This window comes from Aegilops tauschii, chromosome 6, assembly GCF_002575655.3.
Source record: "Aegilops tauschii subsp. strangulata cultivar AL8/78 chromosome 6, Aet v6.0, whole genome shotgun sequence".
Taxonomy (NCBI): Eukaryota; Viridiplantae; Streptophyta; class Magnoliopsida; order Poales; family Poaceae; genus Aegilops; species Aegilops tauschii.
The window spans coordinates 320,736,747-320,808,835 of record NC_053040.3 but is presented as its reverse complement, the minus strand read 5'-3'; the positions used below and the strand labels follow the sequence as shown (position 1 = coordinate 320,808,835).

The window sequence follows — 72,089 nt, the reverse complement described above, 5'->3', positions numbered from 1 at the left end:
CATATATATAATTCATCACATCCTTTTGGCCATATCACATCACATATATACCCTGCAAAAACAAGTTAGACGTCCTCTAATTGTTGTTGCATGTTTTACGTGGCTGCTATGGGTTTCTAGCAAGAACGTTTCTTACCTACGCAAAAGCCACAACGGTGATATGCCAATTGCTACTAGTAGACCGCCCGTGCGTTGCTACGGGCTACAATACAATGCATATAAATGAATTAAACAAATGACTAAAGTTGTCTTCAAGGTCGAAGCTCATTTCTCCTTTGTATATTTGGGCATGTTTGGATGTCAAACGGACGGCCGGTAGGCTCTCCAAAATTCAGTTGTGTGGACAATCGCTGCAACATAGCTAACACTTTATTTGCAATCAACCACTCTCTTCCCATAACATCCTTTCTTCCTGTCATTGTAGCCCAATTGTTGAGCTCCCTCCATAGTCACACATTTCCTCACACCGCCAACCCGTCAACCACGTTGGGGGACACCCGAAGACAACCGTCCTTATCGTCGCCCTCTCGCTAGGAGGGACAAAGAGCGAGGCATAAACATACACATACGTAAGTTAATTCATTATTTCATTAATTGATTAAATGTCTTGTATCCTCTACATGGACAAAAAATACAACAAAAATAATATCTTCATTCTACAGAATGAAATTGAAAACTTGTGAACAAAATCACAAATAACTGTTGAAAAGTAAGAAAACATGAGGATCCTTAAATTGGTGATACGATTTACATGATACTAACTCCTTCCATATACATAGGTCCCCTATCAAAATACTGAGACAAAAGAGAAGTGATTAATGCCCATCTCATGGGCCTTGCATACTTGGACAGACGATGTAAATGAAATCCATATATTAGCTAAATTATAAGGTGCTTCCAATCAAAACAAAACATTTATAAGGGAAGGGGCTACTACAACTTGTACAGTCCTGAGCCACCACGCTGCTAACACACTCATTGTCCAGTGTATGCAAGTCATCTCTTCCTCTCCCCATCACAAGTGACATGTTCAAACTCCAAAGTCGATGGATTGGATCCTTCAATGCGAAGACACCAAATTTTGAGCTCCAAGGTGCAACCTTGCAGCCTTCGTGGCCAGAGAGGCCAGATATAGTGCACTTTTGAGAACGAGAAACATTCACATGATGCAGTATATTGGCCAAGGTAGCATACTATCAAATTTAGATCCGATTATATTTTTATACCTCTCATAACATAGAGATTGACAAGATATGATGATTATCACTTGAGAATATATACCAGCAACAAAAACATCCACAAAATATAAACACATATCACTTTTAAAAAGGTAAAACTTTGAGACACAGCAAAACACTATATGCCTAGATGTAAAAAATGACAAAAGGAGAATAGGAATAAATATGAGGACGTGGAGTATTTGAACCCGAGCTCACATGCTCCTTGATGAACAGTAAAATCCAAAAACACATAAAAAATAAAAAAATCTGATTTTTTTATAAACATCTATGAAAGTTTTAACTTCTTGCAAATGTTTTTGATGAAATGACATTCGTGTAGGTCTGGGCAAAAAAATTTCGACGCTCCAGAAGATTCGTTCTCGGAAGCATTTTGGAGCATCGGTTTTTTTCTTTTTGTCCAGACCTCCACCAATGTTATTTCATCACCAAAATTTGCAGGAAGTTAAAACTTTCATCGATGTTTAAATATGATTCATGCATAGACACCTTGCTGGAGAGGACAATCTGACAGAGATGGAAAAGAGGTGTGAAGGAGGGATTCTCCTGGTTGTCATTTTCATCGCCAAGGGTGCTAGTATAGGGAGGATATGGAGGAGGTACTCGTGCTCACCGTAGGTGACCATCCCCGACCGGCCATGAATCATCTCCTCGCAGTGTGATGGAACTGACCATCCCCAACCGGCCATGAATCATCCTCGCAGGTGATCGTCCGCGACCAGCCATGGATCATCCTCGTAGTGCGATGGAAGTCCATATACGAATGAATTGAAGTATCTAGAAAATAAAACTAAAGATATTTTTAAAAGAAATAATAATAAGTAAGAAGAATGGTGTCAAGGGAGGGAGGCTGGATCTAACGTGCAGCGGAGGACTGATCATTATGTATATACTTTGGCTGTGTTAAACAGTAGAAATATTTAAATGTTTGACCAATTTTTGCCGTGTTAAACAGTACATAAATATGACGTATGAGCATGTGCGGCGGACTGCTCACTATGTATATATTTTGGCTGTTCAGCATTGAGAAGATGACACTGATCCAAAATGATTATATCAATTTAGCATCATTTGTTCAGATGATGCGGAAATATTGTGAGTATAGAAATAAGACAAATATGACATATAGTACACTAAATAACGCCTTGAATTTCATAAAAGTCTGTTGGCCAACTAATCAACAACGAAATTCTTAAATCAACCAAGAATTCTACCCTGCACTCAAATCTTCAGTTGACCAAATGATATATATCAAGATGAGAATAATGTACCATGATGCAAAAAAAAAAGATGGAACCAATATGCTACAGGAAGTTACTGAAACAACAAAGCAAACATGAATTATATCACCTAGAGTGGTCATCCACAGTGGCAGCAGCTTTTCCTTCAGCGCACTTGGTAATATAGCAGGCAATCTAGACACTCCATGATTAGTTTCCAAATCCATAATTTCAATGAGAGAAAACAAGAATGGAAGCTACAAAATGTATCGATATCTACCTATGAGCAGGCTCACGGGTACTGCAGATTGTTTTCAAAGTCGTACTCTCTCCCTGTATTAATTAGTATGTTATTTCTATAAGCAAATTAGGCAGCGGCAGTGCCTCAATAAGAATAATTATGCCATTCAAAAATAATAAGAAGAATCATTATACAGGACACAATGGCATACATGGCAGCATGAAAATCACGGCTCACAAGATTCAGAGATATACATACCAAGAAAAAGACAAAGAAAAGCTGAAGAACCACACCTGCATTAGTGCATCGTCCCGAGCACAACACAGATAGACGAACGCCCTTGAGGTCGGGGCAGAGCGAGAATCCTACCAGGCCAGAGGCGTGCTCCAAATCATGGACGCATGCGTGCATACTAACATCTCCACAAGCTTGTCCGTGCAGCTGCAGCTTCATTCGCTCTCGCAACTGCTCGGGTCGACGCAGCTGCCCGGCCGCTGATCCATCCCCTCGCTGCTGCTCGGGTTGTCGTGGCCTCTCCTCTTTACCTTCGCTCCTCAACTTGTGCATCGCATTTGCCACCTGGTCTGGCCGCCCCCGCCAACCCGGGATCCTTCCAACGCAATATTTCCCTCGGTATACTGAAAATCTGCAGAAGAGGTTGTGAAACATCATCAGCCATCAGGAGGGTACCCTGCATACAGAAGACCAAGATTGGTACGTGCATATAAAACTGAGAACCAGCAGATTTGATTCAAACACAAAAGAAAATGGGCAAGCTTATGTTATCCTGCTGAGCCACAGCAGGCACTACCCCTCCTCATTTCGGGAGGAACAGAAGGAGGAACAGTAGCACAACCAGAAACACCCCACCACGGCTCGGGACGAAGACCACCTCGTCGGTCGAGCATGGAGACGAGGAAGGCCGAACCTGCAATTGAGGGAGGTCGCAACGACGTTAGCAGCGCTGCCACACCCAAGATGGAGGCGGCTAGACGAGAGACGGGGGCGGATAGGAATTCAGGGGATTGGATCGTGGCCGGCTTCCGGATCAGATCATTGGCGGGACCGAGATGGGAGGGGATGCGAATTCAAGGGATGAGAGATGTGGAGTGGGGATCACGAGAGCTTATCCATCTCTTGGAGGGGCCGTCATCCATGCCGAGCAGCAGCAACAAGGTTCTGTTGTCGTGGTGGTGCACCGGTGCTTTTGGGGGGCTGCTACGGGCCGCCGTTCTCGTCGCCACCGGCGGAGGTCTCGGAGGTCGCAGACGAGAAAGACATTGGACGGCCGAGGGCGGGAACCATGGTTCCGCGATGGCGATTACCAGTTTCTGGCGTTGTCCTTGTTGTTGGTGGATGCCGGGGTGAAGGTGTAGATGGAGATTCAGCCGCGGTCCACCAAGCGTCTGCGCAGGCTCAGGCGGCCTCGCCGAGGAGGCCTCTGGGCGGTACAATGGCGAACTCCGGGTCATCGACCAACTCCAGAGCCTATCATGCCGCGCCACGCGACGACCACATCCCGACGCCCAAGAGCGGCCGTTCCCTTGTCCGTGGTGGATCCCTTCGGGAGGGGGTATAAGGGCCCAACGGCGGATGGCTCTGGGTGGAGGTCGCGGCCATCACGACGCCAGTGAAGACCGTGGTTAGCGGTGTTGCAGGCGATGATGCGTGCAGAGGAGGACCAGGAGGCTGCGGCCGCCATGGCGTCCGAGGGGAACGGGGGCGGCGTCGCTGGCAGGAGAGTAATGGGGGTGGGGTGTGAGCGTTGGGGAGGATTTTTTTTCTTTCACCGGTTTCACGGGAATAAAAATCGGTGAGGGATGGAGAGTTCGATCGATGGGGCAGATGTAGGAACGAACGACTTACGGAGTAGAGAAGTTTAGGAGTAGAAAGATTAAGTAAGGTAAGAATCGATGTGTTAGGAAAGTTAGTATTTTGAATTGATTTTCATGAAAATGGTAACGTGATATTAGTATCTTCCCGTTTGTGACATATTTGGTTAGGAAAGTTTGCACATGTTAAGGAAGTTTTTATTGGAAGGATGAAAAAAATCAACGTGGGGATATGATGATGGAAGGTGAAACGAAAATAAACCGGACGAAAAAAAACCCAGACGAAAATGGTGGGACTATTCAACCAACTCGTCCATTAGAAGTAGAGATTTACCCTTCATAAGGACCCTCTTCATCGAATCCGATCCGAAGTGGGAGAGACAGACACCCGCTAGCCACCTTATGCATCAAGTGCATGTTAGTCGGTGGAACCTGTCTCACGTAAGAGTACGTGTAAGGTCGGTCCGGGCCGCTTCATCCCACAATATCGCCGAATCAAAATAAAACTAGTAACAGTAAGCAAATTGAACAAATCATCGCCCACAACTACTTTGTGTTCTACTCGTGCATAGAATCTACGCATAGACCTAGCTCATGATGCCACTGTTGGGTAACGTAGCAATAATTCAAAATTTTCTTACGTGTCACCAAGATCAATCTAGGAGATGCTAGCAACGAGACAGAGGGAGTGCATCTTCATACATTTGAAGATCGCTAAGCGGAAGCGTTACAAGAACGCGGTTGATGGAGTCGTACTCGCGGCGATTCAAATCGCGGAGGATCTGATCTAGCGCCGAACGGACGGCGCCTCCGCGTTCAACACACGTACAGCCCGGGGACGTCTCCTCCTTCTTGATCCAGCAAGGGGAGAGGAGAAGTTGAGGGAGAACTCCAGCAGCACGACGGCGTGGTGGCAATGGAGCTCGTAGTTCTCCGGCAGAGCTTCGCTAAGCACTACGAAGGAGGAGGAGGAGTTGGAGGAGGAGAGGGCTGCGCCAAGGGAAGGGTGTGGCTGCCCTCCCACCCCCTCACTATATATAGGGGGAAGGGGAGAGGGGGCCGGCCCCTCTAGATGGATCTAGAGGAGGAGGTGGCAGCCAGGGGAAACCCTAGATGGGTTTGGGCGCCCCCACCCCCTAGGAAACTTGCCCCCCCCAAGCCGGGAGGGGCGGCTGCCCTAGGGGTGGCGCCCCCACCTCTCCTGGTTACGTGAGAGGGATTGGGAGGGGCGCACAGCCCCTTAGTGGGCTGGTTTGCCCCTTCCCCTTGGCCCATAAGGCCCCCCAACGCTTGCCGGGGCCTCCGAAACCCCTTTCGGACATGCTGGCCATAGCCTGGTACCCCCGGACAATTCCGGACTCCAATACCCTTCGTCCAATATACCGATCTTCACCTCCAGACCATTCCGGAGCTCCTCGTCATGTCCGGGATCTCATCCGGGACTCCGAACAACTTTCGGTAACCACATACTATTTCCCATAACAACTCTAGCGTCACCGAACCTTAAGTGTGTAGACCCTATGGGTTCGGGAACCATGCAGACATGACCGAGACACCTCTCCGGCCAATAACCAATAGCGGGATCTGGATACCCATATTGGCTCCCACATGTTCCACGATGATCTCATCGGATGAACCACGATGTCGGGGATTCAATCAATCCCGTATACAATTCCCTTTGTCCATCGGTATGTTACTTGCCTGAGATTCGATCGTCGGTATCCCCATACCTCGTTCAATCTCGTTATCGGCAAGTCTCTTTACTCGTTCCGTAACGCATGATCCTGTGGCTAACTCATTAGTCACATTGAGCTCATTATGAGGATGCATTACCGAGTAGGCCCAGAGATACCTCTCCGTCATACGGAGTGACAAATCCCAGTCTCGATTCGTAACAACCCAACAGACACTTTCGGAGATACCTGTAGTGCACCTTTATAGCCACCCAGTTACGTTGTGATGTTTGGTACACCCAAAGCATTCCTACGGTATCCGGGAGTTGCACAATCTCATGGTCTAAGGAAACGATACTTGACATTAGAAAAGCTCTAGCAAACGGACTACGCGAACTTGTGCTATGCTTAGGATTGGGTCTTGTCCATCACATCATTCTCCTAATGATGTGATCCCGTTATCAATGACATCCAATGTCCATGGTCAGGAAACCATAACCATCTATTGATCAACGAGCTAGTCAACTAGAGGCTCACTAGGGACATGTTGTGGTCTATGTATTCACACATGTATTACGGTTTCCAGTCAATACAATTATAGCATGAACAATAGACAATTATCATGAACAAGAAAATACAATAATAACCATTTTATTATTGCCTCTAGGGCATATTTCCAACAAGGACTACAGGCATCTCCATTGCCTCAGGAGCTTCAGCTAGTTCCTCAGCTGCACCAAATTCTTCAACAGGACCATCTCTGCTGAAGACAAAGACCACTGCTGGACGATGCTCTCGCCCAAGTCCTCACAAGAGGCAGGTCGCCTTTCAAGTGCCGTCTGAAGAAGATGAAGCTGATGATGAAGAACTTGCTGAAATCATCAGAGACAGGCAAGTCAGGGCCGCTAGAGCCAAGGGCACAAATGTGCCACTGCTTTTGGATCCAAAGTTGATCCTCGACTACATTGACCTCTGGCACAAGGACCCAAACACTCCTATGCCTGACTTCAAGCTGACTCCTGGTCAAAGTCATATGCTGACTGCCTTCATCCAAGAAGAAAAATGGAAATTTGAGAAGGCCAGACAGCTCAAGAAAGCACAGTACAGGAAGGAGAAGTTCCTGAAGAACAACGTTGTCTCTATGAAAACTGATGAAGTTGTGAAGATCTAATCTGAAATCAAAGTCCTCAACGATGATTTCAATGCTTACTATGCTGATTGGAAAGGAGCCAAGGTCAGGTTTGTCAAACTGACTAAGATGTTCACCTCAAATGTTGCAGCCCCATCGCAACAAGAAATTCCTCAGGCTGAAGCATCTGCTCAGCCAACTGAAGAACATGTCAGCACCGCTGATGACAATCAGGCTGCTGAAGAAAATGTGAGTTCCAGGGCTAATGACTGCATTCCAGCCGCTGAAGAAATTGCCAGGGCACCCACTAGTGGTGCGCCTGAAGAAAATGAAGAGGTCAGGGCAACTGCATCAGTTGTGCCTGAAGTAAATCAACCACATTCCTCTGCTCCTCCTGCGCCTACCCCAACTCCAATCCTTCCATCTGCATCAGATGTGAAGAAGACCAAGGCTGCAGAGCGTGCAGCAGTGAAGAAAAGGAAAGCATCAACTCCTTCAGATTCTTCAGCACCGAAGAAGATGAAGAAATTGACAAGCTCATTTGCTCATCCAATTGGTGTTGTTCCAGTTTCCTCCATGCCATCAAAGGAAATCATCCCTTTTGATGAAGAATATGTGATCCCTAGCGGATCTGATGAAGAAAATCCTTCTGCTGCTTCGTCGGAGCAGATGGATGAAGAAATTGAAGTGGATAAAATCCCTTCAACCCCCACAGTTTCCTCGCTTATGCCTCAGTTTACTGCTGAAGAGGCTGGCATTGAAGAAATTGAAGAAGAAGATGTGGACTTTGGCTGTACCACACCAGTGATGAATGATGACTTTCGGGAAAGTCAGCACCTCAATTCTCCACTCTTCACTCCACTACAGCAAATTCCTCAGTCCCCAGCCACTACAGTTCAAATGGGATCTGATGAAGCTCATGAAGACATTCCAGTCGCTAGTGCTGAAGAAAATGAAAATGAAGATTTCAAGAACTAGGCTGCCACTGAAGAGGAACCAAAAATTCCTCAGCCTGAAGAACCTGAGATTGCGATTCCTGAGGTCATCATGCAACTGACTGACACTCCACTTCCCAAGCCAAAGGATCCATTCTCAAGGAAGCAAAAATTCAAGGCTGATGATTTCTTTGGCGAGCACGTATTCTTCACTGATTACAACCCTTATGACTCTGCTAGCATAAGGAAGAGGTGTTTCTGGACTGCCAGCCAGGAAAATTTCTATTCCTCAGTGCTGTTCAACAAAGACAAAGTCTTCAATTATGAGCACATTCCTCACATGGATATGGAATCTCTGCCATGCTTCGGGCCAGTCCTCAGTGTTCTCTACGACGCTGGACTGTTAAATTTCTGCACTGACATATGTGATTGGAATGAAGAACTAATTCTTCAATTTTATGCAACTCTGCACATCACCGGCAACTCTGAAGACGTGAATTCATGGGTGCTGGACTGGATGTCTGAAAACACTCACTACAAAGCACCAGCTACTGAATTGCTTCATGCTTTGCCTCTCAGTCCGCCCCTTGAAGGTGCTTGTTGCGTCTACAATGAACCTGAGCTTATAGATCACTATATGCAAGTGCTGATGAAGCCTTTGAAGCCAGGTCAGGCCCCAAGAACAAAATTCCTTGTGAAGGAATTGATGTATGTGCCTTGGACTGTCTATCGCATTCTGACGAAGACATTGAGTCCTATCAAGGGCCACGACTCGAATGAAGAAGAAGTCGTTGGCATCATGAAGAATCTGCTTTTCAGTATCATTCATGGTGTTCCCGTCAACTTCCATGATTTCTTCATGAGGACTCTGGCCAATGTCGCAATGTCACCGTTTGAGTTGAAGCCTTATGCACCGTGGATTATGAGATTCATCAGAACAAGGTCTTCACTCAACTACAAAGCTGATACACTGAACCATTGCAGCTACTTGCCCCCGATTGAAGTCCTCAATCGGACATTTTCCTCAGCTGATGAAAAGGGCAAGGCTACGGCTATAATTGATGAAGGCATTCGTCCATTGGATGGTCAATTTCGCAAGGCTGCATCCTACTCCACTAATGATGACTCTGCCACTCATGACTCTGCCGCAAATGCACCCAAGCAAAATCCTCAACGCACAGCACCCAGGGTGATGACTGACCGTGAGCTTCTCCTTAGTCTTCACCAGAAGGTTGATCGCAATCACAAATGGGTCAAACGTCAGTTTGGTTCAATTCTTCACAACATGACTGCTACCCACAATGCAGTGAAGAAAAACCATTACTACCTTCATGAAACCCTCAACCGCACCTGGGCTGTTCTGTCGCACATATATGGTGAAGAAGATCTAAAGAAAATGGGTCTCAAGGAAGAATTTGACTGGGTTGCACCTCCTCCGAAGAAGTACAAGAAGGTCAAGGTTCCTTTCTTGGTGGCCAACTCCTATTCTTCATCACGTGACACTGATGAACATGAAGATTTGGACGACACTGCGGCAGGCCCTACATCAACAAACGACCCCAACAACGCTGGCGCTCCTTCATCACCTTGATATTCTTCAGGGGCGTTAGTCCTTATTTTCAACCCTTTTGGTCATTTGATGACAAAGGGGGAGAAATTTGAGTTAGTCTTCAAGCGGGTCTATCTTATATGGGCGTTTTTTTAAGTTACAACTCTCGTTCTTCTGATGACTTTGTTGGATCGAGTTGTAAGCTTAAACTCTATGGTGGCCTGATACTTTTGCTGTTTCTTCTGCATGCTTATTCCTCGTTAATGTTATTGCACACATGCTGAATTACATCAGTCATCATATTTCATCATGCATCTCAAATTCTTCATATATTATATCAAATGCGTGTATGAACTACAAGATATAGGGGGAGATCTCCATGATTCAACTCTTCAAATGTGCATTGCTTCAAAAGCAAATTCCTCACTATGCACATCTTCAGGGGGAGTTCTTCTATATCTTGCAATCAAATTCCTCAATATCAGTATTTACACTTCATATGTTTATCCCCGTTGAAAACTTAACCTATATTGTCATCAATCACCAAAAAGGGGGAGATTGTAAGTGCATCTAGTGCCCCTTAGTGATTTTGGTGTATTGAAGACTTATAGGTTGGGGGACTAATGTGTTTATGAGTGTACACAGGTCTATAAGTCTATGAGGAGTTTGATATTTACAGAGAAAGTCGACCCCTAAAAATGAAGTTCTTCGACTGAAGACTTTGGATTTCTGAAGACTTTCTGAAGACTTTGAAAGTGAAGAAATTGGTGTGACCTTGAAGACTTGGTATTCATTTGAGGAACATGAAGCGTGAAGACTTTTGTTTTCGTAGTTTCATTTTCTCTTTCTTGAGTCATACGAAACACCGTACTGTTAAAGGGGGTCGAGGAAATACTAAGGAAAAATTCCCATGTGATGCTCAACTCAAAATCCTACACCAACCAATCCCTTCGAGTGAAGCCATTGGAAATCTCATACAGTTCAGTCATATTCTTCAGTGACAGAGACAAAGTTCTTCTGGTCTCTGAGGAATTTGTTCTGACTGAGGAGTTAGGAATTCGCTAGTGCGGATTGCCTACATAGTGATGAACATGATAGCCCTGAGGAATTTGATACTCAAATTTCCGACCGTTGCTGTGCTATGCGCGAGCTGTCCCAAAATATCTACCCACCTAACGGTCATATCATTGAAGGGCAATTATGTCTTATCATGACGGGCTGCTCCCTAGGCTATAAATAGCCGCCCCCTACAACCACTAGCTGGTTGGCTGCTCCGAGAGAAATTGACACTTGTCAATTGAGAGCATCCCATCCTCCGAGGACTTTGAGTGAAAATCATCAAGTGAGGAAAACCCAAACCCAAACACCTAAAAACCCAAAGTGATTGAGCATCACTGAAGAGATTGATCCTGTGTGGATCCGACGCTTGTTACCTTTGAAGACTGTGCTTCTTCCAGACGGTTAGGCGTCATGGTCTAGAGCGTCCAAGAGGAAATTGTGGATCGCCGAGTGACCGAGTTTGTGAAGGTTTGGAAGTCATCTGAAGACTTACCACGAGTGATTGGGCGAGGTCTGTGTGACCTTAGTTCAAGGAGAATACGGTGAGGACTGTGTGTCCGGGACTATGTGTCCTCAGGTTTAAATACCTAGCCACTCCAACCAGACGTACAACTGAGACAGCAGTTGGAACTGGTCTACCAAATCATTGTCTTCACCAAGCCTACTGGTTCTATTTCCTCAACTCTTTCATTTCCTCATTACTGTGTTGTATGCTTGTTCATATCTGTGTTTGAAGACTTTGACTGAAGACTTTCTCAATTTCCTCAGTTCAATTTCTTCAGTCTGTTTGTCTTAATTCTGTGTTATCCTGTGTTTACGCTTTCTGTACTCTGTGCTTGTCTTCATTTCATCATGATGACCATGCTTGTGTTCTGCTATGCATACTTTTGAGTACTTATTCCGCTGCAAGTAGTTCTTCGCTAAGGAATTTCCTCACCCACAAATTCCTCAGTGAAGAATTTATAAAAATCGCCTATTCACCCCCCCTCTAGTCGATATAACGCACTTTGAAAACTCAAAGACACAGAAAAAATGAAAAAATACATCTTCTTCATTGACATCCGCATCTCCTCCTATTATAACCATTTTTAGCCTGCGGGAAATATACAAGACAAAAAACATAGTTAGAAGATGCGCAAAGCAAGCTAGAAAAACCATAAAATGTTGCTTTGATCTGCAGGCCTCTACACATAAGCAAGACACCTAGTGCAAAAAATTGTAGAACATGTGGACAACCAACTACTACAGTGATGCAACCAACTTGGCAGTCAACTTGTGCAACTGGACAGCATATAAGCCAACTAGTTTCACTGAGGCAAGTAATAACTAGGCAGAAAATAGTTAATTAAAGGCAGCCAGCTGAGTATGATAACTTGTGCAACTGGGACAAAAAAATGTATATCCAACTAGAAATATATAGACAAGTATGCAACAAAAAATGGACAGGCTATCCACCAACTGTGATTAATCTCTTGGGCAACTAGAATATATGGACACGTAGGTGCACCAGCAGGGCACCTACAGGAGCAACTCGAACACGGAAGTAGGGCAACTTGTGCAACTCAACAGAATATAGACAACCAACCTAGTACAAACATGAAGCAAAGTAAGCATGACAACTAGTGCAGAGAGCAGAACATGTGGACAGCCAACTAGTATAGGGATGCAGCCAACTGAGCAGGCAACTTGTGCATCTGAACAACATATAGACAATCAACCTAGTACAAATAGGAAGCCAACTAAGCATGACAACTAATGCAAAGTGCAGAACATGTGAACAGCCAACTAAAAATAGGGATGCAACCAACTGGGTAGAAATTTGTGCAACTAAACCAAAAACTAGTTCAATCAGTCATTGCATTGCACACATCTAGGACATCATCTACCAACAACAAACCACAGCGAGGACCAGAACATGGTATATTGGGCGCACCCGTACCTCAAACCGCAAAAATCCCAAGCACCACTCGGCCATGACCAACAAAACACTCAGTAATGAATCCCCACCACCACTACCCCTTGCAACCGCACAAAATCAAAGCGTATGAAGATCGAATCGAAGCAAGCACGAAAAGGGACCCTATGCAGCCCGCCACATCTGCCACCATCAACCTGGACACGGCCTCATCCCCGGCGACGACACAGAGAGGGGAAGGACAACAGAAGGCCCCCGCGGACGTCTGCCTCGACTGCAAATCCCAACAACCACTCCACCGACACCAACGCACCCTCCCACCATGAATCCCCACCACCATTGTCCCTTGTTGTCGCACAAATCCAAGTATAGGAGAGTTGAACGGAAGCACACACGACACGTCTACACCAAATCGACCATACGAGGCAGTTGATGCCATAGGAACCCTAGCAATCCCAGCCCACCATTTCCGCCATCGACAACCTCGACCTGACCTAGACCCCCGGCGACGAGACAGACAAAGGGAGGACAGTAGTAGGTACCTGCAACGCTGGCGAGGGCCAGCAGTGAACCCCCCCCCCCCCGCGCAGTCCAGCAACGAATCTGTCGGCGATTTGAGAGCCGCGGCGCGATTCCGCCGCAGTTGCGGGGCGAGAGCGAGACGAAAAGGGAGGAGAGGAACAGGAATGCCACGGCCAGCGGAGGAAATGGGGGAGAGAACGGCTCGCATTTCGAAACCGCCGTCCACGATCTCCCTCTAGTCGCTTACACGTGGGTCCCGCGCTGGGTCGGATAAGGACAACTCGCCCACGACTGCGCGGTGGGAGGAAACAGACCAGGCGGCACCTGGCGCTCGCGCGATGCGATCGCGACGCGATCATACGTTGACGAGCCGGCCACTCGTTTCAACCAGAAAGTGTGTGTGCACTAATAAGATTTTAGGAACCAACCAGGACCAAGCATGGATAACCACTTGACCTACGATGCGCTAGTGATGAATTGCAGGTCGGAAGTTTAAGAACACCTATAGCCGCGCAAATTTATTGCACAAGTACCATTTACTTTAGTGGGTTTTTTTGATAAATTTGAAAATATTTTGAAAAAAATCGTTCATTCTGAAAAAAACATCAAGAGAAAAAAGTTCATGGATTTGGAAAAGAAAGTTCATCGATATGAAAAAGAGTTCATCGATTTTGAAAAAAAAACATTCATTTGTTAAAAAAATCATCGATTTCGAAAAAAGTTCATCGATTTTGAAAAAAGTTCATCGATTTGTTAAAAAAGTTCAACAATTTTGAAAAAGTTCGTCGATTCTGAAAAAAAAAGTTCATTGATTTGTTAAAAAAGTTCACCGATTTGAAAAAAAGTTGATCGATTTTGAAAAAAGCTCATCGATTTTGAAAACAAGTTCATCGATTTCGAAAAGAAGTTCATGATTTTGAAAAAACACAAATTGTAAAAAGTTCACGCATTTAGTAAAAATAAAAAAAGAAACAAAAAAAGGAAAAAGAAAAGTAAACAAATAATAGAAAAAACCGTTCCAAATTAAAGAAGACCGGTATGGGAGAAGCTTCCCAAAACTGAAGGATTAACGGCCGAGAAAGAATAAATAGGTGAAAAGAAGTATGCTAGCACATTGTTCGTTTGGCTCAGTGGTTGGTGCGCTGGTCTCACAACCTGGAGAACCTGAGTTCGAATCCCCGCCTTGCACCTTTTCTGCTTTGCCTCCTTTTGAAAAAGGGACAACGGGTCGCCCGTTTGCGAACAATGAAGAAACGGGCGCTAAAGGCGCCGTTTAGGAAATGCCGCCACGCCTCCCCGGAGCTTCTATTCGGCGCGTTCGGCGCCGGGGAAGCGAACCGGCGCCTACTGGCAGCGCCAGGTGGGCCGGCCCACAGACGGAGCGATCGCGAAAAAATAACGCAAAAATAAATTTGGTAGAACCACGACTCGAACTAACACCGGTACGCAGCGGGATTTTTCAGCTAACCACTACAACATCGGATAACTAGTGATTGAAATCAAACGCGAACACTATAAGAACCATAGAAGCCGCGCTATTTATTGCACATAATAATACAGTTTACTTTATAACTTGGATTTTCGAATTTCTTAAATATTGTACGTTTTACTTTATAGCTTGAACAAAAGTTCATTAAATTTGAAAATAAGATAATCAAATTTGCAAAAAGCTCATAGATTTTGAAAAATGTTCATTGAATTTGGAAAAAGTTCATTGATTTTGAAAAGAGTTCATCCCGTGTTTGAAAAAAAGTTCATCGAATTTGAAAAAAGGTTCACAAAGTTGAAAAAAGGTTCACAAATTTGAAAAAAAGTTCATCGAATTTGAAAAGAGTTCATCCCGTCTGAAAAAAAGTTCATCGCATTTGAAAAAAGGTTCACAAATTTTAAAAAAAGTTCATCGATTTTTTTAAGAAGTTCATCGATTTTTTTTAAATTTCATCGAATTTGAAAAATAGGTTCACGAATTAAGAAAAACGTGCACTGAATAAAACAAAGAAAGATGAGAAAAAAGAAAAAGAATAAAAAAGAAACCAATCTAAAAAATGAGTAAAAATCAAAGAAAGAACTAACTAGCACATTCCGGGAGGATGCCCTGGTGGCTATGCCCGTGCACTTGCGACTAAGAGGTCGCGCGTTCGACTCCCCATCTCCTCACACTTTTTGCGTTTGAAAACCAGGAAGAAAGAATAAAACGGGCCGGCCCAATTAGAAGCGCATCCAGGCACCAGTTGGCGAACTGGCGCATAAGCGCCAAATAGGATTTGCCCGCCTCCCCTACCTCCCGTGTAGCGTGGTTGAAGGACAGGGGAGGTGGGCTGGGCCGGCCTCTTTGCTAGATGGGCCATAGTGCCCAGCAGTTTAGGTCACCCTCGACTTCTTTTTCTATTTTCTTTTATCTTTTCTGTATTCCAAATTGGCCACTGTTTTCTAAATATTTTAGTGATCAATTGAATTTTTTTAGTTATGAAACTATGCCCAAAAAGGGGATGCAATACTCTAGGGTTGCACAAAAAGTTTAGAGGGCATTTGCAATTATTTGAATTTTGGTTTGAATTTAAATGTGTGGGTAGGTGCTGATGGGTCAGTTTTAAATACTTTAGGGGCATTCTAACAACTCAAATAATGTTAGTTTCTACAAGAATATTATATAGTGATTATTTTCCACCATACAAACATTTTTTTCGATAGTGTGAAGAAATAAAATTTGACTTGCATTTTGACTTGGGTTTGATCAAGTGACAATTAAGCTTGGCAAATCATGATGACATGGGATCATTAGAGAGGGGATCATTGTAGTATGACACCAAGGGTGTTACATCACCCTGTACTTTGTACCCCATTCACAATCAATACAACAGAAGCAAGACGTAGGGTTTTTACCTCTTCAAGAGGGCATGAACCTGAGTAAAACATCGTGTTCCTCTTTGCCATGTTACCATCTAGCCAAGATCACCAGCTCGGAGTCCCCCACCCGAGATCCGTCTGATTTGATTCTGATGGGTCAGTTTTAAATACTTTAGGGGCATTCTAACAACTCAAATAATGTTAGTTTCTACAAGAATATTATATAGTGATTATTTTCCACCATACAAACATTTTTGTTCGATAGTGTGAAGAAATAAAATTTGAATTGCATTTTGAATTTGATTTTGACTTGGGTTTGGTCAAGTGACAATTAAGCTTGGCAAATCATGATGACATGGGATCATTAGAGAGGAGATCATTGTAGTATGACACCAAGGGTGTTACATCACCCTGTACTTTGTACCCCATTCACAATCAATACAACAGAAGCAAGACGTAGGGTTTTTACCTCTTCAAGAGGGCCTGAACCTGGGTAAAACATCGTGTTCCTCTTTGCCATGTTACCATCTAGCCAAGATCACCAGCTCGGAGTCCCCCACCCGAGATCCGTCTGATTTGATTCCGACAACCCCATGTCTCCAATGTTATTCATTGTTGTTGATATGTTGGCCATTCTAATTTATCGCGCAAACAAGGACAATCAGATTACATGAGTAGTGACACATTTTGTGGACGGCGGCCTCTATGTTTTGCAATATGCTCATGATACAGTTTTTTTATTGAACATGACCTGGATAATGCTCGAAACCTGAAATTGTTGCTTTCAGTGTTTGAGCAAATATCATGTCTTAAAATTAACTTCCATAAAAGTGAATTATTCAGCTTTGGAGAAGTTAGTGAAGCGGCGACTGATTACGTTAACTTGTTTGGTTATGCGCACAGCCAATTCCTGATTAATTATTTGGGAATTTCGATTCATTATCGGCGTCTCACTAATGCAGAATGGAACATGTAGAGGATCGCTTAGAGAAACAGTTGAGCAGTTGAAAAGGCAAGTTGCTCTTTGTTGAAGGACGAATGGTCTTGATCAACTCTATCCTCACAAATATGGTTCTCTGTATGTTTTCCTTTTCCAACTCCCAAGAGGGGTCTTGCAGAGGCTGGATTATTTCTGATCCAGATTTTTTTGGCAAGGAGACAGTGAAAAGAAAAAATACAGGCTGGTCAAATAGAACGTGGTTTGTAGGTCGAAAGACCAAGGTGGACTTGGCATTCATGGTCTGCAGGTCAAGAATGATGCCTTAGTAAATGGTTGTTCAAACTACTTATTGAGGATGACGTTTGGCAAACATTGTTGCACAACAAGTTTCTATGCCAAAAACGGTGTCCCGAGCCTATTGAAACCTGGCTACTCGCACTTTTAGGCTGGTCTAATGGCAGCGAAGAAACATCTTTTCCGAGTTGGATCCTTCGCAATAAAAGACGGGTCAGAGATTCGTTTCTGGGAGGACAATTGGCTAGGCAATGCCAGCCTCCGAGAACAATATGCAGGTTTGTGCCGCATTGTTCACGATAAGAATGACACACTTGCGTAGGTGCTTCACTCATTCCCGTCGGATATTTCATTCAGGCGGGATTTTATTGGCCTGCGTCTTATGTCATGGCAAATCTAATATCTCGATTGGAATCGATTAACCTAACAGAACAACGAGACGTGTTTCGCTGGAACCTCACTACATCGGGGTCCTTCATAGTGGACTCTATGTACCATGCGCTCACGCATCCAGAGATCCCAGTTGGATGTCGAAGATTCCACTAAAAGTTAAAAATCTTCATGTGGTATCTTTGAATGGGAGTTGTGCAGACCAAAGATAACCTCGCCCGTCGCAATTGGCAAGGAAGCAGGATGTGTAGTTTTTGTACTCGTGATGAGACAATCAAACACCTCTTTTTCCAATGCAAGTTTGCATGTTCTATGTGGTCAGTCATCCAAATATCATCCAACTTGTATCTGCCTACAAGTGTTGCCAATATTTTTGGTCATTGATTGGACGGTATTCCAAATAGATTCAAAACGCTAATAAGGATGGGAGTGTGTGCCTTATTATGCGAGCTTTGACTATGTAGAAATGATTTGATTTTCGCGGGCCAAAATGCATCTTCTTAGTAGGTTATTTTTCGATGTACGCACTCGCTTCATACGTGGTCTACGCTTCACCGAACTGAGTACCAAATGTTGTTTAAGTTGGTGTGTATGCGGTTGGAGCGAGTGGCCAAGGAGGTTTTTATCCAACATGGGTGACAACATAATCTCCGGATCGGTACACCACCTCCTTTGATATAAGCATAGTGTCGATCCTTTTTTTAGGGAGGCAGTGGCTGTCCTATATGACTCTAGTGTTGTCAATATGTTAGATGTTTTTATCTTTTATCAGTTTGTCAATATGTCTGGCGAATGTTATTTATCTTTTATCAGTTTGTAAGCATTTGACAATTTGGCTGTGTATCTCAGTCATGCAAAGCCCGGGTGTAGCTCATGCTATGTATCCAAAGCATCCGTTTGATGCTACATTTTGAGTTGATAAAAATGCTCTTTATCAAATAAAAATCAAAGGTATTCTTCGTCTGATTTTTGTACGACCAAAGAGAATCAAGTGTTACTTCCTATGGCCCACAAAACTAGATAAGTCTAATTGTGCCAACTTCATACAAATTTAGTCGTACTTGTAGCATAGGTCATCTGAAACAGTATTATCAGATTACGGGGCAACCAGAACAAGCAGGATTTTTAATGGTATCTAATAATGTTGTAATCAGGTTACACTACAAAAGCTGGAGGGAAAAACACCTTCTAACTCAAACTACCTAGTCTTCAACAATCACAGCAATAAAACAAGCTCAACAGTTGGGTGATGATATCAGCCTGAACACGTGAATGCTGATATGAGCATCTCGTTGTGCTCATTTTTTCTTTTGCGATGAAGATGGTTCCGTTGATCTCTGGAGACACCACACCTTGATTGTTCCATCTCTAGAGCTTGATGCTAGACGGAGTTTTTTATCAGGATGCTGAAATTTAAAACAGTTAGCCTCATTCAACACTCCTGTTCAGATTAAAGAAAACTCAAAATGCAATTCTTACCCCTCGGTACCAGCTGAGACAAGTGACACTCTTTTTATGCCCACATAAGACTAACCCCACTTGGCCAATATCATGAAAGATTTTATCCTGCGCACAAGTACAGTCCTTAGATAATTATAAAAAAGTCGACTACAAGATAATATTGTCGAATATAAAACCTACCACCAGTGTAGGCCTCACATTGCACAACGTTATTGATCGGTCTTCATTAGCAATCGCGATATAGTTGTTCGCCAGATCCTTAAAAGGTGGACTGAAAAAGAATAGCTAAAATATCCAGGCAACGCAAAATATGGTGTATATTGATCGCAAGCCTTCAACTAATTACGAGAAAGGTATAAATAATTTCCAGATCAAGTAGACTGAATGGTTTGAACATTCGATGCTGAATATTTAAGCAAACAGACTGCTTGACAAATCATCAGTGTTTGTTACACTTCTGCACTAAGAGAAACATAGAAGATTCATAGTAGTACAACATTTTAGGCTAATGAGCATTCCGGTGATTCATGCAGTAACTAGTTTAACTTTATCCAGTACAGGAGCTGATTGCAACAGATACGTACTCAACTACACGGTTGCGCGCCTTCAAATTGCGAGAAAGGTGTAAATAATTTCCAGATCAAGTTGGTAGAATGGTTTGAACATTCAACTGTTCATATTTAAGAAAACAGCACTTCTGAGGGTTTGTTACACTTCCGTTGCAAAGCGCCTACTGGTATTCTTGCAATGCATGCATGCTGCCTACTCGTACACGGTTAGAGTAGAGGATCTCGTTGCGAAATGGAATGTTGCAGACTTGTAGCTTCAATGGAAAGGTAAGGATTTGGTCATCCATGCCTTTTTTTACGACGCCGATAACTGCCACACGTGTGGCACGATGGACACCCGACCACACAACCCTGTGTGGCATACCCAGCAGGCAGCCCACACGACCCTATGTGGGTGAACATTAGAACTGCCCACACGCCCGGGCGCAGCTACTTCGTGCCACACGTCGATGAAGGAAATATGCCCTAGATGCAATAATAAAGTATTATTTATTTCCTTATATCATGATAAATGTTTATTATTCATGCTAGAATTGTATTAACCGTAAACATAATACATGTGTGAATACATAGACAAACAAAGTGTCACTAGTATGCCTCTACTTGACTAGCTCGTTAATCAAAGATGGTTATGTTTCCTAGCCATAGACATGAGTTGTCATTTGATTAACGGGATCACCTCATTAGGAGAATGACGTGATTGACTTGACCCATTCCGTTAGCTTAGCACTCGATCGTTTAGTATGTTGCTATTGCTTTCTTCATGACTTATATATGTTCCTATGACTATGAGATTATGCAACTCCCGTTTACCGGAGGAACATTTTGTGTGCTACCAAACGTCACAACGTAAATGGGTGATTATAAAGGTGCTCTACAGGTGTCTCCAAAGGTACTTGTTGGGTTGGCGTATTTCGAGATTAGGATTTGTCACTCCGATTGTCGGAGAGGTATCTCTGGGCCCACTCGGTAATGCACATCACTATAAGCCTTGCAAGCATTGTGACTAATGAGTTAGTTGCCGGATGATGTATTACGAAACGAGTAAAGAGACTTGCCAGTAACGAGATTGAACTAGGTATCGAGATACCGACGATCGAATCTCGGGCAAGTAACATACCGATGACAAAGGGAACAACGTATGTTGTTATGCGGTCTGACCGATAAAGATCTTCGTAGAATATGTAGGAGCCAATATGGGCATCCAGGTCCCGCTATTGGTTATTGACCGGAGAGGTGTCTCGGTCATGTCTACATAGTTCTCGAACCCAAAGGGTCCGCACGCTTAAAGTTACGATGACAGTTATATTATGAGTTTATATGTTTTGATGTACCGAAGGTTGTTCGGAGTCCCGGATGTGATCACGGACATGACGAGGAGTCTCGAAATGGTCGAGACATAAAGATTGATATATTGGACGACTATATTCGGACACAGGAAGTGTTCCGGAGAAGTTTCAGATTAAACCGGAGTGCCGGAGGGTTACCGGAACCCCCCGGGGAAGTATTGGGCCTTAGTGGGCCTTGAGGGGAGAGAGAGGGCAGCAACCAGGAGGTGGCGCACCCCCTCCCAGGAGGAGTCCTAGTTGGACTAGGAGAGGGGGGCGCGGCCCCCTTTCCCTCTCCCTCTCCCTCTCTTTCCTTCCCCCCTTCTTTTCCTAGTAGGACTAGGAAAGGGGAGTCCTACTCCTACTAGGAGGAGGACTCCCCCTCTCTCCTTGGCGCGCCTAGGGCAGCCGGCCTCCCCCTTGCTCCTTTATATACGGGGGCAGGGGGGCACCTCTAGACACACTTGATATACGATATTTTAGCCGTGTGCGGTGCCCCCTCCACCATATTACACCTCGATAATACCGTTGCGGAGCTTAGGCGAAGCCCTGCGTCGGTGGAACATCATCATCTTCACCACGCCGTCGTGCTGACGAAACTCTCCCTCAACACTCGGCTGGATCGGAGTTCGAGGGACGTCATCGAGCTGAACGTGTGTAGAACTTGGAGGTGCCGTACGTTCGGTACTTGATCGGTCGGATCGTGAAGACGTACGACTACATCAATCGCGTTGTGATAACGCTTCCGCTGTCGGTCTACGAGGGTACGTGGACAACACTCTCCCCTCTCGTTGCTATGCATCACCATGATCTTGCATGTGCGTAGGAATTTTTTTGAAATTACTACGTTCCCCAACAGTGGCATCCGAGCCTGGTTTTATGCGTTGATGCTATGCACGAGTAGAACACAAGTGAGTTGTGGGCGATATAAGTCATACTGCTTACCAGCATGTCATACTTTGGTTCAGCGGTATTGTGAGATGAAGCGGCCCGGACCGACATTACGCGTACGCTTACGCGAGACTGGTTTCACCGTTCGGAGCACTCGTTGCTTAAAGGTGACTGACGGGTGTCGGTCTCTCTCACTTTAGTTGAACCGAGTATGGCTACGCCCGGTCCTTGCGAAGGTTAAAACAACACCAACTTGACAAACTATCGTTGTGGTTTTGATGCGTAGGTAAGAACGGTTCTTGCTAAGCCCGTAGCAGCCACGTAAAACTTGCAACAACAAAGTAGAGGACGTCTAACTTGTTTTTGCAGGGCATGTTGTGATGTGATATGGTCAAGACATGATGTGATATAATTTGTTGTATGAGATGATCATGTTTTGTAACCGAGTTATCGGCAACTGGCAGCAGCCATATGGTTGTCGCTTTATTGTATGAGATGCAATCGCCATGTAATAGTTTTACTTTATCACTAAGCGGTAGCGATAGTCGTAAAAGCAATAAGTTGGCGAGACGACAACGATACTACGATGGAGATCAAGGTGTCGTGCCGGTGACGATGGTGATCATAACGGTGCTTCGGAGATGGAGATCACGAGCACGGTGCTTTGGAGATGGAGATCACAAGCACAAGATGATGATGGCCATATCATATCACTTATATTGGTTGCATGTGATGTTAATCCTTTATGCATCTTATCTTGCTTTGATTGACGGTAGCATTATAAGATGATCTCTCACTAAAATTTCAAGATAAAGTGTTCTCCTTGAGTATGCACCATTGCGAAAGTTCTTCGTGCTGAGACACCACGTGATAATCGGGTGTGATAGGCTCTACGTTCAAATACAACGGGTGCAAAACAGTTGCACACGCGGAATACTCAGGTTAAACTTGACGAGCCTAGCATATACAGATATGGCCTCGGAACACAGAGACCGAAAGGTCGAGCGTGAATCATATAGTAGATATGATCAACATAGTGATGTTCACCATTGAAACTACTCCATCTCACGTGTTAATCGGACATGGTTTAGTTGATTTGGATCACGTAATCACTTAGATTATTAGAGGGATGTCTACCTAAGTGGGAGTTCTTAAGTAATATGATTAATTGAACTTAAATATATCATGAACTTAGTCCTGATAGTATTTTGCAAATTATGTTGTAGATCAATAGCTCGCATTGTTGCTTCCCTGTGTTTATTTTTGATATGTTCCTAGAGAAAAATTATGTTGAAAGATGTTAGTAGCAAAGATGCGGATTGGATCCGTGATCTGAGGATTATCCTCATTGCTGCACAGAAAAATTATGTCCTTGATGCACCGCTAGGTGACAGACCTATTGCAGGAGCAGATGCAGACGTTATGAACGTTTGGCTAGCTCAATATGATGACTACTTGATAGTTTAGTGCACCATGCTTAACGGCTTAGAATCGGGACTTCAAAGACGTTTTGAACGTCATGGACCATATGAGATGTTCCAGGAGTTGAAGTTAATATTTCAAGCAAATACCCGAGTTGAGAGATATGAAGTCTCCAACAAGTTCTATAGCTAAAAGATGGAGGAGAATCGCTCAACTAGTGAGCATGTGCTCAGGTTGTCTGGGTACTACAATCGCTTGAATCAAGTGGGAGTTAATCTTCCAGATAAAATAGTGATTGACAGAATTCTCTAGTCACCATCACCAAGTTAGTAGAACTTCGTGATGAACTATAGTATGCAAGGGATGACGAAAGTAATTCCCGAGCTCTTCGTGATGCTGAAATCGACGAAGGTAGAAATCAAGAAAAACATCAAGTGTTGATGGTTAACAAGACCACTAGTTTCAAGAAAAGGGCAAAGGGAAGAAGGGGAACTTCAAGAAGAATGGCAAGCAAGTTGCTGCTCAAGTGAAGAAGCCTAAGTCTGGTCCTAAGCCTGAGACTAAGTGCTTCTACTGCAAAGGGACTGGTCACTGGAAGCGGAACTACCCCAACTATTTGGTGGATATGAAGGATGGCAAAGTGAACAAAGGTATATTGGATATACATGTTATTGATGTGTACTTTACTAGTGTTTATAGCAACCCCTCGGTATTTGATACTGGTTCAGTTGCTAAAGTAGTAACTCGAAACGGGAGTTGCAGAATAAACAGAGACTAGTAAAAAGGCGAGGTGACGATGTGTGTTGGAAGTAGTTCCAAGATTGATATGATCATCATTGCACACTCCCTGTACTTTCGGGATTAGTGTTGAAACTAAATAAGTGTTATTTGGTGTTTGCGTTGAGCATGAATATGATTTGATCATGTTTATTGCAATACGGTTATTCATTTAAGTTAGAGAACAATTGTTGTTCTGTTTACATGAATAAAAACCTTCTATGGTCATACACACCAACGAAAATGGTTTGTTGGATCTCAATCGTAGTGATACACATATTCATAATATTGAAGCCAAAAGATGCAAAGTTAATAATGATAGTGCAACTTATTTGTGGCACTGCCGTTTAGGTCATATTGGTGTAAAGCGCATGAAGAAACTCCATACTGATGTGATTTTGGAATCACTTGATGCTTGCGAACCGTGCCTCATGGGCAAGATGACTAAAACGTCGTTCTCCGGAACTATGGAGAGAGCAACAAATTTGTTGGAAATCATACATACAGATGTATGTGGTCCAATGAATATTGAGGCTCGTAGCAGGTATCATTATTTTCTGACCTTCACAGATGATTTGAGCAGATATGGGTATATCTACTTAATAAAACAGAAGTCTGAAACATTTGAAAAGTTCATATAATTTCAGAGTGAAGCGGAAAATCATCGTAACAAGAAAATAAAGTTTCTACGATCTGATCATGGAGAAGAGTATTTGAGTTACGAGTTTGGTCTTCAATTAAAACAATGTGGAATAGTTTCACAAATTCGTGCCACCTGGAACACCACAGCGTAATGGTGTGTCCGAACGTCGTAATCGTACTTTATTAGATATGATGCGATCTATGATGTCTCTTACTAATTTACCGCTATCATTTTGGGGTTATGCTTTAGAGACGGCTGCATTCACTCTAAATAGGACACCATCGAAATCCGTTGAGACGACGCCTTATGAACTATGGTTTGGCAAGAAACCAAAGTTGTCGTATCTTAAAGTTTGGGGTTGCGATGCTTATGTGAAAAAGTTTCATCCTGATAAGCTCAAACCCAAATCGGAGAAATGTGTCTTCATAGGATACCCAAAGGCAAGACATTTCGTTGCTTAGTATGGATCCTTTCTAGAGAAGGAGTTTCTCTCGAAAGAAGTGAGTGGGAGGAAAGTAGAACTTGATGAGGTAACTGTACCTGCTCCCTTATTGGAAAGTAGTTCATCACAGAAATTTGTTCCTGTGACTCCTACACCAATTAGTGAGGAAGTTAATGATGATGATCATGTGACTTCAGATCAAGTTACTACCAAACCTCGTAGGTAAACCAGAGTGAGATCCACACCAGAGTGGTACGGTAATCCTGTTCTGGAGGTCATGTTATTTGACCATGACGAACCTACAAACTATGAAGAAGCGATGGTGAGCCCAGATTCCGCAAAATGGCTTGAGGCCATGAAATCTGAGATGAGATCCATGTATGAGAACAAAGTGTGGACTTTGGTTGACTTGCCCGATGATCGGCAAGCAATTGAGAATAAATGGATCGTCAAGAGGAAGACGGACGCTGATAGTAGTGTTACTATCTACAAAGCTAGAATTGTCGCGAAAAGGTTTTTCGACAAGTTCAAGGTGTTGACTACGATGAGAGTTTCTCACTCGTATCTATGCTTAAGTCTGTCCGAATCATGTTTAGCAATTGCCGCATTTTATGAAATCTGGCAAATGGATAAACAAAGCTGCATTCCTTAATGGATTTATTAAAGAAGAGTTGTATATGATGCAACAGAAGGTTTTGTCAATCCTAAAGGTGCTAACAAAATATGCAAGCTCCAGCGATCCATCTATGGACTGGTGCAAGCATCTCGGAGTTGGAATATACGCTTTGATAAGTTGATCAAAGTATATAGTTTTATACAGACTTGCGGTGAAGCCTGTATTTACAAGAAAGTGAGTGGGAGCACTACAGCATTTCTGATAAGTATATGTGAATGACATATTGTTGATCGGAAATAATGTAGAATTATTCTGCAAAGCATAAAGGAGTGTTTGAAAGGAGTTTTTCAAAAGAAAGACCTCAGTGAAGCTGCTTACATATTGAGCATCAAGATCTATAGAGATAGATCAAGACGCTTGATAAGTTTTTTCAATGAGTACATACCTTAACAAGATTTTGAAGTAGTTCAAAATAGAACAGTCAAAGAAAGAGTTCTTGCCTGTGTTACAAGGTGTGAAATTGAGTAAGACTCAAAGCCCGACCACGGCAGAAGATAGAAAGAGAATGAAAGTCATTCCCTATGCCTTGGCCATAGGTTCTATAAAGTATGCCATGCTGTGTACCAGATCTATTGTATACCCTACACTGATTTTGGCAAGGGAGTACAATAGTGATCTAGGAGTAGATCACTGGACAGCGGTCAAAATTATCCTTAGTGGAATAAGGATATGTTTCTCGATTATGGAAGTGACAAAAGGTTCGTCGTAAAGGGTTACGTCGATGCAAGTTTTGACACTAATCTAGATGACCCTAAGTCTCGGTCTAGATACATATTGAAAATGGGAGCAATTAGCTAGAGTAGCTCCGTGCAGAGCATTGTAGACATAGAAATTTGCAAAATACTTACGGATCTGAATGTGATAGACCCGTTGACTAAAATTATCTCACAATCAAAACATGATCACACCTTAGTACTCTTTGGGAGTTAATCACATAGCGATGTGAACTAGATTATTGACTCTAGTAAACCCTTTGGGTGTTGGTCACATGACGATGTGAACTATGGGTGTTAATCACATGGTGATGTGAACTATTGATGTTAAATCACATGGCGATGTGAATTAGATTATTGACTCTAGTGCAAGTGGGAGACTGAAGGAAATATGCCCTAGAGGCAATAATAAAGTATTATTTATTTCCTTATATCATGATAAATGTTTATTATTCATGCTAGAATTGTATTAACCGTAAACATAATACATGTGTGAATACATAGACAAACAAAGTGTCACTAGTATGCCTCTACTTGACTAGCTCGTTAATCAAAGATGGTTATGTTTCCTAGCCATAGACATGAGTTGTCATTTGATTAACGGGATCACCTCATTAGGAGAATGACGTGATTGACTTGACCCATTCCGTTAGCTTAGCACTCGATCGTTTAGTATGTTGCTATTGCTTTCTTCATGACTTATATATGTTCCTATGACTATGAGATTATGCAACTCCCGTTTACCAGAGGAACACTTTGTGTGCTACCAAACGTCACAACGTAAATGGGTGATTATAAAGGTGCTCTATAGGTGTCTCCAAAGGTACTTGTTGGGTTGGCGTATTTCGAGATTAGGATTTGTCACTCCGATTGTCGGAGAGGTATCTCTGGGCCCACTCGGTAATGCACATCACTATAAGCCTTGCAAGCATTGTGACTAATGAGTTAGTTGCCGGATGATGTATTACGAAACGAGTAAAGAGACTTGCCAGTAACGAGATTGAACTAGGTATCGAGATACCGACGATCGAATCTCGGGCAAGTAACATACCGATGACAAAGGGAACAACGTATGTTGTTATGCGGTCTGACCGATAAAGATCTTCGTAGAATATGTAGGAGCCAATATGGGCATCCAGGTCCTGCTATTGGTTATTGACCGGAGAGGTGTCTCGGTCATGTCTACATAGTTCTCGAACCCAAAGGGTCCGCACGCTTAAAGTTACGATGACAGTTATATTATGAGTTTATATGTTTTGATGTACCGAAGGTTGTTCGGAGTCCCGGATGTGATCACGGACATGACGAGGAGTCTCGAAATGGTCGAGACATAAAGATTGATATATTGGACGACTATATTCAGACACAGGAAGTGTTCCGGAGAAGTTTCGGATTAAACCGGAGTGCCGGAGGGTTACCAGAACCCCCCGGGGAAGTATTGGGCCTTAGTGGGCCTTGAGGGGAGAGAGAGGGCAGCAACCAGGAGGTGGCGCGCCCCCTCCCAGGAGGAGTCCTAGTTGGACTAGGAGAGGGGGCGCAGCCCCCTTTCCCTCTCCCTCTCCCTCTCTTTCCTTCCCCCCTTCTTTTCCTAGTAGGACTAGGAAAGGGGAGTCCTACTCCTACTAGGAGGAGGACTCCCCCTCTCTCCTTGGCGTGCCTAGGGCAGCCGGCCTCCCCCTTGCTCCTTTATATATGGGGGCAGGGGGGCACCTCTAGACACACTTGATATACGATATTTTAGCCGTGTGCGGTGCCCCCTCCACCATATTACACCTCGATAATACCGTTGCGGAGCTTAGGCGAAGCCCTGCGTCGGTGGAACATCATCGTCGTCACCACGCCGTCGTGCTGACAAAACTCTCCCTCAACACTCGGCTGGATCGGAGTTCGAGGGACGTCATCGAGCTGAACGTGTGTAGAACTTGGAGGTGCCGTACGTTCGGTACTTGATCGGTCGGATCGTGAAGACGTACGACTACATCAACCGCGTTGTGATAACGCTTCCGCTGTCGGTCTACGAGGGTACGTGGACAACACTCTCCCCTCTCGTTGCTATGCATCACCATGATCTTGCGTGTGCGTAGGAATTTTTTTGTAATTACTACGTTCCCCAACAGCCGAACCAACAACTACTCACCCCCACCCTGCACATGTGGCATGAAGCAATTCCGCCCTGACATTTTTTGATGGCAACTTTAGTTACCCGGAGATGGCAACTTTAGTTGTAAAGCATGGCAACTTCTCTGTTTTGGATGACAAGTTTCATTTTTTTGGGTCTCGTTCGGGTTAACTATAGTTGCCATGTCTAATTAACAGTTGCCGCCACGTGTGATCAAACCATAGTTTCCATGTGTGATTAACTAGTTGCCACGTGTGGTCAAACCATAGTTGCCATGTATGATCAAACATAGTTGCCATGTGTGATTAAATAGTTGCCACGTGTGGTCAAACCATAGTTGCCATGTATGGTCAACCATAGTTGTCGTGTCTGATTAACTAGTTGCCACATATGCACAACTGTAGTTGCGATCTATCACCGTGCGAGCGTCGTCTGGGCGAAAAGCAGTTCACCCACACGGCAACGGGAGCAGCCGTGCGCTAATGGACTGGACGGTGTCCGTGTGGGTGAGGAGCGGTTCACCCACACGGCAACGCGAGCAGCCGTGCGCTAATGGACTGGATGGTGTCCGTGTGGGCGAGGAGCGGTTCACCCACACGACACTGGGTGCTTACGTGGCTCTCCACCCAGATGGCAACTGCTTCAAAATTTGTGCAAATGGATCGAGTGGCATCAGAGAGCGTGTGGGCGTGTTGAGAAGTGTCACACGTGTGGGCGTTATCATTTAGGTTTTTTTAACCAACCCATCTAGTCTCTAAGAATACTTATGAAAAATGACTAATAAAGCATGTGACACGAAAATGACTGTTGTACTACCGGGACAAGAATTGTACCTGGTCCAATCAACTCCATTCACCATCTTGTCTTTGGGTCTACTGGGAACAAGGTCTGTGTCCTTTCGTGGTGTATGCAAGCTAATACGAAATTTAACATACACATCAATATCAGTACTTAGGGGATGCAAATCTTGTGTGATAAAAAATTCAAACCTAAGAACCTTACATCAAGTGTGACGCATCAGTAGGACGTGACAAAATGCTCCAAGTCTTGACTTTACCATCAGATCTGAATTACCAAATGCAATTTTGTATCCAATGAAATTGCTTATTTAAAGTAGCATATTTTGGACAGAAGAGAAAAATGTAACCCCCAGGTTAGAAATGATGAGTCATCAGCATCACAGAAGCTTATTCCGAAAACAGATCCTTTATGTGTTTCCCTGAAGTTACCAAGGAAGGGACACGATTACACATATAAAATTATTTAGGGCTTATTCCATCTGTGCCCCCAATTCCTTAGTTGTGCTCAGTTTTCCCCACGCTTCAAACTTTTGCTCACTTTTCCTCACTCCCTTAGCTGAAACTCTCACAAATGTTCATAACAGACGTTTGCCGTCTTGGCCGTTAACTGACTTGTGGGGCCATGTTGGACTCTGTTGACTGTGGTTGTGGCTTCGCTGGTTGGGCCGTGTTTGTGTTCATAGGACGGGCCCGTTAGTTTGTTGGGAATAAATTAAAAAAGCCTTCTATCGATGGATGCAGCCTGCTATGCATGCCCGGCTTAGGCATCGATTTAGCCTGCTATGCATGCGAACACCGCCACACATGCATCTAGTGACCTAGACCTAAACGCATGCATGCACGCCGAGACGCACGCATCGATCCTTGCCGCCCGGTTGCCGGTGGATTTAGTCGCTCCGCAGCGTCGTTTCACGCGTCGCAGGCATACGTGCCGGTGGCAGAAGGGGCAGGCTGCACGCACGCTCGCGTCTATGTCGAGGCATCGGTTCACGCCGCACGAGTGCCGCTCGATTCAGTTGTGGGAGGCAGGCAGCCGCCAACGCAGAGCACGCAGAAGGGGGAGGCAGGCAGCCGCCAATGCAGAGCACGCAGAAGGGGGAGGCAGGCAGCCGCCAACGCAGAGCACGCAAAGCACGTTCGCATGGATTCACGTTCACACATTTATGATCGCATCGGTTCACGCACGCACTGAGTCACGATCTACGCCGTTTGCGCGTGTACCCACTTCGTCTCTCCTGGCTATTTAAAATGCCCTCCATTGCCTCTTCTTCTACAGATCCATCTGCGCCTCCCACTTCTCTCCTTTTCGACTTGCTCCTTGTGTTTGCAGCTGGCTTCACCGTCTTGCTACTGGTTTCCCTAGTTGAGATGCTCTTTTCTTTCAGACTCTTGTTCCTTTTGATCTTGGGCTTTACTTGGGGTTTTCCCCGTGGAGGTGTTGATGGAGTAGTTCCACTCGCCGAGCACTTGACGACCATTTGACGGTCATCTATGGGTTCAATAATCTTTAAAGGCACAGTTGGAAAAATTAGCCCCTCCTCTTCCTCTCTTATAGCTTCAAAACCATCAAAGGCCATGGTTTCAAAATCTTCTGCTTCTTCATCTCTTGGCCTTTTCTCCCTAGAGCTGGTAAATAAAATTATAAGCCATAGGCAAAAAAGACAACAAATGCAAACAAAAGGGTAGCTGCATTCTACAAAGGGTGCAGACACATACCAAGATGCTTCATTTGTTGCTGCATTCTCCACTGCTTAATTGCTGCTGCATTCTCCACTGCATCTTCAGTCTCCATTGCTGCTGCATTCTCCTCAGCATTGGCTGCTGTCCATCTTTCCTCCTCTCCAAATGATGCATCCACTGCATTGGTACAAAGCCTAGCAATATGCCCCAGAACTCCACATTTTTTGCAAGCACGCTTCTTTGGTAGACGACCCTCCTCACCTGCTCTAATCCTCTGGTTCCTTGGTCTTCCTGGTGGTCTAGTAATGACAGGAGCGTGGAGTTTGAACCCTGGATCTACTATGTTCCATTGATCTTTCCCCAATAGTGCAGGCACATTGTCAGCATAAGCAGACATAAATTTGGCAACAGAGAAATACTCAGAGCAATATTGATCAACTTCACCATCTGCACCCCCGATAACGGTCATCAGATGTAGGGCATGTATGCATGGCTTCCCACGGATCTGCCATTGCCTACAAGTACATTCTCTAGTACTTAGGTTCACAGGATACCTCCATACCCTATTTTTAGTGTCAGTATATGTAACCTCTCCCTCATATGTACCAGATCGAATACATTTCATCTTCAGTCCTCTTGCCTTCAAGTGCAATGCCTTAATCAGTGATGGGAGCATTTGATGACCAACATATTGTGTTTCTGCAATTCTTTTGCGAAGAGCCATCTTTATCATGATCATTTGCCTCATCTTGTCAAATGCTTGCCACAACAAGATGTTGGGAATCGTAGCATAATTTTGAAATTTTCCTACGCTCACCAAGATGCATCTATGGAGTATACTAGCAACGAAGGGAAGGGAGTGCATCTACATACCCTTGTAGATCGCGAGCGGAAGCGTTCCAATGAACGTGGATGACGGAGTCGTACTTGCCGTGATCCAAATCACCGATGACCGAGTGCCGAACGGACGGCACCTCCGCGTTCAACACACGTACGGTGCAGCGACGTCTCCTCCTTCTTGATCCAGAAAGGGGGAAGGAGAGGTTGATGGAGATCCAGCAGCACGACGGCGTGGTGGTGGATGTAGCGGGTCTCGTGCAGGGCTTCGCCGAGCTTCTACGAGAGAGAGAGAGGTGTTGCAGGGGAGGAGGGAGGCGCCCAAGGCTGTTGTGTGCTGCCCTCCCTCCCCCCCTTTATATAGGCCCCCTGGGGGGTGCGCCAGCCCCAAGAGATGGGATCTCAAGGGGGGCGGCGGCCACAAGGGGGGGAAGGGGTGCCTTGCCCCCCAAGGCAAGGGGGAACTCCCCCCTAGGGTTCCCAACCCTAGGCGCATGGGGGGAGGCCCAAGGGGGGTGCCCCAGCCCACTAGGGGCTGGTTCCCTTCCACTTTCAGCCCACGGGGCCCTCCGGGACAGGTGGCCCCACCCGGTGGACCCCCGGGACCCTTCCGGTGGTCCCGGTACAATACCGATAACCCCCGAAACTTTCCCGGTGGCCGAAACTGGACTTCCTATATATAATTCTTCACCTCCGGACCATTCCGGAACCTCTCGTGACGTCCGGGATCTCATCCGGGACTCCGAACAACTTTCAGGTTTCCGCATACATATATCTTTACAACCCTAGCGTCACCGGACCTTAAGTGTGTAGACCCTACGGGTTCGGGAGACATGCAGACATGACCGAGACGCCTCTCCGGTCAATAACCAACAGCGGGATCTGGATACCCATGTTGGCTCCCACATGTTCCACGATGATCTCATCGGATGAACCACGGTGTCGAGGATTCAATCAATCCCGTATACAATTCCCTTTGTCAATCGGTATGTTACTTGCCCGAGATTCGATCGTCGGTATCCCAATACCTTGTTCAATCTCGTTACCGGCAAGTCTCTTTACTCGTACCGCAATGCATGATCCCGTGACTAACGCCTTAGTCACATTGAGCTCATTATGATGATGCATTACCGAGTGGGCCCAGAGATACCTCTCCGTCATACGGAGTGACAAATCCCAGTCTCGATCCGTGCCAACCCAACAGACACTTTCGGAGATACCCGTAGTGCACCTTTATAGTCACCCAGTTACGTTGTGACGTTTGGCACACCCAAAGCACTCCTACGGTATCCGGGAGTTGCACGATCTCATGGTCTAAGGAAAAGATACTTGACATTGGAAAAGCTCTAGCAAACGAAACTACACGATCTTTTATGCTATGCTTAGGATTGGGTCTTGTCCATCACATCATTCTCCTAATGATGTGATCCCGTTATCAATGACATCCAATGTCCATAGTCAGGAAACCGTGACTATCTGTTGATCAACGAGCTAGTCAACTAGAGGCTTACTAGGGACAGGTTGTGGTCTATGTATTCACACATGTATCACGATTTCCGGACAATACAATTATAGCATGAATAATAGACAATTACCATGAACAAAGAAATATAATAATAACCATTTATTATTGCCTCTAGGGCATATTTCCAACAGTCTCGCACTTGCACTAGAGTCAATAATCTAGTTACATTGTGATGAATCGAACACCCATTGCGTCCTGGTGTTGATCATGTTTTGCCCTAGGGAGAGGTTTAGTCAACGGATCTGCTACATTCAGGTCCGTGTGTCCTTTACAAATATCTATGTCTCCATTTTGAACACTTTCACGAATGGAGTTGAAGCGACGCTTGATATGCCTGGTCTTCCTGTGAAACCTGGGCTCCTTCGCAAGGGCAATAGCTCCAGTGTTGTCACAGAAGAGAGTCATTGGGCCCGATGCATTGGGAATCACCCCTAGGTCGGTAATGAACTCCTTCATCCAGACTGCTTCCTGTGCTGCCTCTGAGGCTGCCATGTACTCCGCTTCACATGTAGATCCCGCCACGACGCTTTGCTTGCAACTGCACCAGCTTACTGCTCCTCTATTCAAAATATACACATATCCTGTCTGTGACTTCGAGTCATCCAGATCTGTGTCGAAGCTAGCGTCGACGTAACCCTTTACGACGAGCTCTTCGTCACCTCCATAAACGAGAAACATATCCTTAGTCCTCTTCAGGTACTTCAGGATATTCTTGACCGCTGTCCAGTGTTCCTTGCCGGGATTACTTTGGTACCTTCCTACCAAACTTACGGCAAGGTTTATATCAGGTCTGGTACACAGCATGGCATACATAATAGACCCTATGGCCGAGGCATAGGGGATGACACTCATCTATTCTATATCTTCTGCCGTGGTCGGGCATTGAGTCGTGCTCAATTGCACACCTTGTAATACAGGCAAGAACCCCTTCTTGGACTGATCCATACTGAACTTCTTCAATATCTTGTCAAGGTATGTACTCTGTGAAAGACCAATGAGGCGTCTTGATCTATCTCTATAGATCTTGATGCCTAATATATAAGCAGCTTCTCCAAGGTCCTTCATTGAAAAACACTTATTCAAATAGGCCTTTATACTTTCCAAGAATTCTATATCATTTCCCATCAATAATATGTCATCCACATATAATATGAGAAATGCTACAGAGCTCCCACTCACTTTCTTGTAAACACAGGCTTCTCCATAAGTCTGTGTAAACCCAAACGCTTTGATCATCTCATCAAAGCGAATGTTCCAACTCCGAGATGCTTGCACCAGCCCATAGATTGAGCGCTGGAGTTTGCACACTTTGTTAGCATTCTTAGGATCGACAAAACCTTCCGGCTGCATCATATACAACTCTTCCTTAAGGAAGCCATTAAGGAATGCCGTTTTGACGTCCATCTGCCATATCTCATAATCATAGTATGCGGCAATTGCTAACATGATTCGGACGGACTTCAGCTTCGCTACGGGTGAGAAAGTCTCATCGTAGTCAACCCCTTGAACTTGTCGATAACCCTTAGCGACAAGTCGAGCTTTGTAGATGGTCACATTACCATCTGCGTCCGTCTTCTTCTTAAAGATCCATTTGTTTTCTATGGCTCGCCTTTCATCGGGCAAGTCAGTCAAAGTCCATACTTTGTTTTCATACATGGATTCTATCTCGGATTTCATGGCTTCTAGCCATTTGTCGGAATCCGGGCCCGCCATCGCTTCTTCATAGTTCGAAGGTTCACCGTTGTCTAACAACATGATTTCCAGGACAGGGTTGCCGTACCACTCTGGTGCGGAACGTGTCCTTGTGGACCTACGAAGTTCAGTAACTTGATCTGAAGTTTCATGATCATCATCATTAACTTCCTCCCCAGTCGGTGTAGGCACCATAGGAACATTTTCCCGCGCTGCGCTACTTTCCGGTTCGGAAGGGGTGACTATCACCTCATCAAGTTCCACTTTCCTCCCACTCGATTCTTTCGAGAGAAACTCCTTCTCTAGAAAGGACCCGTTCTTGGCAACGAAGATCTTGCCTTCGGATCTGAGGTAGAAGGTATACCCAATAGTTTCCTTAGGGTATCCTATGAAGACGCATTTTTCCGATTTGGGTTCGAGCTTTTCAGGTTGAAGTTTCTTGACATAAGCATCGCATCCCCAAACTTTTAGAAATGACAGCTTAGGTTTCTTCCCAAACCATAATTCATACGGTGTCGTCTCAACGGATTTAGACGGTGCCCTATTTAAAGTGAATGCGGCAGTCTCTAAAGCATAACCCCAAAATGAGAGCGGTAAATCGGTAAGAGACATCATAGATCGCACCATATCCAATAGAGAGCGATTACGACGTTCGGACACACCATTTCTCTGAGGTGTTCCAGGCGGCGTAAGTTGTGAAACTATTCCACATTTCCTTAAGTGTGTACCAAATTCGTGACTTCAATATTCTCCACCACGATCTGATCGTAAGAATTTTATTTTCCTGTCACGTTGATTCTCGACTTCATTCTGAAATTCCTTGAACTTTTCAAAGGTTTCAGACTTGTGTTTCATTAGGTAGACATACCCATATCTACTTAAATCATCAGTGAGAGTGAGAACATAACGATATCCTCCGCGAGCCTCAACACTCATTGGACCACACACATCGGTATGTATGATTTCCAATAAGTTGGTTGCTCGCTCCATTGTTCCGGAGAACGGAGTCTTGGTCATCTTACCCATGAGGCATGGTTCGCACGTGTCAAATGATTCGTAATCAAGAGACTCCAAAAGTCCATCTGCATGGAGCTTCTTCATGCGCTTGGCACCAATGTGACCAAGGCGGCAGTGCCACAAGTATGTGGGACTATCGTCATCAACTTTACATCTTTTGGTATTCACACTATGAACATGTGTAACATCACGTTCGAGATTCATCAAAAATAAACCATTGACCAGCGGGGCATGACCATAAAACATATCTCTCAAATAAATAGAACAACCATTATTCTCGGATTTAAATGAGTAGCCATCTCGAATTAAACGAGATCCAGATACAATGTTCATGCTCAAAGCTGGCACTAAATAACAATTATTGAGGTTTAAAAATAATCCCGTAGGGAGATGCAGAGGTAGCGCGCCGACGGCGATCACATCGACCTTGGAACCATTCCCGACGCGCATCGTCACCTCGTCCTTCGCCAGTCTCCGTTTATTCCGTAGTTCCTGTTTTGAGTTACAAATATGAGCAACCGCACCGGTATCAAATACCCAGGAGCTACTACGAGTACTGGTAAGGTACACATCAATTACTAGTATATCACATATACCTTGGGTGTTGCCGGCCTTCTTCTTGTCCGCTAAGTATTTGGGGCAGTTCCGCTTCCAGTGACCACTTCCCTTGCAATAAAAGCACCCAGTCTCGGGCTTGGGTCCATTCTTTGACTTCTTCCCGGTAACTGGCTTACCGGGCGCGGCAACTCCCTTGCCGTCCTTCTTGAAGTTCTTCTTACCCTTGCCCTTCTTGAACTTAGTGGTTTTATTCACCATCAACACTTGATGTTCTTTTCTGATCTCTACCTCAGCTGATTTCAGCATTGAATATACCTCGGGAATGGTCTTTTCCATCCCCTGCATATTGTAGTTCATCACAAAGCTCTTGTAGCTTGGTGGAAGCGACTGGAGGATTCTGTCAATGACCGCGTCATCCGGGAGATTAACTCCCAGCTGAGACAAGCGGTTGTGCAACCCAGACATTCTGAGTATGTGCTCACTAACAGAACTGTTCTCCTCCATTTTACAGCTGAAGAACTTGTCGGAGACATCATATCTCTCGACCCGGGCATGAGCTTGAAAAACCAGTTTCAGCTCCTCGAACATCTCATATGCTCAATGTTTCTCAAAACGCTTTTGGAGACCCGGTTCTAAGCTGTAAAGCATGCCGCACTGAACGAGGGAGTAATCATCAGCACGCTGCTGCCAAGCGTTCATAACGTCTTGGTTCTCAGGGATTGGTGCTTCACCTAGCGGTGCTTCTAAGACATAATCTTTCTTGGCTGCTATGAGGATGATCCTCAGGTTCCGGACCCAGTCCGTATAGTTGCTGCCATCATCTTTCAGCTTGGTTTTCTCTAGGAACGCGTTGAAATTGAGGACAACGTGGGCCATTTGATCTACAATACATAGTGTAAAGATTTAGACTAAGTTCATGATAATTAAGTTCATATAATCAAATTATTTAATGAACTCCCACTCAGATAGACATCCCTCTAGTCATCTAAGTGAAACATGATCCGAATTCGACTAGGCCGTGTCCGATCATCACGTGAGACGGACTAGTCAAGATCGGTGAACATCTCCATGTAGATCGTATCTTCTATACGACTCATGCTCGACCTTTCGGTCCTCCGTGTTCCGAGGCCATGTCTGTACATGCTAGGCTCGTCAAGTGAACCTAAGTGTATTGCGTGTGTTCCGAGGCCATGTCTGTACATGCTAGGCTCGTCAACACCCGTTGTATTCGAACGTTAGAATCTATCACACCCGATCATCACGTGGTGCTTCGAAACAACGAACCTTCGCAACGGTGCACAGTTAGGGTGAACACTTTCTTGAAATTATTATAAGGGATCATCCTACTTGCTACCGTCGTTCTAAGCAAATAAGATGCAAAAACATGATAAACATCACATGCAATCAAATAGTGACATGATATGGCCAATATCATCATGCTCCTTTGATCTCCATCTTCGGGGCACCATGATCATCTTTGTCACCGGCATGACACCATGATCTCCATCATCATGATCTCCATCATTGTGTCTTCATGAAGTCGTCACGCCAACGATTACTTCTACTTCTATGGCTAACACGTTTAGCAATAAAGTAAAGTAATTTACATGGCGTTTATTTAATGACACGCAGGTCATACAAAATAATAAAGACAACTCCTATGGCTCCTGCCGGTTGTCATACTCATCGACATGCAAGTCGTGATTCCTATTACAAGAATATGATCAATCTCATACATCACATATATCATTCATCACATCTTCTGGCCATATCACATCACATAGCACTTGCTGCAAAAACAAGTTAGACGTCCTCTAATTGTTGTTGCAAGTTTTTACGTGGTTTGTAGGTTTCTAGCAAGAACGTTTCTTACCTACGTATGACCACAACGTGATTTGCCAATTTCTATTTACCCTTCATAAGGACCCTTTTCATTGAATCCGTTCCGACTAAAGTAGGAGAGACAGACACCCGCTAGCCACCTTATGCAACTTGTGCATGTCAGTCGGTGGAACCAGTCTCACGTAAGCGTACGTGTAAGGTCGGTCCGGGCCGCTTCATCCTACAATGCCGCCGAAACAAGAAACGACTAGTAGCGGTAAGAAGAATTGGCAAACTCAACGCCCACAACTGCTTTGTGTTCTACTCGTGCATAGTAACTACGCATAGGCCTGGCTCTGATACCACTGTTGGGAATCGTAGCATAATTTTGAAATTTTCCTACGCTCACGAAGATGCATCTATGGAGTATACTAGAAACGAAGGGAAGGGAGTGCATCTACATACCCTTGTAGATCGCGAGCGGAAGCGTTCCAATGAACGTGGATGACGGAGTCGTACTTGCCGTGATCCAAATCACCGATGACCGAGTGCCGAACGGACGGCACCTCCGCGTTCAACACACGTATGGTGCAGCGACGTCTCCTCCTTCTTGATCCGGCAAGGGGGAAGGAGAGGTTGATGGAGATCCAGCAACACGACGGCGTGGTGGTGGATGTAGCGGGTCTCGTGCAGGGCTTCGCCGAGCTTCTACGAGAGAGAGAGAGGTGTTGCAGGGGAGGAGGGAGGCGCCCAAGGCTGTTATGTGCTGCCCTCCCTCCCCCCTTTATATAGGCCCCCTGGGGGGTGCGCCAGCCCCAAGAGATGGGATCTCAAGGGGGGCGGCGGCCACAAGGGGGGAAGGGGTGCCTTGCCCCCCAAGGCAAGGGGGAACTCCCCCTAGGGTTCCCAACCCTAGGCGCATGGGGGGAGGACCAAGGGGGGCGCCCCAGCCCACTAGGGGCTGGTTCCCTTCCACTTTCAGCCCACGGGGCCCTCCGGGACAGGTGGCCCCACCCGGTGGACCCCCGGGACCCTTCCGGTGGTCCCGGTACAATACCGATAACCCCCGAAACTTTCCCGGTGGCCGAAACTGGACTTCCTATATATTATTCTTCACCTCCGGACCATTCCGGAACCTCTCGTGACGTCCGGGATCTCATCTGGGACTCCAAACAACTTTCGGGTTTCCGCATACATATATCTCTACAACCCTAGCGTCACCGGACCTTAAGTGTGTAGACCCTACGGGTTCGGGAGACATGCAGACATGACCGAGACGCCTCTCCGGTCAATAACCAACAGCGGGATCTGGATACCCATGTTGGCTCCCACATGTTCCACGATGATCTCATCGGATGAACCACGGTGTCGAGGATTCAATCAATCCCGTATACAATTCCCTTTGTCAATCGGTATGTTACTTGCCCGAGATTCGATCGTCGGTATCCCAATACCTTGTTCAATCTCGTTACCGGCAAGTCTCTTTACTCGTACCGCAATGCATGATCCCGTGACTAACGCCTTAGTCACATTGAGCTCATTATGATGATGCATTACCGAGTGGGCCCAGAGATACCTCTCCGTCATACGGAGTGACAAATCCCAGTCTCGATCCGTGCCAACCCAACAGACACTTTCGGAGATACCCGTAGTGCACCTTTATAGTCACCCAGTTACGTTGTGACGTTTGGCACACCCAAAGCACTCCTACAGTATCCGGGAGTTGCACGATCTCATGGTCTAAGGAAAAGATACTTGACATTGGAAAAGCTCTAGCAAACGAAACTACACGATCTTTTATGCTATGCTTAGGATTGGGTCTTGTCCATCACATCATTCTCCTAATGATGTGATCCCGTTATCAATGACATCCAATGTCCATAGTCAGGAAACCGTGACTATCTGTTGATCAACGAGCTAGTCAACTAGAGGCTTACTAGGGACAGGATGTGGTCTATGTATTCACACATGTATCACGATTTCCGGACAATACAATTATAGCATGAATAATAGACAATTACCATGAACAAAGAAATATAATAATAACCATTTATTATTGCCTCTAGGGCATATTTCCAACACAAGAGCCCTTTCACTGACTTGAACTTTGAATTGAAGCATTCTGCAAGGTTACTGGTCACATAATCTACTTTGCAGATTTCGTTGAATTGGCTTCTTGAACACACCTTACCATGATGTGCATCCATGTACTCCTTCACAAGAGGATTTTGAGCATACAACACTCTCAAATGGTGTTCATTCTTCCTTTTGCTGCATGTGTATGATGCTGGCCATAAGTTCTCATCATAAACTTTACCTTTGAACTTCTTTTTGAAATTATGCGCTAGGTGTCGCATACATTCCCTATGCTCCACTCCAGGGAATACAATTTCCACTGCACTCTCTAAACCCTTGCAAGCATCTGTGTGTATAGCTAAACCTGGGGGTGTGCCTATAATGTTGCGCAACTGCTGCAGAAACCAGACCCAACTTTCCTCAGACTCTGCCTCCACCACACCAAATGCAACTGGGAATAGCCAGTTGTGTCCATCAACTACAGAAGCTGCTACTAGCTATCCTCTCCATCTTCCAGTCAAATGTGTAGCATCTACAGCCAAATAGGGCCTGCAACCATCTAGAAACCCCTGCCAGCAAGCCTTGAAACAAACAAAAGCCCTTCTGAAGCACTCCTTCTGCAATGACTTCCCATTTATTTTGAATGGAACTGTATGCTTGTCAATCTCTACAACACTCCCTGGACTTGCCATCTCCACTTCAGCTTTGAAAGTGTAAAGCAGCTGAAAACTGTCATTCCATTGACCATTAATTCTGTCAAGAGCCCTTTCCTTAGCATTGAAAATTCTCATGTAAGGAATTTCTATCTTGTACTTCTCAAAAAGCTTCCCATGGAGTGCTATTGGACCAAGTCCAGGTTCTTCTCTCAGCCAATCCAATATAGCATCTGCCACCCACCTAGTTTTTGCTAGCTTGGTTTTGGCCTTCCCCCCTCCCCCTCCAGGTGGACATGTGTGCTTGTGTGGGTTTTTCTTTATCTGAAACAAAATAAAAGGGTAAAAAACAGTTGAGAAACCTTACTCAACGATCTGAAACTAAATTACTAACTGAACTTGGATTACCTGAATATATTTGCTCTTGATCATACGAGATGCATGCAACTTCCACCTACACCTAGGATATGGACAAAATACTGTGAACCTTGTTGGCTCACTCCTTTTAATCTTATAGGTATTTTCAGATATAATGCACCATGTTGTCACTGCATTCCGACAGTCCACCATTGATTGGAAAATGGTACCTACACTAAGCTCAGGTTTTTCCCTGTTCCACTCAATTGTTGGCATGTCATCACCATCGTATTCATCCTCGATTAAGCTCTCCATGTTCTCCACCTTCTTTTCATCGTCAGTGTCATCAAACCTAGCTTGGCTGATGGGCTCCTCCATATATTCGTCATCCACTGCTTGCTGACTGGCTACATCGACCAGTTCAGGAAACATCATCTCGTCTTCATCATCATTTGTAGGCACTGCCTCGTCAGGTTCTGCATCTTCTTCTACACCAACTGCAGAAGGTACACGAGAAGCAGCAGCTGAATCGGAACCAGAATTGGCAGCAGGCATGTTCTGGCTCCATGAACCACTTGCTTTACTTGGTGTCGACCTACAAGGAGTGCCGGGGTGCTGGCTATTAGCACAGACAGATGATGTCTGAACTCCCTTCCCCTTCGCCCGTTCTGCGCGTGGCTGAAGCACATCGATTTGGAGTTTACCAAATCGGCAGCCAGCAATCCCAGCAAAAAGCAACGGCATATGATCGTCGCAAGTTAGTGGGAGAAATCTTTGCTCGTCACTGCTGAAGTAATTCAGTTCAACAGCATCGGCATCACTCCAGGGATAGGTGTTTCGGAGCTCAGCTCACAAATCTTTGAAAGATATGCTGGTTTCTACCACTTTGGGATAGAAAAATGATGAAATCAAATGCGGTTTAGTACCACGCAGCACACTAGTTTCCATTCTAATCGCCAGCCGGAAAGCCAGCGCGGGATCAATCCTATTTTGTTGAAGGAAACAAAGGCTTCAGTTAGCCGGGTAAAATCGAGCACAAATTCAAACGATTCAAGCAAACAGAAGTCAAATACGGCCTACAATACGACTTAGAACGTCAATTCGAGAGGAAACAATGCTTACCCAGGTTTAATCCATGAATTATCTGCCGCGGATTCCACCCAATCCTCTCCACGGTCGACTGCATTCCGGCCATCCTCACTCAACATCGCTATGTAATCCCAGGTGGGGAGGTGGGCTATATCTGGCGGAGACGCGGCGTCGCCGACGAACTGAATAGGGGCATAGGGTGGAGGAAACAACTGTGGTGGACGCGGCACGACGCCAGCGGAGGGGGAGGGGCGGCGCGGTGCAGTGCGGCCTATCTAGATTTGTTTCAGATTCAGACAAGCTGCCCAATACGTGTCTCCTTGCGGTCCCACCCGTCAGCAAGCAACAGTCAGACGAAGACTCGGCCCCACTCGTCAGCAATTAACGGTCAATGGACGGTCAAGACGGCAAACGCCCGCTATGAGCATTTGTGAGAGTTTCAGCTAAGGAAGAGGGGAAAAGTGAGCAAAAGTTTGGAGCGTGGGGAAAAGTGAGCACAACTAAGGAACCAGGGGCACTAATTTAAATATCCCAACTAAAATACCCATACTACTTGAATTATTCATACCAAAAGTTTATGTGTGCTCCAAACATTTTGGGTACCCGAATTACCCAAACCAAAATTTTGGGTAATTTGGGTTCGGGTATTTTTTTGGCAGAAAAAAATCCGGTTCCCATTTTTTAGTACCCGAATTATCCATAAACCGAGCTACCCGAACCGAAATAACCAAAATACCCGAATTGTCCATAAACCGAACTACCCATACTGAAATAACCAAAATACCTGAATGCTCGAACCCAAGCCAAAAACCAAGGCAACCGAACTTTAGAAAAACCAAGGCAACCGAGCAAAGCACACGCTAAAGCGAGGGGCTTTGCCTCGAATCCTGGGCGAGGCCGAGCCACGAACCCCACCACCAGAAGGGGTCCGTTGCAGCCCCTTAAAGATCCGTGCGTGTAGTATTTTCGCCACTGCTTTCGCCTTCCGTTTATTCCAAGAACTAGGCGCAGGCAGGCAGGCGCAGACGCACAGCCGGCGACGGCGGACGGAGCCTCGGACGAGCCGATGCACAAGGGGCGGACCAACTCCATCCCGCTTCCCATACTCGGCGTCCTCTTCGCCTACCTGCTCTACCGCTACCTCCGCCCGCGCCTCCGCGGCCTCCGCCTCGACCGCCTCCTGTTCCGCGTCCCGGATTGCCTCCGCCGTCGCGGCAATGCCACCCGGAGCACCCTGCTGCCCTACTTCGCGCCCATCGCCGACCGCCTCGGCGCGCTGCGGCCGTACCTCGGCCCCATCGCCGACCGCCTCGGGGTCAGCCCGTGTTAGGAGCCCTCCTTGAAAGCTGAATAAAACTGTTTCTTATTGATGATTTGGTGCGGCATACAAGAGTATATAAGAGGGTACAAACCGACTTGGGGTAGGGGTACAAAACTGACTTGGACTAGAAGTCGTATACCATAATGACTACTCTAACATCCCCCCGCAGTATCAACGGCAGGCTCGACGACGTTGAGACTGAAACAGATATCTTGAAACGGCTTAGTAGGCAGTGCCTTGGTGAAAATGTCAGCAAACTGAGCCGTAGAGGGAACATGAAGCACCCGAACCTGACCAAGAGCAACCTTTTCACGAACAAAATGAATATCAATCTCAATATGCTTTGTGCGTCGGTGTTGAACTGGATTGCTGGTCATGTAGACTGCTGATATGTTGTCACAGTAGACAATAGTGGCCTGCTCAATAGGCCTGTGTAGCTCGGAGAGTAACTGCCGAATCCAGATTGTATCTGCAACGGCATGTGCCACAGCGCGATACTCAGCCTCGGCCGACGAACGTGAGACTGTAACCTGTCTTTTCGAAGACCAAGAAATCAAATTGTTACCAAGAAAAACACAAAAACCGGAAGTGGACCTTCGAGTGTCAGGACAACCAGCCCAGTCTGCATCAGAGTATGTGGTAAGCGAGTTTGGAGAAGAATTATTGAGGTGGAGACCATGATTGAGAGTTCCTTTTAAATACCGAAGAATGCGTTTAACATGATTATAGTGAGGAACCCGGGGATCATGCATATAGAGACATGCTTGTTGAACAGCAAAAGAGATTTCAGGACGAGTAATGGTGAGATATTGGAGAGCACCTGTTAGGCTACGATAGAGAGTAGGATCGGAAAAGGGTTCACCGGTAGCCGAAAGTTTAAAACTAGTATCGACAGGAGTGCGAGATGATTGACAGTCAAGCATACCAGCACGATTAAGAAGATCAAGAATATACTGGCGTTGGGAAAGAAAAAGGCTAGAGGAATCTCGAACAACAGCAATGCCTAAGAAATGATGAAGGAGTCCTAGGTCAGTCATAGAAAATTCAGATCTAAGAAGAGAGACAATATGATCTAAGAACTTTTGAGAGGAGGCAGTAAGAATGATATCATCTACATAGAGAAGTAAATAGGCAGTGTCAGAAGTTTGATGATACACAAAAAGAGAGGTGTCGGAGAGAGATGGAGTGAAGCCTATTGTTTGAATGAAGGAGGAGAAGCGTTGAAACCAAGCTCGTGGGGCCTGTTTAAGACCGTAGAGAGATTTCTGAAGAAGACATACATGAGTTGGAAAGGATGGATTTTCAAAACCCAGAGGTTGCTGGCAGTAGACAGTTTCTTGAAGGGAACCATGGAGGAAAGCATTTTTAACATCAAGTTGGTGAATGGGCCATGAAGAGGAGACAGCAACACTAAGAACGGTGCGAATGGTGCTAGGTTTAACAACAGGAGAGAAGGTTTCTTCGTAATCAATTCCTTGTTGCTGAGAAAAGCCACGACAAACCCACCTAGCTTTATATCGTGAGAGGCTCCCATCGGAGTGGAACTTTTGGCGAAAAATCCATTTGCCAGAAACAATATTTGTATTGGGAGGACGAGGAACAAGTTGCCAGGTGTTGTTTTGAAGTAAAGCATTATATTCTTCTTGCATGGCAACGGCCCAATTGGGATCAAGTAGAGCAGTTTTGTAATTCTTTGGAAGAGAAGTGAGAGATACGGAGGTATGAAGGTTTAGGCGGTCTTGGGGTTGATGAAATCCTGATTTGGCCCTAGTACGCATGCGATGATCATTAATCAGGGCTGCTGTAGGAATAGCACGAGGGGGTAAGGTGGGTACTGGTGAGTCCGGCGCAGCGGAAGAGTCGGACGAAGGAGTAGGGCTGGGTAGTGGAGTGGGAGCAGGGCTGGGTGGTGGAGTGGGAGTAGGGGCCGGGGGTGTTGGGGAGGGAGCAGGGGTCGGGGGTGTTGGGGACGTCTCGGGTGGGGTGAGTGTATGGTTGGGATTGGCTATGGTGGGTGTTAATGGTGGTGGTGATAAGTTGTGTTCGGCAGGTAGGGGAGTATATAGTTGGAAAGGACGGGGAGAGGGGGTGTTTGCGGAGCTAGGGGTGTTGGATGGTGTAGTAGTGCGTTGTGAGAAAGGAAAAATGTGCTCAGCAAACGTGACATGACGAGAGACATGAACGTGTCCGGTGTGAAGGTCGAGACAGCGATAGCCTTTGTGCTCGTCAGAGAAGCCGAGAAAAGCACATGGGATAGAGCGTGGTGACAATTTATTTGCAGAAGTGGCGTAGGCATTGGGAAAACAGAGACAGCCGAAAACACGAACCGCGGAGTAGTCGGGGTGGGAAAGAAAGAGGGAATAATAGGGAGTAGTGTTGAGTTTAGTTTTGGAAGGTCGAATATTTAGAAGGAAGGTGGCCATGTGTAGGGCTTCAGCCCAAAACTTGGGAGGCATAGATGATTGAATGAGGAGAGTGCGAACTATATCATTGAGGGTGCGAAGAGAGCGTTCTGCTTTACCATTTTGAGGGGAGGTGTAGGGACATGAGAACCTAAGCAGGATGCCATGTTGTAAGAAGAAAGTGCGATTTTTAATGTTATCAAACTCGCGACCATTGTCACATTGGATAAAGCAAATTGGGAGGAAGAAGTGAACAGACACATAGCGTTGAAAATTAAGGAAAAGAGAATGGACCTCGGATTTGTTGCGTAGAGGAAAAGTCCAGACAAAGTGGGTGAAATCATCTAGGATAACAAGGTAGTATTTAAAACCCGAAACACTTGCAATGGGAGAGGTCCATAAATCACAATGTATTAATTCAAAGGGATAAGTGCTACAAGAACTAGAGGAACTAAAGGGAAGACACACATGTTTGCCTAATTGACAAGACTCGCAAAACACAGAATTATGAGAGTCCCTATTACATGGTATGGTAAATTCACTAAGCATAGAAGCTAAGACGGCGGGGTTGGGATGGCCCAAGCGACGATGCCAGAGATCGACGGAGGCCAGCATGGATGTTGGAGGGGTGGCGGCAGGAACTCCATTAAGAGAATAAAGATCACCGGAGCTATTAAAGCGAGCGATCTCGGCCTTGGTCAGGTAATCCTTCACAGATAAACCAAAAGGGTCAAATTCAGCCGAAACTAGATTGTCGCAAGTAAATTGGCGAACAGAGATAAGATTTTTAATGAGGGCGGGTGCAACTAGAACATCGCGAAGTAAAAGAGGTTTGGTGGAAGAGGGAAGTTGAGCCTGACCAACACAATATATAGGAACAGATGATCCATCTCCAAGGATAATGGAAGGGAAAGGAGATTTAGTGCAAGAAGATAACCAATTACTAGATGCAGACATATGACTAGAGGCCCCTGAATCAAAGATCCAATCCGTACCTGAGTTTCCTTGTGCAGCAAAGTTATTCATGGCCTGGAGAAAGGCAGCTTGATCCCAGCTCGGCGTCGCAGGTGAGGGTGGCGTCGGAAACAGTGCCGGCGGATACGATGGTGAAGGCAGTAGGGCCGGCTGGGGAGTGTAGTAGGCATTGGCCGGCTGTGGTGGGGGTGGCGTCGGGAGCACGACCGGCTGAGGTGTGTAGTAGGCGCCGCCGTCGGTGCTGTAATGACCATAATGAGCATACGTCGGGGCGGCGTGATAGGCATTGGCCGACTGTCGGGGGTTGAGAACCCCGGGAGCACCAGTAGGCGGCCGAAGGCCGGGTTGCCAGGCACCTGAGTATGCCGGCGGAGCACCGAGGGTGGACGGAGCGGACCAGGGCATGGGCCATGCTTGAACAAGCCCCGTCCAAGGATCATGAGGAGGCCGCCATGCAACCGCAGATGGAGCACTGGTGGGTGGTGCAGGACTCGGTGCTGGTGATGTCGTAGGCGGAACCGAACGAGTCGACGGCGGCCTGTAGATAGGGTTTTTGCCGCGGTAGTTCGGACTAGGACGCCAGCCTGGGGGCGGTTGAACAGATGACGATGCGGACGGCCCGGCGGCAGGAGCCAGCCTGGAAGGCGGCGCTGGTGTAGACGGCAGAGGAGGATGAGCCGCAGCATGAAAGACCTTGGGGCGAGAGTCCTTGCGAGCTTGTGTTTCCGCCGCGAGTTGTAGCAAGGAACGAACTTCAGCGAAGGTAGGAGGGGGCCGTATCATCGGTATGAACGAGGCTTGCTTGTCAAAGTCTTCGCCGAGGCCGACGACGACGATATTGATTAGCTGTGAGTCGCTAACTGTATCGCCGAGTTCGCGGAGCTCATCACCAATGGTCTTAACGCGCTGGCAGAACAGGTTCACCGGGGCGTCTCCTTGCACCATATTGCGAAGCCCGGTGTGAAGAGCGTTTTTCCGAGCGTCGGTGTTGCTTTGGAAGAGCTGACGGAGGGAGTGCCAGATGTTGGCAGCGGTGGCGCCGTCGTGATCGAGCATGTTGAAGATTTCGGTGGTGATGCGGGTGTAGAACCACTGGACGATCGCGAGATCGTCTTTCAACCATTGCGGATCGTCGGGGCGGGGAAGACAGTTGGCGGCGACATGCGAGCGCAGGTTGCAGCGGCCGAGGTGGAGATCGAAGAGATGTCTCCAATGGTAGTAGTTGTGGGCGGCGAGATCAAGAACTATGGGGATGTAGGGGCTGATGTCGGAGATTGTGTCAGCAAGAGATATTGGTGCGGCGAGGATGGATGCAGGGTAGTTTTGTGGAGCTATGGTAAGGGCCGAGAGAGAAGCGGCCGCGGCGTTGGCAGCCTTGGCGATGAGTGCGGCCCGGCGCTCGAAGTAGCCGGGCGGCGGCGGTGGCGGTGGCGGTGGCGTTGGCGGAGCCATACCCTAAACCCTGGGACCGGTATCTGATACCATGAAAGCTGAATAAAACTGTTTCTTATTGATGATTTGGTGCGGCATACAAGAGTATATAAGAGGGTACAAACCGACTTGGGGTAGGGGTACAAAACTGACTTGAACTACCATAATGACTACTCTAACACTCCTAACCGGTGCACATGCTTGGCTGGCCCGTGGACAGCATGTGGGCTGGGCTGGGCTGCACGACACGAACCCGGCGGCTCTCTTCCCTTCCTCCTCCTTCCCCCAATTCTTGTATCCAGAGATTGTAACCCTAGATCGTTACCTGAACCCCCCCCCCCCCCCCCCCCCCCCCCCCCCCCCCCCAACGAGTCATCGCCTTCTTCCTGTTCGATAAAATGACTAGCCACCAAATGTCCTCAGATCAAGTTCTCAGCATGGTGGTGGAGCAAGCGATTTACCCTATCACTACTGATGTAGTGTATTCCCTCTTCGCTCCTTTTGGTGTAGAGCAGTTGGTGGTGTATCCCCAAACAAAATCAGAGGATGGAGAGCTTTGTGTAGCGGTGGACGTCCGATTCACTTCGGCGCACGCGGCGGCGCACGCGTTCGCGTACTGGGATGGCCGCTGCATCTACTACCGGTGTTGCCGCCTGCAGACGTGGTGCGCTACACTCGACGTGTTGCCGGCCCCAGCGTCTCCTTCACCCACCGTCGTCAAGGACAACCGTGACACTGTCGTCGACCTCAACAACTCCACCACGGCCATCTCTAGTCATGACGGCAAGTCCGTCGGGTCCGTCAACATCCCTGCGGCAGCCAGCACCAGCACACCGCCTCATGTCCATGATACATCGCCCAAGTCTTCCCTAAAGAGGGACTACCGTGTCCCCGTCGTGGGCACGGACGAGTACACATTGGTGGCGGCAATTCCAGAAGTCGTCACCGAGCTCGCCGTCTTCCCCGGCGTCCCCTCCACCACCAAGGCCCAGGAGGTCCTCGAGGTCATCCACGGCGCGCCCCCTGCCTACATCACGATGGCGCACATCACCTGTTCGACGGATGGCTCGAACCAAGTTATCGCCACCAACAGCGTCAACAAGGTCACCACCAATCTCGTCAAGCCTGCGGTCGACCTCAACGACAATGAGGTTGAGCAGCTCGCAGCTGTACGGCCAACGCACTCCATTAGCACGGGCACCTTCTGCATCACCGAGGAGGTCGTTCCTTCCGGGGCGTCCACCACCGACATCGATTCCAAGGACGGCGTGGGGGAGCTCGATGCCTCATTTTTGATCTCCATCAACACCTCCCATCTTGTGACAAACAAGGTTTCATCCATCAAACTGATGCAGCTGTTCGTGGACCATGACGTGGATTTGCCGCCCACAAGGCACCACGGGCTGCGTATACGTCCGATGCCATGGCCATCACTTTGGGGAGACCTTGCAGATGGCAGGGAGGTACGACCCATCCCTTGGCCGTTTCCCGTGAAGAAGTTCATGGAGCATCCATTCCAGTTTGTCCAATTGCTTGATATGACTAGTAGCACCTTTCCTGTGGAATCATGTCATGCTGGAGAACTTGTGGGCAATCGCAATGTACACTGCATCCAGATAAGCTCTATCGAGCCCTTGTGCTTATGGTCTTTGCAACAGAACAATGTTGGTTCCTGTCACCGTAAGCATGCCAAGCTATTTTCTTACAATAAACAGTGGCCTTTGGAATGGGGTACATGCACTATTATTCTTGCTGTGGGAACGCATCATTCTGGTCTTGCTCCTATGGTTGTAAATCAGTTTCGGCGTGCGAAGAAACACAGTGCTTGGAATAGGATGAGCGGTTTTGGTTTTCAGTTAATACAGTGTGAGCCAGTGCTATCTTTTGATCTAGCTAACATCACTGAACAAGGGCAGCTCACTTTCTTGGTTTCCGCTGAGCCAAGCAAATGTTGTGAGGCTGGGTCAAAAAGAGTGAAATTCAACACTCTGTCTGTTTTCCCTAATTGGTCTAAACATTTTCAATGGAAAGTTGCATGGCCACTTAGTTCCAAGAGGAAACATCTGCTAGCAGGCCTTGTCTTATGCCATGGCCGTCATTTGCTTGCTCTCCTGACGAAGTGATTCTGAAGCATACAGGGCTGCTACCGCTGGTTACATATGCGATGCAGTATTTATCTCATGATCTGAAATCTTGGAGAGCATCCTTGAGGTATTTGCCAAGTGCGCGACTGAAACCATGTACTTATGAGAAGTTTGCTTGTTGGATCCCCATGACGCCGAGAGATACGCCTATCCTGAGTCAGCCGATAATGCAACTTATGGGTGATCTGAACCTGGGTGTTGTGGTGATGATGCGGTGCTTGGTTCTACTATCTTCTGCTAACATTGATTATGAGCTGCGGCGTCGACCAGATCAAACAAAAGATTGTGGTGTGCTTGTGAAGTTCAGAATATTGCATATTTTTCTAGTTCCTTCAGCCAAGCTGCAACCATGGCCTTCCTGCAGATATACATTCACACATTTTGAGCAGCAGTTCTTTCCCCAGTTACCTTTTCCTAGGACTGACAAAATGCCAGACACAAGGCGGCACAGGAACATTTCAGTACAGTGGCAATGTTTACATCAAGAAGAATTTAGCGGGACTGGCCATTGTGATACAGATGGCAATTCTCAACCAGATGGCCTATACATGGTAGCAGGCTGCTATGGCGCTGGGCATCTGGTGTTGTATCCTTGCCAACCATCTCACACAGACTTAGTAGTGGTTCTGACCATGGCACCACATCGCTTCAAAAATTTCTATGGCCTATGTAGTTTCAGCGACAGTCCGACAAGGGAGCTTCCAGAAATTGATGTATATAAAGCTATACTGTGTGAGCTTATGCTAGTTCTGGACCAGCACCTAGACATTTTGAATTCACGGCTTGATGTTTCTAACAATTGGTGCTCTTTGTTGTGGCTCAATTCAGATTATATGCTCAATTATGATATGGATGTGATTGGATCTGACTGGGGCATCTACCTGTTGGACATATCTTGGGATCCTGGAGGGATGGCATGGCCGTTGTTACCCGAATTGGCTCGGCGAGTGGTCTTCGAGGGAGAAAGGTGTGTCATCATCTTAACTGCGGCCTACCTTGTCCACGCCAGCTACATTTCATTTCGGCTACTGCATGGACTTCGATGGGTTCAAGGTACAACAATTTTTGTGGGATCAGGGCCGTGTGAGCCTTCCAAGTCTTATACATCCTTCGGGGGGGCCTACCTTGGCCACAACTACTGCTTCGACCTTGTCGAAATCTACCCCGGCTTCGGCTACCACCGTGACTACGACTGCTTCTTCGAGCTCGTTCAAGTCCACCTTAACAATGGTTACTACTGCGACAACTACCCTGGCGACCCCAACATGATTGATGATCTTCAAGCACCATGGGATCCTGGCGAGCTTTTCAGGACAACGGCTTGGGGGCAAGCCGCATTTCAAGGAGGAGGGGATGTTAGGAGCCCTCCTAACCGGTGCACATACTTGGGCTGGCCCGTGGACAGCATGTGGGCTGGGCTGGGCTGTGCACATGTTGAAGCGTTGCTGGCTATAAGTAAGTGGAGAGGAGGCAACGAGGAGGGTATTCAGTGGATCACGGCACGAACCCGGCGGCGTCTCTCTTCCCTTCCTCCTCCTTCCCCCAATTCTTGTATTCAGAGATTGTAACCCTAAATCGTTACCTGAATTCGTGAGTTGAGTGTTAGATCGAGTAATATACCAGTGGGATTCTAACATCCCGCACGGCCACGGCGGCGCGGACGCGCTCGTCAGGTTCCCCGGCGGCGAGGGCCTGTCGGTGGCCGCCATCCTCGAGGCGCCCGGGGAGGTGGTGGCCAAGTCCTCGCACAGCATGCTGTACCGCGCGGCGATGCGCTCCGGGGAGACGGCTGTGCGGCCCGCGTGCGCCGTGGGTGCCGACGAGGCCGCCGCCGCCGCGCGCCGGATCGGCGCGGTCACCCACCCGAACCTCGTGCCGCTCCGCGCCGTGTACGTCGGGCCGAGGGGCGAGAAGCTGCTCGTGCACCCCTTCTACGCCGCGGGCTCGCTCCACCGCTTCTTGCAAGGTCAGTGCGCATCACTCACTGTTGTTTTGGCCGTTCCGTAGCAGTAAGAAATTACAGAATGCTCCTGTGAATCAGGCGACATGTTTTTTCTGACATTTTGAAATGCAGAATTTTTCTACGTCAAAAGTGCACATGAGCCCACACTGCAAATGAAACTTTTTCTTATTCTATTTGTTGCGACGAGATCACACATGAAACATTATTATAAGCTTATACAATTACATTTCGTCACAAAGGGAAAAGCATGGCGTAGTTGCTAAGCGAGTTCGAAAAAAGAGAGGTAGATCAGCAGCTTTCCCTAAACAAAAATCATTACGCCCATCAGTTTGAACTTTTGAGCCAATGTGGGATGTGTTACAATAGTTAGGTTCGGTTACGTTACAGAGTTCATTTCTTACTTCCATTCCATCTTCGCTGGTTCTTATTATTGCATACTGCGGCCAGGGAGGAAACATTTCTCTGCTTTGGTTGTTAGCCTGAAACCTCACATGATACTGTCCTGAAGCAATGGTCCTGGCTATTAATGTTATATAAGGTCATTAGATCACCCTTCACAATCGTGATCATTGGGGCATACTATCAGTCCTGTGTGTTGTTCAGTTAAAACAGTGGTTAGTGTTGCATAATCGTCTGTCAAACAGTAGTAAACATAGTCATTGTTGTGCCTTGTTTCAAAGAAATAAAAGCCATTGGTGTGCCTTAATTGAAGGCACATGCACACATGTGCAGTCTTTTCAAGCGAAAACCATTTGCAATATTGGCACTTTCAGCCCATTTTAGTATTTCACGCATCATTGTCATTTGTACTACGATACTATTCTCACGATTTTCTTGAACGACATAAACGATCGATTAAGTAGACGTCTTTGTTCACGGCATTTGGTGTGATGGAATGATGCTGGAGGCGTCCGCGGCGCAGGGGTACAAGGCGCCGGAGCTGGTCAAGATGAGGGACGCCACCAGGGAGAGCGACGTCTACAGCCTCGGGGTGGTGCTGCTGGAGATGCTCGCGCACAAGGAGCCGGCCGGCGACGAGGACCGCGCGCCGAGCTCCCGCGACATCTTCTTGCCGGCGTCCTTCAAGAACCTGGTGCTCGAGAGGAAGATCTCCGACGCGATCAGCTCGGACCTCGTCAGGCAGAGCAGGAAGTCCGGGAACGAGAGGAAGCTGAACGCCTTCTTCGAGCTGGCCACGGCTTGCTGCAGCCCTTCGCCGTCGCTGAGGCCCAACACCAAGGCGATACTCAGAAGGCTTGAAGCGATAGCAAAATGATTACTTAATTTAAGTAAATGTGGGTAGGTTCACCGGATTGCTACACTCTTATCAGCATTTGCATCATGGCAGTGCCAGTGTGGACCGTTGATGGGAGTGAGGCATTCAGACGTAGCACGAGACAGGGCTGAAGTGAAGGAACCACTGAACCTCTGCTGGAGAATTGGGGAATGGAGGCCGATAATTCAAGGCAGAGCACGGGCTCAGATGAGCCCGGTGAACAGTACCCCGATTTGAAATACAAAAAATGTTCAAAAAATTCCAATTTTTTTGTGGTGCAAGATACTTCTGTGTGTGAACTCCGTGCAAAATTTTTTGTGAAGTTTGGACATTCGAGAACCCCGTGGCAAAAAAGACAATCAGGCATGAACAGTGTGATTTTCAAAAGAATCTCAGACATCCAAAATTTGTCTTCTTTGCCACGAGCTTCTTGAATGTCCAAACTTCACAAAATTTTGCACGGGGTTCACGCACAGAAGCATCTTGCATCACAAAAAAATTTGGAATTTTTTGAACCTTTTTTGTATTTTAAATTGAGGTACTGTTCACGCCCGGGCTCATCTGAGCCCGGGCACCAAATCGCCGCACTCAATGGAGGCGCGCTTTAGATGTCATGGAATGTGTATAGTCAGAGTGTAAACGCAGTGAGGTTACTCGATCGTTTGTAATTTTCTTGTGCTTTACTTGAAACCGATCATGTACAAATCTCCATGTAAATCTAGCCTTCGTCTGATCTGAGTGTTATATCAGATATGATTGGTAGGAGTATTCAGTGGCAGATCCAGAATTTGAAGTTACCCGGAGCGGACTTATAAAGGAAGCGAAAAATCCAAACCACGATGCAATCAAAGAATACAATTAACAAAATTAACTGGCCAAGTAGTATGCCTGCTTGAACTAATTTGAACTGGGAGAAATATATATATATATATATATATATATATATATATATATATATATATATATATATATATAACACAACAAAAAAAATTATATAAACTCTAACTCTGACATCTGCTTTATCCCCAGATCTGTAATCTTCAAGTCTAATAGATACCTAAAACATGTGAAAAGACATATTAATATTAAGTTAAGTATTTTAGTATACTCGTCAATTTGTTTTTCAAGGGCCGGGGCAGGTTCATTGTCTGCTTGATTAAATCTTTGAGGCACATTAGCTTGCAAATTGTTTGTATCAGTTTCTTATTAACTTAATACTTCAGGAATATTTATTATCTATTTTGCAAAAAAGAATATTTATTAGCTTGGGAGAGAAGTTCTCCCGATCAATAGCGGGATTGCGATCGAAGGCTGCGTACAGAAAATAAATGGGCTCTTCTCATCTTCTACTGGGCCTGGCTGATTGGCCCATCTGACCTTATCGAATCGTTCTCTTTCCTCAATTTATCTTCCTCTTGACTTCGTCACCGACGGAACGTACAGGAGAGCTTCTCTCGCCTCCCATGGTGGCCATTGGCCAGGCCAAAGCAGTAGGTGTGTGCTAGGTATCAAAAATTTACCCGGGGCGGCCGCCCCTACACGACCCCACGTTGGCGCCGCCCCTGGGAGTATTTGCTATACAGCTTGTGATGTTCCCGGTGCATGTGCGGTTGTTCTACTTGTACGCACTGACAAGGACAGGTAGAGAGTTTTTTTTAAACGAGACAAAAGATTTGCCATTTTCATTGAATAAGGAGAAGAGAGAGTTTTAACGACATCCCCGCGCCGTGAAAACTGAGAAAATTTACAAAGATCTACTCTCCCAGCATCAAATTACACAAATGTTTAGCGCTCGCCAGAGCCCATAGAGAAGCATCCTCTTTAGTAGATCGCACGATCACCATCACCGGCGCCGCCTTGTTCCTGAACATGCGTGCATTTCGCTCATTCCAAACCACCCAGCTTACAAGATGAAGAAGGGAGGCGAGGGCTTTTGTTGGCAACACATTGTTGGTGAGGACCCCATCCCATCAAGAACCCACCTTGTCGTAGATCATCCAATGTGTGATATCGACATCTAGGTGCAGCCACGTAAGGATCTCCTTCCAGACCCGAATGGAGTAGCGGCACTTGAACAGAAGGTGCGCCGCGGACTCTTGCACTTGATTGCAAAGAGGGCAACGATCGCAATTTGGCCACCCTCGACGTTGAAGCCTGTCCGCCGTCCAGATCCTATTCTGTGTGACCAAGCATGCAAAAAAAATATTATATTTGGGGGGTGCCCAAGCCTTCCAGACAATGGTTTGCAGGTTGGATTGAACATGGCCAACAAATTGCATCAAGTAGGCTGTCTTGGCAGAGTAGAGCCCATCATTGGATAGCTTCCAGAGAATGGTGTCCGGAACTCCCGGTTGGATATTGACATTCGAGAGCCTGTTCCAAAGATCAACAAATTGTTCAAGGTGAACAGGAGAGAGTCCTGTACTTGTGTCAATCAAATTTATCCAGTTGTTATCTCTGATGGCCGAAGCAACAGTGTCACACTTCTTTCTTGATAGCTCGAAGATTTTTGGGGCAATGTCTTTGGGGCGGATGCCATCTAGCCACGAGAATTCCCAGAATTTGGCCTTGGTGCCGTCGCCAAGTGTGACCTTGGTGGCAGCCGTGAAAATGTCCCGATCTTCCTTGCCACAAGGGATCTCAGAACCACACCATGTTCTTGGCGGGTCATCCCACTCCAGCCAAAGCCACCTAAGGCGGAGAGCGGTGGCGAACTTCTTCAGATTGAGGATTCTGAGGCCCCCAAACTGTTTTGGCCTACAAACTTGCTCCCAGTTAATTTTGCATTTGCCGTCGGACACGGTGTCAGTGCCAGCCTAAAGGTAAGCTTTCCTCAGCCTGTCAAGCTTCTGTAGCACCTCCACTGGGAGGTCCAGTGGAGTTATATGATAGATGGCCACCACCGTGAGAACCGCCTTGACCAAGGCCATTCGGCCCGCAATAGCCACATGCCTCCCTCTCCATGGTGCAAGCTTCCCGGCCGCTTTGTCCAGAAGGTGCTGCAAATGAATCCTTTTGAGTCACCGAATCACAAGCGGAAGGCCTAAGTAACGAATTGGGAAGGAAGATCGCCCCACTGGGAAGTGTTGCAGAATGTCATCATGGTCCAGGTTGGCGCACTGGATGGGAGCAACCAAACTCTTTGCACAATTGGTGACCAACCCAGTTGACTGGCCGAAGGATGTAAGCGTGCTGGCAATGAAGCTGACATCTTCCTTAATGGGGGCACAAAAGATCGCCGCGTCATCAGCGTACAGAGAAGCCCTAATGCCCGTGAAGCGGCTGCCAAGCAGATGTAGCAGACCTTGAGAGGTGGCCTTCTCCAGGATGCGATGCAGCGGGTCAATGGCAAGCACGAAGAGCAGCGGTGAAAGAGGTTCGCCCTGTCGGAGGCCACATCCATGCTTGATTGGGTCGCCGGCAACACCATTTAGCAAGACTCTGGAGGAGGCCGAGGAGAGGAGAGCCGACACCCACCCTCGAAACCTACTCGGGAAGCCATGATGTGCCAGCAGCTCCATTAGATAATCCCATTTTACCGAGTCAAATGCCTTCTGAATATCAAGCTTGAAGAGGAGCATGGTTTTTTTTTTTACGGTGAAACTTTCTGGCCAAATTGCAAACATACAGGAAGTTGTCGTGTATACTCCTTGTTTTGATGAGGGCACTCTGCGCAACGGAGACGATATTGTTCATGTGAGGGGCTAGCCGAGTTGCAAAGATTTTGGCAATGAGCTTTGCAATGGCATGAATCAAGCTGATGGGTCGGAAGTCCGAGATGTCTTCGGCACCGTCTTTCTTGGGGATGAGGGCAATATTCGCCGAGTTGAGCCAGTGGAAGTTTTCCTCATGCAATTTGGAGAACTTGTTGATCACGAGCATGACATCATCTTTGATAATGTCCCAACAAACCTTAAATTTTTTCCCGGTGAAACCGTCGGGTCCCGGAGCCTTGTCTCCGGAAAGGGTCGAGATTGCATCCTTGACCTCATCCTTCGTGATGGGCTCCTCAAGGTCGGAAAGATCATGACCCGAAGGGGAAAAAGCGACAAAGGAATTGTGCCCAATGTTGTCTGATTTTGGTCTCTGTACAGTCGAGTTTCTATCCTCTAGCCCAGTCCCTAACAGTAGCACTAGTTTACTCTGATACCAAGAGATTAGGATTCGAAACTTTTGGTTGTATCTAGATTGCTTAGTGGCATGGCCTCAAAACAGGTCACCATCCACCACCCTCTCTCTTTCGCCGACACCAAAAGTGTAGCGTGCGCAACACACGGGCCTGCAGTGTGCTGATTTATTTCGTAACCTCGGTGGGAATCACCCATTCACTATCCCACGTCAACATACTAAACGATCATCCGTGTGTGCTAGCTCACTAAAAAATCTTCAGCTTCACGCTGGAAAAACTTGGAGAATGCCTCCAAGCTCCAAGCCTGCGCGCGCCGTGCCGTGTCAAATTTGCTAATGCACATGTCTCCTGGTCACAAATCTTACGTGCACGGGCACGGTCGACGCAGCGGCAAGATTTTACTGCCTCTGGCCCGGTGCCGGTGCCGGTGCCGATGCCATGGCCGTGCGCCCTGGTCCTCGTCCGTCCGTTCGCGGCTACAGTTGCGCACGCCGTCCGTCGTGTAGCGTCTTGAGGGCATGCGGCGTGCGCCGTGTTGAGCTGTTGAGCTAAGAGCATCTCCAGCCGTTGGCCCCCTAGGGGCGCCTAAAATCGCCGCCTGAGAGCGAGCCGGCGCAAAAAAAGGGCCTGGGGGCGAGTTGCTCCCCAGTCGCCGGTCCCAGGGCCGCCCCCAGATGCGCAATATTTTTTTTTAAAAAAGTTTGGCGAATTCGTTTAAACACGGCTAAATTTCGGCCAAATTGGCATATATTGACATGTTCGGCGGTTACATAGCAAGTATAACTAAAACTAAAACAAAAAATCGCTGAACGCCGAGTAGTCGCCGTCGTCGCCGCCATCCTCGCCGCCGCCGTCGTCGGCCTTCTCCTCCTTGACACGGCCGTCCCTGGTGGACCCCTGACCGGCGTCCCCAATGCGGACGGGTGGCGGCGGCGCGTCGTCGTCGTCGCTGTCCTCGATGACGACTCCTCCTCCTTCGTCGCGGCCCCGGCGGCGCCGCTCGAACCGCGCCAGGGAGGGGGAGAGGGAGGGCTGGGCGGCGTACGAATGGGAGAGGGAGAGGGAGGGCTCGGCGGCGGCGCACGAGAGGGAGAGCTCGGTGGCTAGGGCGGCTAGGGCTGGTGTGGCCAGAGGCGAGGGAGGCCACCGGCTTATATAGCCGCGCCGCGCCCGTGTGTACGCGTGCGCGGGAGGGGAGGCGTCGGCGGGCCGCCCCGTGACGCGCCGCCTGTGAGGAATCAGAATCAATGGCAAGGCTGACCGGCGGCAGCCTTGCCATTGATTCCCCGCGGGAAACCGAGGAGTTGGGGGAAGACGAGACGCGGTGTCGCTGACGTGGCTGGCCCGCGGCTCTTTCGCGCCAAAACCGCTCGTCCCGGCACCCCCGGACGCCCCCCAGCGCGCCGGGTTTGGCCTCGGTCCACCGACGCTGATTTCGGCCCAGGCCGGCGAAAATCGGGCTCCTGGGGGCGCGACTGGGCCCTTTTTTTGGCACCGGCGCCAATAAATCGCCTGGGGAGGCCTCCCTGGGGGCGCGGCTGGAGATGCTCTTAGGAGTACAAACTTGGTACTAGTAGGAGTAGTACTAGTACGGAATGCTCCTACTCTATCAACGAGCCCCATATGACACCAAATTTCTTGGCTTCCGTGCTACAGCTAGATCTTCCCCTCGTTTCTGTTTTCCAACCCGGTAGCGGGCGGGGTGCGGTTTGCCAATAGTCGGTTTGCTCAACGGCGGTCCCACATGAAAGTGAAAATGCTAGGCAACACACCTTCCCTAAGCTATGTGTTGTGCCGGACGGGCCATGGAGTACTCCCGATTCCCGGGCGTGTGGGGGTGCGACGCGAACGCGGCAGACCTTTTCCTTTTACTAGCAATGTGCCCGTGCGTTGCGACGGATCCAAAGTAGTAGAATAGTAGTACTTGTTCACAAACTTGAAAGAAATCACTCTTGTTTTGATATACTCCTAATATATTACTCCCTCCGTACCTAAATATTTGTCTTTTTAGAGATTTCAAATGGACTGTCACATACGGATTATATAGACATATTTTGAAGTGTAGATTCACTCATTTTGCTCCGTATGTAGTCACTTATTGAAATCTCTAGAAAGACAAATATTTAGGAGCGGAGGGAGTACTTTTCACTCAAAATATATTTCTCAGGCTGTTTTGTTGAGGTGAGGGAGGGATGTGGTTGCTTTCAAGATAATAAGGGGTTTTCTGCAAATTGGAGCAGAGAAGCGGGTATTGTTGCAAGAATGCCACAACTTACCTCACAACCGTTAGATGCAGATCTAATGGTCAGAAACGATGGATGACAGACACACCACCATCACCAACCGAGTCTTTTATAAGGAAAAAAGTAGGAGTAGAAAAACATGGATAAATTGTAACATTTGGTTCCGCTCCTTGGCACGATCGATAGATAGAAATAACGATTGGAAACGCTAGGGAGGGGTTATTTCCGCCAGATAAGCAGGGTACCTAGTACTAGGTTGGCGCATCGTCGGTTTGGTCACACGCGGTCCGACATGTTCTAGTGTTTCTAGCAAGATGCCCGCGTGTTGCACGAAGTTGATGGAAAAGGTAAGCACAACTTATAAATTGACGGATGGAGTACTAGTAACAGTGATGCATATAATTAAGCAAAGGGATCGCACATGTCGGTATTGACTGGAACAAGAATGCAACATCACAATAAGAATTAAGGCCACGATGATGCGATCGCAGTGGTGGTTACAGAAGGCAAGAAGAAAGATGGATCCATGAACGTACGACCTCCTCCTCCTCAACTTAGTGCGCCGGGCCACCGACCGGCAGCTAAGGAGCGGCGGCTTTTGTGGCAAGGTCGAGGTGCTTCTCAGCAAAGGCATCCAAGGCTTCCAGCCGGTTGAGGAAAGCCAACGTCGTAGCATCCTCACTGGCCTTGTAGATACCTATGTACACGATTTCCTCGTACACGTGGATGTGTAGATCGATGAATTCTTGCAGGGCGAGGCGCCTCACGGCGAGCGCGACCTCCAGGTGGACATTCTTCGTGGCGTCGGCGGGCAGTCGCAGGGCCACCAGTGCTTGAAAGAGGTTCCGGCCATGGAGGCCGATTAGGGTGGCAGGCAATGAGGAGCCCGGGCGCGCGGGCTGGAGGAGTACGGCGATGTCGTCCGCTAGCTTCTTGAGGACGGTGAACTTGTTGCTGGTGGCAATGATCATCTGGTCCAACTGAGAGTCGTAGTTGGCGTCGACGGCAACCATCCATCAGCCGGTCTCCAACACCGTCTGGAGACCATCCTCGGCGCCATGCCGCAGGCCGGCGTCGTGGACCATCTGGCACAGACGCGGGCCGCTCACGCGCATCGCCGCCATGGGTCTGGAGTGAGCTCTTTTGCGCTTAGTGTAGGTGCTTAGGAAAATGCTTAGGTGCGTACGATGTGGTAGATGCATTGGAATGGAGGGGCGCCTTTATATGAGGGCAATGAGGGCAAACTGCGTTGCATTCACATCGTGCAGCCTCTTTTCCTGGACCTCCTCCCATTACTTCCCTCATGCATCAATTGAAGGAGGATGCACTGGCCGTTCAACATTTCGGGAACCGCTACTCCCTCCCTCGTCTGCATTAAAGCCGTATCGGGAACTGCGCCGCCCGCTGTCAAATCGAATACTCCCATCGTCTAGGTGAGTAAGTCATCTTACGAAAACCAAATAGTAAACACATAGGCGCGGTGCATTAACTCTCACGTTGTTTCTTATTTTTTGACATAAATAGAGGAATCAACCAAAGATGTGGGGCGTGTATGCTTTTAATGACTTGAGACTATCAAACATGACATGCAGTGGTCAGTTCGTTGCACGCAATGATATTAATAATGCTTAGTATCATATATTAGTATCATTGTATTTTGACCTCCGTCCGGGTTTATTGGTCCCCATTGTATTTTGTGCCAAATTTTGACCATCGATTAAACTAACAAAATGTTCACGCATGTCACCAAACATTATATTTTTGAAAACTATGTTGAAATATGAATCCAACGAGATAATTTTTCTTGACATGCATTAACATTTTGTTAGTTAAATCTTTAGTCAAAATTTGGCACAAACTACAAAGGGGACCTATAAACCAGGACGGAGGTAGTAGTACTTTATTTATTGCCATGTATGACACATAGTAGCATAACATTTATTATGATACGATATCATGATATGATACTCAACTCTCTCTTTCTTCATTTAATTCTATGACACCTCATCAAAATTGCCTAGGTGGCATGCATGATATAGCTATGATACTACCATTACAACCAGCCTTAGCAAATAAACATTAAGTTCTCTCGTTTTCCTCTCCACCTTGGTCACCTAGACGGAGGGAGTATACTGTACTATTTTAAAGTCAAGGGTGGGGCTTTTCCTGCGCGGTAGGCGGGGCAGTTCCGCCTAGTCGGTTCGACAAAGACGCGAGAAGATGAGGGAGTAGGCTGCTGCAAACGTAGGGCTGTGTGATTTGACAGCAAGTTACTGCTGGACATGTGGGGCCCCGTGATTTGACTTGCCATTATCATTTTAACTGCGGCGCTACGCCCGGCGTGAGTCTCCTGATTCCTGACCACCTCCATACAGGTGCTTCTCCCAATGCTCCACCATGTAGTTGAGGCTGGCTCTTGCATGAGAGCCCACTTCTCCATTTTTTCTTTGCCTCTCTTTCCTCCACATATGCAAAAATGCCATGTAAAGCGCACTATTGTACTTACTTGCTCCTATAGGTGCTAAGCTTGCCACATAGGCATAAAGTCTGATGTGGCAAGTTAATTAAGAAGAGAGAGACTAGTTTGGTGACCCAAGGAAGAAACGGTGCTAAGCGCGTGTACCTAGGTGAAAGGACAATTTTGAGTCTATAGCTAATTAAATGAAGCAAACTTAGCAACAAAAAACTACTAATAAGCACCTATGCATTGGGGACTTGATTGCTAAGCCATTTAATGCCCTTAGCACCTCATCTAAGCACCATTTCATTGGAAGAGGTCACTCCTTGGCAAATGCAATAAATACTACTTCCTCTGTCCCATAATATAAGAACGTTTTTGGCACTACACTAGTGTAAAAAACGTTCTTATATTATGGGACGGAGGGAGTACGAAGAAAGAGATAGAGAGAAGTCAAAAAAATATACACTTATAGCCAACCTTATAGCTAACCTTGTTGTAGTATGAGTGACTAAGTGATGACATGCCAACATCAAATAGCCTAACACACCGTGTTAAATCTCCAAGGGCGCGAGCGACGCGACGGTCGTGGTAGGCGCGACCATGATACGGGCTGCTGGCAGCCCTTGGATCTGAGATCGAACGGTCGCATGCTAAGTTGCTGAAAATTTGCAGAATAACCCTCCAGGATAGGATATTCACCTATAGGTCTAGAATCACGCCATGCAACCGTTCGATCTCAGATCCAAGGGCTCTCGGAAGCCCGTATCATGGGAGAATGGAAAGCCACTACCCTGCCGTTCGCACGCTGACAGTTCGCTCCTACTCGTCCCCGCACGTCCTTTAATATTACGGCGGTTCGCTCCTAGTCGTCCCATCCTTTCACATTACGGCAGTTCCACTAATCCTAACCCTCCTCCGAAATCCATGGCGTCCCAAATCTCCATGATCGGCGGTGAGTACAAGGTTAGAACCATCACCGGCGATGAGTTCGACGTCATCTACACCCGTTCTTCCATGACGGTGAAAGGATGCCTTTCTCGCTTCAGACGCATGTTCGAAAACTCAGATGATGAGTGGGTCGCTGGGCTAGATGTTGAGTACACCACAGTCCTAGGACGAGAGAAGGATCTAAAGTACGAAGAGAGGAAGAAGCCCGCCGTGATCCAGGTTTGCGTGCATGACTTATGCTTGGTCTACCACATATGCCATGCCGACGTTGAATGCCTGGATTTTAAGAACTTCCCCGGGAGCAACCTAGTCAAATTCGTTACTGTAGACTTTACGAACGACAAAGAAGTCTTGGGTCGGATAGGCCTCGTTGTAGGCAACCCCTTCGACCTCCAGAAGAATCGGCTGCTGCCCTCCGGTGGCCAGCCTTCAATGTTGACCCTGGCAGGAGCCATGGTTCATCCTTCGTACGGTAAACTGGAGAAACCTCATTACACATTTCATCGTCATGCATGCCAGCGGAATGTACTAGATGTCGACCACATCCACTACGCTGCAATGGATGGCTACCTTTGTTTCAATATCTACAAGGGTTGGATGAAGAGCAAGAGCCAAGTGTGCGGTTCAAGCAAAGAAGTATCGGCCAAGAGGAAGAGGGACAAGGACGAAGTCGAGGACGTGGACGAGGACTCTGAGTAAGGTGGCAGTGTCGTTGCTCATGGTGGTTCTAATGCAGTGTCTACCGGAATAGTTGCAAAGTTTAATTTCAGGTGTGCTTAGTTTAATTTGAGGGGTGTGTTGTGCTGAGCCCCCAACAGAACTATGTTATGTTTCTTCTCGTTACTTTAACTCTTCAGTACGTACATACTAGTATTTCTTACATTTCATCTTTTAGTTGGTATAGTACTACCACTCGTTTCTTCACATTATATACGTACAATATATATGGCCAACATCATGTAGCCAGCAGTTTAGTTGTCAAAGAATTTCAGGGTGCTTAGTTTTGTCAAAGAATTCCAGGGTGCTTAGTTTTATTTGAGGGGTGGGTTGTGCTGGACACCATTATTGTGACTAGCCTTTTTAATAGTACTATATGCATAATTTGGCGACGAGCGCTCTCTATACGTACCACCTTTTTTTTTTCTAATTTCAAGTTTTGCTCCATGGCGCAATCCATCGATACTGCCACTGTACAAAAGTGGAGTATATACATTTTTTAAAAGGCTAGAGGGCGGGGCAGTCTAGCTTGGTCGGTTTCACGAGAGGCGAGGGCCTTTGTGATTTGACGGATCATTACTGCTGTCAAATCGAATAGTACTGCGCCGCCCGCTGCACGCCCGGCTAAACACGCCTGCTCTCCTCCATTAAACCCCTCCGTTAAACCCGCATGCAAACCGAGAATCCTACTCCGGCCACACGTCCGTTCATGAGCGGGCCGGAATTAAACGCACCACCGGCCGAGCTCCTCCCGTCCGCCCTCAGTTTAAATAAGGCCAGACGCCGGCCAAGCTCCTACCGTCCGCCCTCTATTTACACGAGGCCAGACAGACAGCGGGCAAGAATCGCACCCCTCCGCCGCTCCCTCATCTCCTCCTTCACCATTTTCTCCACTCTTCCGATGGCTTCTGAGGAGCCGTTCTCCGGCATATTACCCGGCTGGGTGGCCCGCCGAGCCCTCCGGATACGGGCGAGGCCGCTCGGTGCTTCACCAACCTCGCTTGGCCCGACGGAGCCAGTTGCCGCCCCAAGCAGGCGCGTGGTTCAGCAACTCGCCGCTCCTGTTCAGCTCGATGAGGAGTGGCGAGTTGCTCCACGCCGGCACGGCGGCGAGCACGCCGGTACGGGCGTCGTCGCTGCCGCGTCGTACCGCGCCACTATTGTCTGCGGTGGCTGCGCCTCCCGTGTCTGTGGGCGCGCCTCCCATGCCCGCGGCAGCGCCATGCAAGCAGAGACAGAAGCCAGGTGCCTGGAGAGCGACGAGTCGGTGGCCAGCTTCTCCGTGTCCGCCGCCATCATCGAGGAGAAGTAGAACACGGGAGACCGCCGCCACTTGGGACCCATGAAGGCCACCGCCGAGGCGATGACTGCGCATTCAGGTGGTTTCTTTGTTGCTTTGTCTCTTCCGAGGACCTTCGTCGACCCCGCAAGTGTCTGACGGACATGAGGAAGACAAAGGGATCCGCGGGCGGCCATTTAGATTATGTACTCCCTCTGCAGCTGGCGGGAAATATTTGTTCTAAGAATGGATAAATTGTATATATCTATAACTAAAATAAGTCTAGATACATCCATTTCTAGGACAAGTATTTCCGGACGGAGGGAGTATTAATTATACCAAGAGAGCCGGATTGGCACCGCTTAGTTCATGTAAATGTAATGAAATCCATCATGTTTATATGAAGATCCGGCTTTTTTATACGAAATCCTTCATGCTTATATGAAATCAGTCAGTGTTTGCACGAATTTCATCTGGTTGGTTAGAGTTGTGAAAATGTATGCCGCTGGCGTTTGATGTCGTCCTCCGCGGAAGGAAGCGGGAGGAAATTTTCCGGCTGCCGTTGGAGATGCTCTTATGCTGGAAATAATAGAGTGACATCCGATCCATTTGAGTTAATTGCCTGTATGATTGTCCCTCTATAAAAAGTTAATTGCATGTACAGTGTACACGTGACTTGCAGGGTGGCTACATCTTCGTACAGAAAGTTAAAAAGAAACAAGTCCATCCTTAATCTTGTATACTAAGTACTCTGTGGGTTCCACTGTCAGTACAGTAGCAAAAGAAGTATATATTAAATAAGTAATATATAATATATAAAAAATCTAAAGTTAAAAGACAGAATTCAAACTCATGTCATCGCGTTGCGAGCATCCGGCGCTAACCAGTCCAGCACATTTTTGTTGTAGACCATGCTGGAGATACATCTCCATGTCTACTCTTATACTCCATTCGTTCCTAAATATTTGTCTTTTTCAGATTTCAAATGGACTACCACATACGAATGTGTATGTAGACATATTTTAGAGTGTAGATTCACTCATTTTGCTCCGTATGTCTTTTTAGGAAGGGGTCAGATTTCTCCTTGATTTATTTATGAGGTATCCAGATGGCACTACACCGCCAAGAAAAGAGGGTAACATCAAAATTATGGACTACTTTTTTGAGTATGTTGGTAAGGTCCGGTCATAGTCACTTGTTGAAATCTCTAAAAAGACAAATACTCACTCCGTCCGGAAATACTTGTCATCAAAATGGATAAAAGGAAATGTATCTAGACGTATTTTAGTTTTAGATACATCTCTTTTTATTCATTTTGATGACAAGTATTTCCGGACGGAGGGAGTATTTAGGAACGGAGGGAGTAGAAAACAGAGTTGGTGATGATGGTGTGCGTGCCATCCTGCAATATAGGCCGTCAGATTTATATCTAACGGATAGGAAAGAAACTATGGCAATTTTGCAAAAATATACCCACACGCCTCTCCACGTTCACAAATAAGGCCTTCCCTCGTTCAGCCTTTTCTCTCACAAGATAAACTACTCATACAAATGCATCTTGATGTTCCGTGCAACGCACGGGCAGCTAGCTAGTTTCTTTTAAAATAGTTGCTGCGATAAGTGATATATTTTATGTCTGCCCCGAATGATTTCAGATTCACTAGTAGTAACAAAGAAAAGGTTGGCTTGTTAATTAACAGAAAACAGGGTGAAAACTATCACATGAGGCCGGTAAAAACATGGCACACTGGGTTCAGCGTCATCGTCACTACAGCTGTGCGCACGCGAGAAGTCTACATATCGAGGGGGCTACCGAGCGAGGCACCGAGACACAATGTTTGAGAGAGAAACCAATTGACAGATTATGATCAGATCGAGTTGTCACCCTTCTGCTGTCATTGTTGGGGGGGGGGGAGGGAGAGAAAGACGTATCGAGAGTGTGCGCGGTAGGCACAGAGGCACAACTAGCGAGTGTGTGTGTATGTGTGTGTGTTTGAAAGAGGAGTAGATGGATTATTATCAAGATCGAGGTGCCACCCTACTCCTTCGGTGTCGGGTAGTGTGTGTGTGTGTATGTTTGAGAGAGAAGCCAGTCGATAGATTAGTATCAAGATCGAGGTGTCACCCTACTCCTTCGGTGTTAGGAAGTGTGGGTGTGGGGGGGGGGGCAGTGACACTCACATATCTCTAGTCTTATAAAAAAACAGAGTTGGTGATGATGGTGTCCCTGCCATCCTGCAATATAGGCCATCCGATTTATATCCGACGGATAGGAAGGAAACTATGGCAATTTTGCAAAAAGATACCCACACCCCTCTCCGCATTTGCAAATAAGGCATTCCCTCGTTCATCCTTTTCTCCCACAAGATAAACTACTCATACAAATGCATCTTGATGTTCCGTGCAACGCATGGGCATCTTACTAGTAGGGAGAAGGAGTTTGTGTGACACATATCTAGCTATATTAAGGGATAGGTAGATAGAATTTGTGCGAGGCATACTTAAAGCATCCCGAAGATAAACAAACGGTGTGCATGCAAGTGCCGGAAAAAATGAAGCGAGAAACAATGTGCGCGCGCGCGTGAGAGAGAGAGAAATCTCAAAACAAAAGGTGCTCTGTTGGAATCCCATTGTATGTATTCATATGGTTCCGGAACTGGAGTTAACCTTAGGCATATGTGTGAGAGACATTATTATACTTTGAGACATTAGTGGCTGTGGGTGGGCGGAATTAAAGGGGTGGGCGTGTTAGACAGAGAGAGCAGGTGTATTTCTGTGTGGGTGACTTGTAGGACGGGGTAGAAAGACGAATTTAACCTTGACGGAGGGAGAGAAATACACGAAGTGCGCGTGTGTGATTCCGATGCCCACAGGGAAATGAGATATGTATGCGTGTGAGAGAGATTGCGCAATTCATTCACATATCACTATCTAGCGATCGTGGACGTGCATCGCTTGAACATAAGTAATATATGTAATATTCATATATGAATTCAACGGGTACGCAATTTATGAAATGGAGGCTATGTAATCATATGAGGTAACACTTTTAAGTAGCGGACTACAATATCCATTTCTTTTTGTGTGCCTCTACACTAACACGTCAATGCATTATGTTTAAAGTAAATAACCGATGGCACTAAATTATCTATTTACACGAGAAATACATAGGCTGAGCGTTTGATCCCTTTTTTTGTGAACGCGCCACTACACCCGTACGATTGGCCGCACCCGTGTGAACGTCCAAGTTATCGATGCATCATCTCGAGTTATTGTCTTTTTTCTGGGGTGGACTTCACACCAGTTATTAACTGCTGACGCGTGCCCCGTGTACACGGTCTAGCATGACCTTCCCGCTAGCACGGTCCAAAATTAGTTGAAACTGGATACGAACGATCCCGCGGGCGGCAAAATCTCCCGCCTCCTTCTAAAATTTCCGCCACCTTAGTCTTTAGCATGCGAAATTCCCCTTTTTTTCCTTGGTGCACGGAGACCAACAGTTACAATACCGCCCTCATCTACATAATAGGTCGGGGCTGCTTTGGTAACTTCCGGTTCCCCCCACTACACGGCACCCCCATTTCCTCTCCCCCTCCCGCAAAAACGACTAAATCCATAGCACCAGAGCATTTTACATCACGCCGTCCGTACTTCATCGCCCTTTCTCCCCTCCCCTCTCGAAACCCTAGACTGCTCATCCATCGGCGTACCATAGCCCATTCACTGCCAGCTGCGTCCACCTCGCCGGATCTGCTTCTGCAGCCGCATCTACCCCTCCCACCTCCCCTAGAAACAAGTAGACTGCTCATCCACCACTATACCACAGCCCATTCAGTGCCGGCCTTGTCCACGGCGCCGGATCTGCTTTGCCGGTACTCTCGTCAACCGCCGCGCATCTGCAGTGGCTCATTCGTACTCCCCACCGGAGACGCTTCGTCCAGACCCCCCCGGAGCCGCCCCACCGACGCCCCCGTCGACGGCCTCTGATCCTCTTCGCCGACACCTTCCTCAACCCTACCGGAGCCGCTTTGCCGACACCATCATCAACCCTACCGGAGTAGCTTCGCGTATACCATTCTCAACCCTACCGGGGCCGCTTTGCCAACTCACAAGTCCACGGCCTTAGATCCGCTTCCTCGCACCCTCATCCAACCTACCGGAGCAGCTTCTGACGCCCCGTCCACGGCCGCAGATCCGCATCGTGGACACCATCCTTAACCCAACCACCGGAGCAGCTTCTGACGCCCCGTCCATGGCCGCAGATCCGCATCGTCGACACCATCCATAACCCAACCACCGGAGCAGCTTCTGACGCCCCGTCCACGGCCGCAGATCCGCATCGTCGACAACATCCTTAACCCAACCACCGGAGTAGCTTCACCTATGCCCTCGTCCACGGCCACAGATCCGCTTCGCCCACACCGTAGTCCACCCTACTGGAGCCGCTCCACAAACATCCTACTCGACGGTTCTAGATCTCCTTACCGGACCCTAATAGCCAGCGTAGCGTCATCACCCTTGACGTTTCTAACCTGATTCCCACCGTCTGGAGAGATGCCAAGCACCCGCCACGGCCTAGGTACTTGTCACCTTTAAACCCGTCCAGCATCACCTGCCCGATGTACTTCAAATATACTAACCGGTCGCTGTTACCTGTTATGCAGCTGGCAAAAACTATAAGGACGATGTTTCTTATGGATCTAACAGCTTGGCCAACCAAGATCCTGGACTGAGGCATTGCTATGATCTTGTAAGTGCGTCTCTCTCTCTCTTGTATTGTTATGTGCCTGCCAGCGTGCTTTGCTAGGATTTCGACCAGTAATCCCTTTGTGCAGACAATGATTTGTACTACTGGCTGCTAAATTAGATATGTAGATGTCATACTCCCTCCGTCCGGAAATACTTGTCATCAAAATGGATGAAAACGGATGTATCTAGAAATACATGATACTACCTCGTACCTCCGTTCCTAAATATAAGTCTTTCTAGAGATTCCACTATAGGCTACATACGGAGCAAAATGAGTGAATCTACACTCGAAAATGCATCTATATACATCTGTATGTGGTCCATACTGGAATCTCTACAAAGACATATATTTAGGAACAGAGGCAGTACATTACACAAAATCATAGGTGGCATGTAGGAATTACAGTGCACTACATTAGGCTCCCTTAGAGTGTCTGCTAGTCCAGCATACAGAGTCATGGCTAGTTTATGCTACGCACACAATCATTAATTGGTGGTTTAAATATGCGCAAGGGATATGCAATGTAGTATCATGTAGAGATGTCTGAAATTAGCCAAGTTTCATGGAACATCGCAAAAAAAGGACAAGATGTATGTGGCAATTTCATGGAACATCGCAAAAAAAGGAGAGGCAACGGTGAGCCTATACAGTGTGCTATGGTACGTCACTCCTCCATTGCAATCATCGTGACATGTTATTTGTATGTCAGTTCTATTAGCCAAGTTTCTTAGGGACAGTTATTACGAGTTATCCTAAGAAAATAAGCACCTGTGAATATAAGCTCCATCTAATAAGCCAACCAGTTCTTTTCATTGCGTTTTCAGCTTATCTTTGGTATGATCAGTGGAAAGTCTAGATTGCATTATATTTTTTCATTTTGCTGCCCATATGAAAATTAATTTGACTTGCAAACATCACAAATTGAACCCAGTGCAGTAATTAATATGATAGGAAAACAGACCATCACTATTTGCTCAAAATGCAAATACAAAGATACCATCTACTTGGCACATCTACTTTGGTCAATGTTTTCCATAGAGATCCCATTGCCTAATTTAAACGAAGAACGCATGACCCACATTTAAATAAAGAACAATTATTTATTGAAATTCGATGGTCC

The 72,089-nt window shown here is 46.8% G+C and overlaps 1 protein-coding gene and 2 long non-coding RNA genes across 3 annotated transcripts; 1 reads left to right on the top strand and 2 right to left on the bottom strand.

The window, feature by feature from the left end:
• Positions 1-675: 675 nt before the first annotated feature.
• On the bottom strand, positions 676-4,701 carry LOC120966488 (uncharacterized). Its single transcript, XR_005760250.2, has 2 exons — positions 2,993-4,701; positions 676-2,791 (listed from the first exon to the last, which is right to left on the bottom strand). It is a non-coding gene; the product is annotated as an uncharacterized lncRNA (long non-coding RNA).
• A 14,061-nt stretch (positions 4,702-18,762) lies between these two features.
• Positions 18,763-30,068, bottom strand: LOC109759188 (uncharacterized). Its single transcript, XR_012186850.1, has 6 exons — positions 29,973-30,068; positions 29,828-29,890; positions 29,659-29,739; positions 19,426-19,516; positions 19,264-19,350; positions 18,763-19,190 (listed from the first exon to the last, which is right to left on the bottom strand). It is a non-coding gene; the product is annotated as an uncharacterized lncRNA (long non-coding RNA).
• Positions 30,069-42,479: 12,411 nt separating this feature from the next.
• On the top strand, positions 42,480-55,210 carry LOC120966487 (putative kinase-like protein TMKL1). The gene is made up of 4 exons (XM_045230409.1): positions 42,480-42,598; positions 43,930-44,245; positions 52,827-53,169; positions 54,030-55,210. The coding sequence occupies exons 1-4, from the start codon at positions 42,480-42,482 to the stop codon at positions 54,440-54,442; spliced, it is 1,191 nt and encodes a 396-aa protein (XP_045086344.1). The 3' UTR covers positions 54,443-55,210.
• Positions 55,211-72,089: the final 16,879 nt, after the last annotated feature.

Coding starts and splice junctions, on each gene's coding strand:
- LOC120966487 (XM_045230409.1), top strand. CDS start 42,480: ATGTCTGAACTCCCTTCCCCTTCGCCCGTTCTGCGCGTGGCTGAAGCA. Junction 44,246..52,826: donor CCATCGCCGACCGCCTCGGG/GTCAGCCCGTGT, acceptor GTAATATACCAG/TGGGATTCTAACATCCCGCA. Junction 53,170..54,029: donor GCTCCACCGCTTCTTGCAAG/GTCAGTGCGCAT, acceptor TCGATTAAGTAG/ACGTCTTTGTTCACGGCATT.